The sequence below is a fragment of the Taudactylus pleione genome, unplaced genomic scaffold (assembly GCF_031769625.1).
Source record: "Taudactylus pleione unplaced genomic scaffold, aTauple2 ptg000007l, whole genome shotgun sequence".
Classification (NCBI taxonomy): Eukaryota; Metazoa; Chordata; class Amphibia; order Anura; family Myobatrachidae; genus Taudactylus; species Taudactylus pleione.
The window spans coordinates 21,540,585-21,612,673 of NW_028284410.1; the positions used below are offsets into that span (position 1 = coordinate 21,540,585).

At 41.3% G+C, this 72,089-nt stretch overlaps 1 protein-coding gene across 1 annotated transcript; it reads left to right on the forward strand.

Annotated features, from left to right (window-relative positions):
- The first annotated feature begins 27,702 nt into the window (after positions 1-27,702).
- Positions 27,703-49,889, forward strand: GRHL3 (grainyhead like transcription factor 3). Its single transcript, XM_088462526.1, has 16 exons — positions 27,703-27,793; positions 33,347-33,533; positions 34,397-34,458; positions 35,416-35,749; positions 35,865-35,944; positions 36,444-36,597; positions 38,556-38,667; positions 38,798-38,892; positions 40,373-40,531; positions 40,668-40,743; positions 41,211-41,344; positions 42,945-42,976; positions 43,854-43,942; positions 44,979-45,064; positions 46,136-46,200; positions 48,682-49,889. Exons 1-16 carry the CDS (start codon positions 27,777-27,779, stop codon positions 48,794-48,796), a joined length of 1,797 nt encoding a protein of 598 aa, XP_088318652.1. The 5' UTR covers positions 27,703-27,776; the 3' UTR covers positions 48,797-49,889.
- The last annotated feature ends 22,200 nt before the right edge of the window (positions 49,890-72,089 follow it).

The following is a 72,089-nucleotide window of genomic DNA, read 5'->3' on the forward strand; positions in this document are numbered from 1 at the left end:
AACGTACAGATATCCACAGGACTTAAAGCAAACCACCGAGTTACCCCCTTGGAGCTAGCGGGACGCCGCTAGATCTCCCTGACTAATTACCTCACGTTAACTATCGCTTTCATAACCTGACTATTCAGTTGGCGGCATTTAAGGTTGAGACTAGCACTAGTGCCTATCCACAATCTAGACTGGCACATCTGCTATAACATATATATCTATATATTTTTATATTTTTGTCCAATTCCTTTTTTCGGATATTGGTTCCAATTGCAGCATCGCTTTAGTTAATGTGTTTTGTTTTGTTTATCTGTTTGCATATTAACATATGCAACCGATAGTATACAGGCACCATATACTGTATTGCATTTGTAGTGATTAATGTGACATTTATTTATCAGTAAAAGCACAATTTTATTCACTTAATCGGTACCCTCTCATCATTTGGGTTTAATTACTTTAGATTATACACAGTTCAGAAGGAATAGGTTGTGCGCAGCATCTGGTCCCCACATTTCTCTGTATTCACCTAGTCTACATGACCATCAAAAGCAGGAGCTGCTCGTACAGTCTAGGACAGTGTAACTGTGCAGACATAAATAATTCTGAGTTGGTGATCTCTTCTTTAGGGCACACTTGTGTGGTGTGGTACCCCAAATAAATCTATTAGTTTATGATGGAATACTGGAATTACACAAACCAGATGTTACCTTCTTGAATTGGGTCAGAAGGAATAAGCTCTTGCTCCGGTCTATTCTCTTCCTTTCACGCCACAAAAGAGAGGCAAGGGTATTTCAGTAAACCAGACTAGAGGTGTATAATAAAAATTTGGTATTTATTACAGAGGATTCGCCAACAAGGGTAAAATTGGGGCACGTAAATGGTAATATAATATAAGGTTTTGAGGATCGGCAAATAACAGATTAGATACTAGATCTGTCATGATTACAAATATGAATACTAAAGTGGAATGGCTAACTACTAAGAATATACAAAGTACAAATGATCAAATACAACTAGGGCTTACTTTCTATAAACATGTTAACAATTACCATGACTTCAGGCCCTTTTTTACATTGCTGTGTCTGTACCAGTATGTTGGAGGTTAGGGACATGTTTAGCAACCACATGGACACATACCAATTTTTAAAAGGATCTCCAGTATCCAGTCTCTGCACTCATCAGTGAGATACTTGTCATACTGGAAACAATGGTTTTCGGAATGGTAAATCACCCATGGCAGCTGTATGGGTTGCTATGTACACCACTGCTGAGGTGTCAGGTTCAGGGCTCTTTTAGTCATATGTGCTAAGAATATGGGCAAAATACATAAAAACTAACATATGCTTTAGAAGTGTTTCCATATACTTTTGATGTGTTGGGATTTTACAATTTCAATCTATTGTAGTGGTATTTATGGTTGAGAAACAGTAGATTTCGCGATTAAAATTTTTAAATTGGTATTAACATTCAGGGGGAGATGTATCAAACCTTCTTATTAGGACAGGTGAAGAAGTTGACAATAGCAACCAATCAGCTTCTAGCTATTATTTTATACAGTGCACTTGATAAATGACAGCAAGAAGCTGATTGTTTGCTATGGGATACTTCTCCATTTGTTCTCTTTAGAAGGTTTGATATATCTCCCCGTATAATGCAAATATGGAAACAAGTCCATAATAAACCATTGTATTTTTAATGCTGTTTTTATTTAAAGGTTAACGGAAAGTGCAAACAAACTCTTAAAAGTATTATTATGTATATTAGTTTCAGGGTAGGGCTAGGTGAAACTAGATCTCTATAATGCACCCACTGATTTTATATAAAACTTTATATTGTATTATTGTATTTTGTCACGAGTGACTAGGTTGTTATTAATTTAACCATCCTTTGAAAATTATATCAATGTTTTTGTTCTCTTATCATTATTCTTATCATTAGTGTGTGGTAATGGAGTGCTTGTATTCCTTCTAATTAGTTACTATGACATATCTGTGTCTTTGTATTTATAAAATAAGTCAACAACATGAGTAGCAGAAAAACATGGATCTCTTCTCTTTCGCAGATATTGTCTAGCTAGATGGATCTTGTAGTCAGAGAGCTGCAGAGTGATTATGATGGATTATTAGGTTGTTTTAGACCTTATTGGCTAAAAATTGTAATGGGTTGCGTATGATATCCCGGCGGTGACCATCCCGACAGTCACAAAACCGGCAGCGTAACCCTGATGGTCAACATCCTGGCAACACTTAGTGAGTATTCTAACCCTAATCTTAAACCACCCCTCTTGCAGCCTAACCCTAACCATCGCATTTGGCAGCCTAACCTTAACCATCCCCTCTGGCAGCCTAACCTTCGCCCTTGTGCCTAGCAATAAAACTAACCCTAAAACTCACCGTAGGGATTTGTCTGTATTTTGACCGCAAGGATTCTGTCAGGGTTCAGCCGAGTAGAAAAAGGAGGGGTATTTAACCCCCTATTGTTCCTCAGCACACTGAATAGTACTTGCAACAATATATGAAGACTATATGGTCATAGAAATTCAGAGATATTAGTTGCATGCATTTGCAAATACATGGAAAGCTGCTAGGCCTCGTCATGGCTTCTCTGTCACTAGCAGTCCCTAACATTAGGAGGTTCACGTCCGAGTTCTGCCTAGGAATGGCTATTACTCACCGGCTTCCCCTGACTTCTCGTGCAGTCAAACATCAGGTGCGGCGGCGTGTGACGCGCTGAGGATTCTGCCTTAGGTGCTTTCTGGACTTCCATGTGTGGCTCCGTGTCTTGGTTTCCGAGGTTGCCGTCATGGGCGTCGCCATGTTAATCTTTCTCACCTGACTGTTCCCTTAACCAATGGTAGCGTAGGCTCGGTCAGCTGACACTGACCTCCAATGAACTGCTACTGTAGGGTATATAACTGGGCTCTGGACACCAGGAAGTTCCCTGTGCAACATCATCACTTCCAGTGTTTGCTGATCGTTATTCTGTTCCAGGTTCCTGTTCCTCGCTCTCTAGTTATTGCTGGAGCATCCCGCTACCATCCTCTGGTGCATCAGGATTTGCACATTGTGTACACAGTACACTCCATTGTGTATAATTACCAACCATCTTCCAGTGCATCTGGAGTCGCACATTGTGTACAAAGTACACACCACTGTGTACAAATTACCCAACCATCTTCCTGTACATCTGGAGTCGCACATAGAGGGGTCACTAGTGAACACCTTCCGGCAGGTTAGACTCCGCACCTTTGGTTAGGTCTTGCCAACATCCAATACTTGTGGACAAGAAGAACCTACATTCAGGCCCCTCGTCTCTGATTCCTTCCTCAACCCAGGACCCCAGCTTTCAACCCCTCAGTAGGGACTTCCTTGTAGCAGAGTGTGACAGTTTGTACAGGCCCAATGGAAACTACTGGGTCCCAGGGTGCCGGGGCACTGCAAGACCTTGCCTCATGCATGGACAATCAGGAGGCTGGGCAATATCAGGTGGGACAACACCTTCAAGAACTCTCAGGGCAGTTGTCTATACCAGCAACCTTGGCTACATTACTTCCTCCTCCCGCTATGGTAGCCCCTTCCAATCCTTCAGTTCCTCCTCCGGTTTCTGGGAATCCAAAACCTCGTCTTCAACTGGAATCTTCTGAGCACTTTGATGGTAACCCTAAGCACTGTCGAGGTTTCGTTAACCAGTGCAAAATTCAGTTTGAGTGCCTGCCACAAAACTTCCTACATCAAGATCTAAGTTGGCCTACGTTATCTCTTTCCTGACAGGATCTGTATTGGATTGGGTCTCCCCATTATGGGAACAGGCAGATCCTCTGGTGTCCAACTACAAAACATTTATTTCTGCCTTTAAAAGAATCTTTGATGAACACGGTCGCACTGTCTTCTCTGATCTCCTTCAAGTCCGACAAGGGACCTGTACTTGGTTTCTGAGGTTGCCGTCATGGGCACCACCATTTTAGTCTTTCTTACCTGACTGTTCCCTTAACCAATGGTAGAGTAGTCTTGGTCAGCTGACACTGACCTCCAATGAAGAACTGTAGGGTATATAACTGGGCTCTGGACACCAGGAAGTTGCCTGTGCAACGTCATCCCTTCCAGTGTTTGCTGATCGTTATTCTGTTCCAGGTTCCTGTTCCTTGCTCTCTAGTTATTACTGTAGCATCCCGCTACCATCCTCCGGTGCGTCAGGATTCACACATTGTGTACACAGTACACTCCATTGTGTACAATTACCAACCATCCTCCGGTGTGTGTACAAAGTACAGACCACTGTGTACAAATTACCCAACCATCTTCCGGTACGTCTGGAGTCGCACATAGTGTACAAAGTACACACCACTGTGTATAAATTACCCAACCATCCTCCGGTGAGTCTGGATTCGCACATTGTGTACACAGTACACACCACTGTGTACAATCACTGAATCACCCTCCGGTGCATCTGAAGTCGCACATTGGGTACTCAGTACACACCACTGAGTACAATCACTCAACCACCTTCTGTACCAACTCTGTACCAAAGGATATAGAATATACGTTAGTACTTCTCCAAAGTACTTCTCTCTGGGCCATAGTGGTGTATTCTCACCGTTTCCCACTTGTATTGGATACCTGACCAAAAAGCCGCGATCTGCTTGTCAAGAGCAGCTAAACCTATATCCCGCTTGGAGGGGTCACGGAACACCTTCCGGCAGGTTAGACTCTGCGCCTTTGGTCAGTTCTCGCCAAAATCCAATACTTGTGGATAGGGGTGTGCACCGGCCACTTTTCGTGTTTTGGTTTTGGATCTGGATCTTTTTTCGTGTTTTGGATCTGGATTGGTTTTGCCAAAACCACCCTTCCGTGTTTTGGGTTCTGGGTTTTGTGTTTTGGCTCTGTATTTTTTAAAAAAAAGCATAAAAACAGCTAAAATCACAGAATTTGTGTGTTCTTCTGCTCCTATGCTATTATTAACCTCAATAACCTTAATTTCCACTCATTTCCAGTCTATTCTGAACACCTCACACCTCACAATAGTTTTTTATATCCAAAAGGTTGCACCGAGGTAGCTGGATGACGATGCTAAGAGATACGAGTGGGCGGCACAAACACGTGGTCCATCTAGGAGTGACACTGCAGTGGCAGACAGGATGGCAGTTTGAAAAACTAGGCCCCAAACAGTACATAATTCAAAGAAAAAAAAGAGGTGCAAGATGGAATTGTCCTTGGGCCCTCACACCCACCCTTATGTTGCATAAACAGGACATGCACACTTTAACAAACCAAACATTTCAACGCCAGGGTCTGCCACACGACTGTGGCTGAAATCATTGGTTCGTTTGGGCCCCCACAAAACAAGCTGGCAATTAATCTGTCCCTGCACAAACTGGCTCTACGGAGGCAAGATGTTGTCCTCATCCTCCTCATCCACCGATTCCTCACCCTCTTCAGTGTTGTGTACATCCTCATCCTCACAGAGTATTAATTTGTCCCAGCTGGAATCCACAACCACAGGTCCCTCTGTACGACCTGGAGGCTGGTCTCCCTGGAAGAGTTGATAATTCATTTTATGAACATCATCTTCTCCACATTTTGTGGAAGCAACCTCCTACGCCTTTCGCTGGCAAGGTTCCCGGCTGCACTAAACACTCTTTCGGAGTACACACTGGAGGGGGGGCAACTCAGGTAAAATAGAGCCAGTTTGTACAGGGACCTCCAAATTGCTTCTTTTTCCTGCCAGTACAGGTACGGACTGTCTGACATGCCTACTTGGATGCTGTCACCGATGTAATCCTTTAACAGACAGATGCACGCTTGTCGCTGCTGCTTTAAGGATGCAAGTGCGGCTACAGCCCACACAATTCACAAAGACAGAAAAAAAAAGAAGATTTTTTTTATTGTTTGTGGAGCGCACTTTGAGGGTTACACCACCCTTTAACAGACAGACGCACACTTGTCGCTGCTGCTGTAAGGATGCAGGTGCGGCTACAGCCCACACATTTCACAAAGACAGAAAAAAAAAGAAGAATTTTTTTATTGTTTGTGGAGCGCACTTTGAGGGTTACACCACCCTTTAACAGACAGACGCACACTTGTCGCTGCTGCTTTAAGGATGCCGGTGCGGCTACAGCTCACACATTTCACAAAGACAGAAAAAGAAAGAAGAATATTTTTATTGTTTGTGGAGCACACTTTGAGGGTGTCACCACCCTTTAACAGACAGACGCACGCTTGTCGCTGCTGCTTTTAAGGATGCAGGTGCGGCTACAGCCCACACATTTCACAAAGACAGAAAAAAAAAAGAAGAATATTTTTATTGTTTGTGGAGCGCACTTTGAGGGTTACACCACCCTTTAACAGACAGACGCATGCTTGTCGCTGCTGCTTTGAGGACAGTATCATATGCAATGACAGTAGACTTGTCAGAAATTGTTGGCACGTCCTTCAGTCCGGACCAGATGTCCAAACCGGCCCTTGACTTATGACACAGGCGCACGCTTGGCGCTCCTACTGTGTTGATGCACGTGCGGCTACATCGCACACAAGTCACAAACACATAAAAAAAATAGTTTTTTATTTTTTGGAGTACTTTGAGGGTTACACCACCCTTTAACAGACAGACGCACGCTTGTCGCTGCTGCTTTGAGGATGCAAGTGCGGCTACAGCCCACATAATTCACAAAGACAGAAAAAAAAGAAGAATTTTTTTATTGTTTGTGGAGCGCACTTTGAGGGTTACACCACCCTTTAACAGACAGACGCACACTTGTCGCTGCTGCTTTAAGGATGCAGGTGCGGCTACAGCCCACACATTTCACAAAGACAGAAAAAAAAGAAGAATATTTTTATTGTTTGTGGAGCACACTTTGAGGGTGTCACCACCCTTTAACAGACAGACGCACGCTTGTCGCTGCTGCTTTAAGGATGCAGGTGCGGCTACAGCCCACACATTTCACAAAGAGAAAAAAAAAGAAGAATTTTTTTATTGTTTGTGGAGCGCACTTTGAGGGTTACACCACCCTTTAACAGACAGACGCACACTTGTTGCTGCTGCTTTGAGGATGCAGGTGGAATCTAGACGGGATTTGGAACAGGGGACACACTACCTCCATCAATTGTCTAAATCCCACTGCACTAATGGCGGATACCGGACGCACGTCTAACACCAACATAGCAGTCAAGGCCTCAGTTATACATTTTGATTCAGGATGACTGCTGTCGTACTTCATCCTCATCGCTAGGGACTGTTGGAGGGTCAATTGTTTAGTAAAAGTAGTGGTGTTCCTACTTCCTCTCTGGGATGATGAACAACTCCCAGCAGCAGCAACAGCACTAGGAGGAAGTGGTTCTTGATCTTTCCCTATTTTATTTTTATCGGAGAAAGTTTGGTCCTCCATTTATGTTATATTGATATATACGTGCGGCTAAGGCGCACACAAACACAGAAAATATTTTTTTATTTTTGCTGGAGAGTAGTGCACTTTGTGGGTTACACCACCCTTTAAGAAATGAGCCAGCCGGCTCTTTACTTATGGGACACAGGCGCACGCTTGGCGCTGCTCCTTTGTTGATGCACGTGCAGCCACAGTGCACACAATTCACAAACACAGAAAATATTTTTTTATTTGGTTTGGAGTGTACTTTGGGGGTTACAGCACCCTTTAACGGTCAAGCCAGCCGGCCCTTTACTTATGACACAGGCGCACGCTTGGCACTACTTTGTTGATGCACATGCGGCTACTGTGCACACAATTCACAAACACAGAAAATATTTTTTTATTTGGTTTGGAGTGTACTTTGGGGGTTACTGCACCCTTTAACAGTCAAGCCAGCTGGCCCTTTACTTATGACACAGGCGCACGCTTGGCACTACTTTGTTGATGCACGTGCGGCTACTGCGCACACAATTCACAAACACAGAAAATATTGTTTTATTTGGTTTGGAGTGTACTTTGGGGGTTACAGCACCCTTTAACGGTCAAGCCAGCCGGCCCTTTACTTATGACACAGGCGCACGCTTGGCACTACTTTGTTGATGCACGTGCGGCTACTGCGCACACAATTCACAAACACAGAAAAAAAATATTTTTTTTTAGCACTTGGGGGGAGCACCCCTGACGGACAGAGCACCCCCTGGACAACACTACAGCACCCCTTTAGGACTGGGACACTGCACAGGACTTTGGAGTGGACACAGCCCCTATGGACAACTGACTGCACAACACAGTCCAGCCAGCCCCTATGGACTTTGCAGTAATGGACACAGCCCCTATGGACAACAGCAACACAGCACAACACAGCCAGCCCCTATGGACTTTGAAGTAGTGGACACAGCCCCTATGGACAACAGCAGCACAGCGCAGCACAGCACAACACTACTCTGCACTACACTACACAGCCCAGCCAGCCCTAACTCCCACCCTCCCTCTTCACCGTCCACAGCCGAATAAGAAAATGGCGCCGACGCGGGTAGCTTATATAGGATCCAAAACCCGCGAGACCCGGAAGGCGGGATGATGACGTTTTGCCTCGATTTCAGATCCGAGTCAGGCGGGAAAAGTCGAGCCTGACTTGGATCGGCCTCAGATCGGGGGGGCTCGGGGGGGTTCGGATTTCAGAAATCCGAACCCGCTCTCCCCTACTTGTGGATGAGGAGAACCATTCAGGCCCCTCGCCTCCAATTACTTCTTCAACCCAGGACCCCAGCTTTCAACCCCTCAGTAGGGGATTCCCCGGAGCCGAGCGTGACAGATTCTGTTGCCCATATTGTGTCTGTCGGGATGGTAACTGCCAGGATCCTGACTACATCCCATTGTAATGTGAGAAAGCACAAAAACATTACTGGTTCAGCACTATATCTGAATAGGATCTTTCTGATATCCATTGACATGAATGGTAAATCTGTTACGGTAATGACCGGAAAAACTCATAATTTAGCAAATATTCCACATGAAAAGTTGTGAATGTCTGCACTAAAGGATTCATTAGAAAATAGAGTAAGTGCCTGCTCTTGAATTAACACTGAGCAAAATAAAACTAAGGGCCTGATTCAGACCCGCACGCTGCCGGAGTCAGCTCGCAGGTCTGATGAACGTGTTTTTTACCTTCCTCCAGCCCGCTCGCAAAGCTGTGGGTGACCACCCACAGCTTGTGCGAGTGGCCTGGAGATGGTCGCGAGTATCACGACCATCGGGCTTGCGACGAGACCCTGTGGTTGGGTCTCGGCTCCCGCAAGCCCGAGTGGACTTCCTGCTCTAATAGAGCAGGAAGTCCACTACTGACATCACTGTGTCAGTAGGGCCGCCCACAAATGCCAGGCGTTCCTAAGGGAACGCCTGCGTTTGCCTAACCACCCCCCCTCCCCGCCTACAAAACGGGGCGAGCTGTCACTCACCATCGACAGTCGCCCCGTCTTGTAGCGAGCCCCGGAGCGACTGAACTTCAGTCGCTCGCTGGGGCTCGCGCATGCGCACGCCGGAGGTGACGCATGCGCAGGGGGCAAACATCGACCCACTTGCGAGCACTGTGCGCTTGCGAGCGGGTCTGAATCAGGCCCTAAATCTCTGAGTATAATACACTCCATTTATTTTATCAATAAGATATAAATGACTGCAGTCAAAAAGTTTATAAAATAGGGTACATAACCATTGCAATATTAAATGCAGGAACATAAAATATTTAATTTTGATCCACCTGTATAGGTCTCTATATAAAGGGAACAAACCCTCCTCCGTGGATAGAATAGAAATTATCTGGATAATTATAAAGTAGTAGAGGTAAGTATAATGTTCCACAATGGAAATCCAATTCCAAGAGATATGACATTGTTGCAAAAATGTCCCACGTATTAGATAAAACTGGAGGCAAATAGGCACTGTGTGTATTCAGAGCCGCGCTAACCTGTATAAGCCATAGGGCGCCTGACGTCAGCAGCTGATGGCTGTAGCAAAGCAGATATTATCTGTCTGCAATACCTGGCAATAGGTCAGTTTCTTTGAGTCCTAGTAAGGGCATGATTGTGGAAAACCCCCGATGTTGAGCAATGATAGAAAAGGTGTTATGCAGATAACAAGCATCCAATACAGCAGTCTTCAATATGCAGTAACTTCAACGGTTTTCTTAATGCATTTCTCCCCATTACCAGGGTTTTATCAAAAGGCAGAAAACACCCAGGGGTAGACGTGCTATGCCTTGGAGAGAGATAAAGAGAACGGAGTTAAAGAACCAGCAAATCAGCTCCTAACTGTCATGTTACAGGCTGTGTTTGAAAAATGACAGTTAGGAGCTGAGTGGTTGGTACTTTATCTCTCTCCACCTTATCACTCTCCAAGGCTTAGTACATCCCAGTACATCCCAGTTCCTTGTAAGGGCAAGAGTGTGGAGAGATCCTCCCGATAGTGAGCAATGATAGCCTAGTGGAGTGGTGGCGAACCCTGGCACTCCAGCTGCTTTGGGACTACATATCCCAGCATACACTGCCAGAGTTTTGCTATTAGGTAGCAGGGCATGCTGGGATATGTAGTCCCACAGCAGCTGGAGTGCCAGGGTTCGCCACCACTGGCTGGTGCTTTCCGTCTTTTGGGATATTAGTTTTATTTTGTTCAGTGGTAATTCAGGTGCAGACACTTACACTATTTTATTGTCCATTTTTTGTGAGTCAGTCTGACAACCTAGTCAGCTAGGTTGTCAGCTGTTAGTAATTATCCCTTGCCAGCATTTATTTATAAGTGCACCATCTTTGTTTGTTTTTTTGCACTAAAGGTTTCATGCAGTGACATAATTTATGTATAAGTGAGATATGTGGAGATGCCTGGGTGCAGGTGTAGCTGGGTACATACTTGGCTCCACACTCTCTCACTGCCAGGCCACTGAGATATTGCAGACAATCCTGGAACGCAGGCTGGGCAACTCTCTGTAAGGAGAAAGCTGTGAGAACCGGGCAAATACAAGATGTTAAGACACAGACAACAGGGAAGTGTCTGACAAATCAATAGGTGGGTTGGTTTATCATTATTCGCTGTGCAAGTGCCTCAGACTCTCACTAGCAAGCTGAGGCAACAGTTGTCAGTATTGCCCACCTAACAACTCAACCAACACCACTAGCCTTCTTTTCATGGGGGGTTGATTATGGAAACCTAATGCTGGGCGACACGTAGAGAAGGCACTGCACTTAATTCCCTAGAGGCATCGGGCACACACTAACTCAAACACACATGCATGGGGTTGGCTTTAACATGTGGTACCATGCTTCCACTGCACAGGTTATGGTTTTGTACTTTTACCATGGTGGGCACATATGGGAACCCCATGCACCAGCCCTTCCTTGCATTTGTAAGTGCCGCTCGTAAACTTGTCAAGCGCCAGATCCGCTCTTGACTACCTCCGTTGGTTTGACTCTGGTGGCTTCTTGACTTACACTGGCCATCACCTGGATAGCCAATGGCAATTATAAACTCTTCATTCTTGGCCAGCACTGTGAGTCTTTCTCTGGTCCCAGCACTGGAAGCCTCAGTGTCCATAGATAGATAGATAGATAGATAGATAGATAGATAGATAGATAGATAGATAGATAGATAGATAGAAATACTAATAAACAAAATAAAAAATGAAACTACTTTGCAAAAAATATATTGCAGCCTCTATTTATAATATTATGGTTTCTTGTCTGTCTCTTAATTTCAACCAACTTTTAATGTCTTCAACCTGTTTTGTTACAGGCAGAAAACTCTAGCAATTTCCAGATCCATCCGCCAGCCTGTATGTACAGTATTGTGACATTGTCAGTTTAGAAATGAGTTCCTTTATGCTATGTACAATAGAATCAGCAAAAAAAAGCTCTGTAATACAATTTTTATATATTTTTTTTCATTTAGACAAACATCTGTTTTTTTCAGTTCTATCTAATACAATTCTCTGTAATTTCTGATTCATTCATAAAGTATAACATAACCAACAAGTGATTTCATATGTACTTCAATTAGCTTTCTCTGTTCTCTATCTTTCTATGTCATATCCCGCCTATTTCTAACTGTAACATATGTGAATAATGTTATATATCTTCTCATCATGACTGGGCATATGAAGGTCATTAAACTTTAGAGACATCTTCAGCCTACAGTCTGGATCACAGTGTCACTTGTACTTATCACATATGCTTAAGGGCCAATTCCCTTCAAAGCCATAGCAGACAGATAGGTTAGCACAGTTAGCAGTTGTAATCTATCAATTTCAATGACAATAGGGAAAGTGTATGTTTGTGTTGATGTGATGGGAGATCTTGTAGTCTCCATGGGTGAGAACTTTCCAGCTAGTACTGTTCCCAAGCTGTCCCAATGAGAGGCGGCATTGTTGTGGATTATAACATTAACACAGTAAACAATGTAAACGGTGCACAGTGATCGAATACAGATAAACTATAAGGAACTAGGGTTACTCTGATTAAAGTCTTCATCTTTTTTTTTTTTAAGCTATGACAAATAAGGATTTTGTAGTGAAATCATTAATTTTGTTTTGTTAGCATAGTCATATGGTCTAATTATAATAAATGTAAAGGAAAAATATGTGATATATGTGTGATTTTAGCAAGTATATATTTTCTGAACACTAAATAATGTTCAACTTTTAATACTAAGTTTTTAATAGTCTCATTAGTGCTGTGTTTTGTACAGCACATAGTAGAGGTCATGTAATAACCACAATATTTCAGGCTACACAGCTAGTTTTTGTTTATAAATAAACATTTCTATTTGTCCATCTAGCGCATAGTGTACTGTACATATATAAGGCATTATCACAGAGGGTCCAAGCTTTGCGCATGTTAATAGTAACTTTTAAATGTATACATGATTGTAGTCGATGTGATTCTCAGAGGCTGCAAACAAGTTCTATTATACTTCCTGCAAAAGCAGAAACAAATAAATGCCTTTGGGTATGCACTCATCTGCAGTTCTCATTGTGATCTATTGCTCATCAATCTGAAGTCTGTTGGCAATGCATTCACCTCTGGTAAACAGAGCATCAGGCAACGCGCCACAAGTGTGTACCAAAACTCAGCTATTTATATCACTCACTTGGTACCTAACATCTGCTCTGCTTGTAGCCACTAGTTAGGCTCAGTAATATATTTTCATTTCACCAGATAAAACTGCTAAGCAGAAGGCAATGTACCTGCCAAGCAGGTATGTGAGATGTACAGTGGGATAATGGCAGGGCAGCCAGCCAGGGAGACGTGAGGGGGCGGTACAAAGCGTTGGAGGGATAGTTACAGTATGAGAGGGAAAATGAAAGGAATAGCCATGGAGGGGCGTGTATGCATAAGGGTGGGAAAATAAAAGAGACGGAGGGAAGGGTGGGAACGGGAGGGGGCCACATTGAACAGTAAACTGTACAGTGTAATAGAATATAAAATGTTTAACCCTTGGGAATACCACTAAAGTTTGTTAGAGATCATTATCTTTGCTATAAACCGCACTGATTTCCCACACCTGATACCACTTTACACAAGAGGACATGATAGTAGTAATAATTACAGAGATGGGCAGCCTATGATAAAACAACCTGTATTCCTATGGCACGTATTTATCCTGTGACCAGTAGATGACCCATAGATACTCATCTTTATTCTGTTTATGATCTTAAATATATGTCAGTGTAAAATGTTTTCTCTGTATTAGAGCAATGTGTAGGTAGGAGCTTGCTGTACTGCGCTGCTTACAGACACCAACGAAAATAGTTCCCACTTCCCATATACATATTGTCTCTGTGACACCAACACTTCAGAGCTACATCAATTGCCATAAGTGCAGGGAGGCAGACTACGTTCTTATCTATCATTAGCTGCTGTGCTTGTAAAATAATCCACATTTGGGTCACGGAAAAACTCAACAACATGTACTTAAAAGTTGAGCTCAGAGTGGATTACTATTACTATTTACTGTGATATAAGGTAATAAAGGCTGATGCCAGGAATCTCAAAGCTATGTATTTCAAATAAATAAAATGGAAATAGAATAATACGCACTGAGCTATTAAAGACATGCACTGTCTAGATTGTACATTCTTCTGAGCAAGTTCCTTTTTTATGTAATTAGTTTTGATGGATGCTTTATAGATAGCCATAGTAAACTGCACGTTGCTCATTTTTACTTTGCAATCTGACCAATAATGTTGACATACTGTAGCGTACTGTTGTGAAATCTGTATTTTGGTAAAATGCTTAAAACATGAAATACATTAATATAATGCTTAGGTCTCTATTCATGATGTTAATTATCGGGGTCAGAACGCGCAGATACAGCTGATCCGAAGATCAGCTGTTTTTCTGAAGCCTTTCACTGCTCATTTCAAAGCATTGAGAGCCTCATTCAGAGGCGGTCGGAGGATGCAAGCGGTCGCTCAGAAACTGGGCGGCCACTTGCATCCTGACCGTCCGCCTCTGTTGCGGTCGTTAGGCTGTGGGTTAACACCCACAGCTCTAACGACCTCTGTTGCGGTCGTTAGGCTGTGGGTTAACACACACAGCTCTAACGACCGCTCGGGTGATGGTCGCGATGGTCAGAGACCATCGCGACCATCGGGGCTTACGACGAGACCCTAGGGTAGGGTCTCACTTGTCGTAAGCCCCGGAGAGCTTCTGGCTCTGTCAGAGCCGGAAGCTCTCCACTGACATCACTAGTGATGTCAGTGGGGCCTCTCCAAAACGGCAGGCGTTCCCATGGGAACGCCTCCATTTGGGCTGCCACCCCCCCGCCAATCAACATCGACAGCTCGCCCCCTTTGGAAAGAGACAGCGCCGGTCGTAGCGGGTCTCACGCATGTGCACGAGGGAGTCGGCTCCTTTCGTAGAAGTGAAACCAGTGCACCTGTGTGACCCAGAGTTCACGCAGGTGCACAAAAGCCGTGGTGTCTGGCAGAAGGAGCCGGACAGGGGCGTAGAGATCCGAAAGAATCCCTCTTTGCAACACGGGACTCCGTCCCGGAAGGAGCGGGGTGTGAGCCTTGAGCTGGGGCAAACGCCATCTGAAGACCTGATGGCCTGATAACTTAATCTTTACAAAAGCAGGTGAAAATTTTCATTTTCACTTGCTTTTGTAGAAATGAAGTAATAATGATGAATAAAGCCCTTTTAATTAATTGTACTGCCACCTTTCAAAGCTTTATTGAATTAAGTAACATTCATTCATAGCCTGCCACATCTTGCTCTAAGATTAGCCTAATTGTTATTTATACACTTCTTGATATGTCTTTTAATGTGTAATAGTTTGCGCATCATATGATCACTTGAAACCTTTATAAAAACAATTCTGAGGGGCATATTTATTGGATTTTAGACACGATACTTGTAATTTCTTATCGCTGCTATTCACAGACACTTAAAAATTAAATACCACCCAAATATATCAATACACAAACGCAGGGACAGGGGTTCTGAATGGAGCCCATCCCTATGATGTGTTCAGAGTGAAGTGACCGCATCAGTGGTCTCCTCTATTGGGATTCCTGCACATGTGTGGTGGCCATTGCCTTGGAGGGTTCCGGCTACTATAGGATAATGCCATCTGGAGATGGCATTCCCTATCGAGGGCCAAACTCCGGCTTGGCAAATCTACGGGGGCTGCGGCTACTGCGGGAAATGGGACTGCAGCAGATGTGGGAGATACCTGCCGAGGTCCCTCCATGGTACATTCAGGGGATACTTAATATTTGCAGGTATCCCCCGAAAATGACTGCTTTAGGGGAATATCCCGCAAATATTATTTGATAAATAGGCCCCTATAAGAGTATATGGTGCACTTACTTTAGCAAGTGATTTTATTTATAGACTGATTTGCGAAAGGTCATTAGCTGGAATTAGTGTTTAATGACAGTAGCCATAGATTGTTGATAGACAGTGGATCTTCAAACAGTCATTTGACCTCCCTCAGCTACACCCGAGGCTGCTAGTTACCAAAACTCAGCCATTATCATGTCACAATAGCCCTGTCCAGAGTATGTAATTACTGTAATAATGGCTCTCAGTGGCTACATGAAGAGGTAAAGTTACATTTTAGATGGCAAACAGTTACACAATATTGCAGTCTGGTCACTATCATCATTACAGTATTTCTATATTTTGTGAATAAGATAGGACATCTATAGCTAATCTGTACGACTATACATATGTTAATATATAAATGTAACTTGTGGCCTTCATGTATCAGTGCATGCAGTATTTGTGGGGTTTCTGTTTTGTACAATGCTTGCACAGGCTGGAAGGTTACAGGAAACTTTGGATGACATGGTGGAATCCAAGAAATTAGTCAAACTTTCATTCAAATTCATAATAATGATTAAATGCATATTTTAGTTTTATTGCTTGCTGAAATCAAGTCAACATGCATACTGAAATACATTTGGATGCAGAAATACATTTGTATACAAAAGTAATGTATAGTTGAGAAAATTAAGGAATTTATTAAGAGATGGATGCAAGTTTCGTCTAAGCGCAAGCGTGAAATATGATTGGAGCCTTTTAAATGCAAAACAAACAAGATGCAAATATAAAACGTCAACTTTTTCTAAAGTCCAAACTAATAAATATGTCAGCAGCCCTCCCCTGTAATCCTGCTATTACATAGCAGCCGCAGCAGTTATACTATATATGCATAATTGGCAATGTGTTATGCCGGGTACACAGTGTGGCAGTGTGTCATCGTCCACATCGGGCGGTGTGTACCCGCTTTGTTGCTGACGATGCACGCTCCCGCGCGTCTTCAGCGACATAGCCCGTCCAAGCTGTATGCAGGTCTAAAAGGCGATATCGTCAGCAGAGGCCATGCAGCATGTCCCCCGCTGTTGCACCATCCTTCCCGGCATCAGCAAGTGTGTACGCAATAGACATCGTCTAGTATGTGCCGGCCTTTAGATGCGTTCAGCGAATCAACCTGTAGCCAGCAGCAGCTGTACAACTTGCACTATGGTTTGAGTACCCACAAGTCATGTGTCTGCAAACAGGTGCATTTACAACTTTTAGGGGGCCATACCGGATTCATTTTGTGTTGATGTGCACTTAATGTACTTAGGCCACATCTGCACCCCCTCTAATACATTGCCGGAGCAGGAGCTAGTGCATGTATGTGTATGGGGACAGCGGGCCATTCCGCAAGAGGAAGGTAAGCAGGAGACACCTGTGATATCTCCTGCTTTACCTTTTTGATGAATGGCCCGATAACTTAATTTTCACAAAAGCAGGTGAAAATGCACATTTGTAAAAATTAAGTGATGCTGAATAGGCCCTTTAATCTTATACAAGAGATCAAGCCGTTTTTAATGTGTATGGCATCTCTATTTGCAAGTTCTTATCACACCTGACATTTTATCCAAATCAGGTATGTACAGTATGCTTCATTTAAGCTAACAATATCGGGATTGTGAACCCTTATCTGATCCTCTTTGGACTAAGCTCTATATTACATTTATTTGAATTCCCTATGCTATATATATATATATATATATATATATATATATATATATATATATATATTTTTTTTTATTATTTTTTCTATATGACTTGGTTCCAACAGGTTTGATCCTATACAAAGGATTTAACTCTCTTTTGAATCCCGGGTGCAAGTTCACACTACATGAAAATTGTCATTGGTATGTATGCTTCAGTTTTGGAACAACCATCTATTGTTTTACTCCAGACTGTTATACTCACCAATTTCGGTCACCATTACCACTAACATATTATATTGTACCTTCCTTCTGTTACTGCTTTATCACTATGGGGTCTATTTACTAAGCAGTGTTAGGAGACAGAGTGAACAGTGATAAGGTGCCAGCCAATCAGCTGTCATTTTCAAACACAGCCTGTGAGATGACAGTTGGGAGCTGATTGGCTGGCACCTTATCACTTTTCACTCTGTCTCCTAACACTGCATAGTAAATAGAACCCTATATGTTACTTATGTATTTAATCAGAGATGTAGTTAAAATACCGGCAGATGGGATTCCGGCCGCTGATATACCAACGCTGGAATCCCAACTGCCGGCATAATGCTGGCGCCGCTATACTGAATGGGATCAGGATACCAGCGTCGGCATCCTGAACAACGGAATCCCAAACATCCAGACACCTGTGTGTATGCTAGATACCTGGGGATGGTAGGGGTTAGGATTAGGCACTCCTGGTGGGAATTTAGGGTTAGGCAACCCCCAGGAAGGGTTAGGCGTCACTGGCGGGAGGTTAGGGTAAGGCACCCCCCGGGAGACTTAGGTTTAGGATGTGGGCAGGGGGGGTTAGGATTAGGCACCCCTTTGGGGAGGTTAGGGTAGGGCACCCCCAGGGAGGTTAGGCTAAAGCACCACTAGGGGAGGGTTAGGGTACTTACCTCTCCTGTCGGGTTCTTCACAGTCCGGGCTTCCGGTGTTGGTATATGAACCGGCGGCTATTGAGCCGCGGGTATATTATACCCATTCCATTTAAACATTGGTCAAATTCAATGTACTGATTTATATCCATTGATGTATCACCCTTTAAGATTACCCCTGAAGAAGTCCTGTGCAGATGAAATGTGAAGGGTTTTATATTCAACGTGATTACCACTATTCAAAATGTCTTCTGGAAAAGCCGGAAATAAGATATACGGCATCTTCCTATTAGTGGCATCACAACAATATTATATTTTATATAAGCTGTATTTTATGATCTGTGAATTTTATAAAATAAATCATTATTTGATTTCATTTTGGCATTGGCCATTTGTTGGGTGATCATCTTCACAAACTGTGGAGTTTTTATACATATTGAATGGTACTAAGATTGTTGTACCAATGGTGGTGTTTTAGCACCCTTGAATGTACCCTCTTCCCTTTAAACATTTTACTTTTGGGTCCCAATAACGGGATCCCCCTCCAAGGTGCAGCTGATATATCTCATGTATATCTATATATTTCTATCTATCCATCGCTATCTATTTATTTATCTATCTCTATCTATCTCTATTTATTTATCTATCTATCTAGCTGTATCTATGGACACTGAAGACTCTGCATCCAGAAAACTGCGCTTGACATAAATCCAGTGAGCATGCATGCGCAGATAGGAGTAGAATGGAGCCGCTGAACATCGCAGTCACTGTGAGTGACCGCAATGGAATAGTAGCAAGAGATTTCTTTGTTCATACTTAATACCGGCGAAGAGCAAGCCGGTAATTTAAACAAACATTGCGTTTGTATCGCAAACAAAAGGCGATTAATAGTACATCCCACCCTTTGTTTTGTATGAATTTCCTCTGACCTCCTTCGTCTTGTGTATCCATATTCCATAATCGTGCATTGTAGGTAAGAAGTATAGTTGTGCTAGCCTTGGGCTCTGAATCCAGTAGCTTTATGCCAAGCAGTCCACATATAGTACTTATATTTAACAGTTGATATTTCACGGCAATGAGGCCTAGCTATGGTAGTTTGTATCAAAGTATTGTACTGGCCATGTGCCCTGTACTGTTGATCACATTTTCTGTAGTGTCCCATACACACAACCTACTGAACACTTTATCTTTCATGAGTACCAACCCCTGCTGGATCCTCTCTGTATACAAAAATATATATTTCAGAGTATTTTTTGCCCATGTTTTAATCCATCAGATCACAGTGCAGTCGACTGCACAGATGTGGAAGAAGAATGAATCTGTAGCAAAAGTCTGTGCTTGTAATGGAAGATATATATGTACATGGGTCAGCAAATAGGGTGTTATGGGACTGACACCAGGAAGAAGCCAACACTGAAAAAAAAGAAATCCTGGTCCTCCAACAGTTTGCAAGATGCTGTCCAGCACATGCTGCATAGCTATGGCAGAAAGTCTTGTGGTATAGTGAAGCCTTTTGGCTACGGTATGTATGGTGCAAACACAAAACGTCAGCCAAGCCCCATGTTATGTATTGTGGTTTTTAACAGCTTATGTGAATGTTTTTCAGTGGCAGGGACTGTCAGGTCAGGGTCAATGAAAAAATTAATTGTGCGCATTGTAGACAATTACTGAACAAGAACTGAAGAGGGAGTTTATTGTACAGCAGGGTTATGATCTAAATCATTCTGCAAGAGCAACACTAATAAGAAAATACGGTAGATAACAATCAGAAGAATCCTAACCTTAGTCCCAATGATAAAAAAACTGTGGCAAGATCTCAATCATTGTGTGTGAAACATATTGATGTATTAATGTAGATGTCAGCGTCACTGTATCTGGGGGTCTGTGTATACATAAGTCAGCATGTGTATATCTGTAAACATGTATAAACATCACACAAAAGTGTGTATATACAAATGCCCCTGAACGAAAAATAGAAAAAGCTAATCAGAGGAAAAGAGACCAGTGAGAACTGGCGGGGTGAATAGTTAGGAAGGATGCAGATTACACAGCATGCCTGTGCTTGTGTGTCCTACAGAAACTCATCCTGCCCAAAATAACCCATCTGCTGGCTGACTCATAGACCCTGCCTCTCTCTGTTGCATCAAACAGAAAGTACATGTACTGGTGCTGCGCTGCCTGTTATCATTAACTGCACACACATCATATATATCCAGCCTGTGTGATCAAGTCCTTTAGTGCTATCATCTCTACATGCAGATCATATTGCGTAATTGGTTTTTACGGTAATATTCTTGTCAAGACTGTCTTTGCATTTATATTAAACACTTCATTCAACATTTTGACATACTAAGGATTTATCTTTATTATATGTGGAAAGCCGCTCACCAACTGCAAGTGTCTTATCTCTACTTGGACTACTCCTGTTTGATTCATTGGATTTATTGAATGACATTCACGTACTTTATGTCGGCAATACTTTTATTGATCATTGTGCATTGTTTATGTTCAAATTACTGTTATTTTATTAAAAAACACAGAATTTTTTTTCATACATTTATTTGTCTATTTTCATCATGGACAAGTGTGGTATGGTACCATATAGTTACAAATGTTGCATTACTATTGATGTCTTATACTGTAGTATCTTTAACAACATCCCCCTTCCTAATCTACTGAGGCTATACAGATTAACCTTTATTAGGAGCTGCAATATATTGTGTGGAGTTTGTATACGTATTGATTGTGTGCCTAGTTACTAGTGTTTGGGTCATTAACCAATTAGAATTGGGAGAACTGAAGTGAATGTCCTACTGGGTTTGACACTGTCCTGTCCAGTAACTGTGTGGCCACACACTGCATGTGTCATCCCCACCACCGCAAACACCGCCCCAATGATTGTCAATCTTGTACCTTGGGAGAGACGTCATGGCGTCTCTCCCATCAGCTACTGCGGGATGTGCCGGAAACCCCCTGGTGGCTGTGTGTTTGTTACTGTGTAGGGCAGACCGCTCTCACTGCGGTCTGCCCTACACTTGTGGGGCCAGGGAGACTAGCGGTGGGTGCAACGGTAGCTATGGGCCCCTGCACCACAACGGGCCCCGATGCAAGGCACCGGCTGCACCGTCGCAGGTTCCAGCCCTGGTAGTCCCGGCCTGATTCCACTCCTTGGCTGCTGGTGGCACTGCCGGTCGGCACCCCCCTTTGGCCGACGCCCCTGGCGAGTGCCGTCCTGGCCAATGGGTAGATACGCCCCTGCTGTATACTATACACAAGGTTGAGTGAAACAATGTGGCATTGCACATATTCTTCAGCTTTTGTATAGTTCTGGGGTACCAAAATAACTTCTAACTGAATCGCAGCAAATCGGCTCGGATGGGATTACGTATATGAGAAATAGAATTGGCAAAAATTGTTGTTTAAAATGCTCAAAACAACATCTATTTAAAGATAAATAAAATGACTGGAAAGTTTTTGTAGCAGTGTAGACTCATCTGTATACAGACAATAGGCCTGACTCAGAGTGGCATGCTTCTCTGCATGCAATGTGCTGAAAGGAGTGCACATCGGCGCTGCCTCCCTTCAGCATCCTGTAGCTGGAGCTACGCCGGGTCCTAGTGACTGCTGGCTCAACTCCACCTACAGGATACAGCAGGAGCGCTGCCTCCCTTCAGCATCCTGTAGCTGGAGCTACGCCGGGTCCTAGTGACTGCTGGCTCAACTCCACCTACAGGATACAGCAGGAGCGCTGCCTCCCTTCAGCATCCTGTAGCTGGAGCTGCGCCGGGTCCTAGTGACTGCTGGCTCAACTCCACCTACAGGATACAGCAGGAGCGCTGCCTCCCTTCAGCATCCTGTAGCTGGAGCTACGCCGGGTCCTAGTGACTGCTGGCTCAACTCCACCTACAGGATACAGCAGGAGCGCTGCCTCCCTTAAACAACAATTTTTGGCAGAGGAGTCTGATCTCTGACATGCGCTACTCATACTTGCTAATTCTCCCTCATTGTCAGGTAGACTTCCTGGAACAGTAGTAATCTCCCTGACTCCCTGAAGAACCTAGCAATCTCCCTGATTCTACCTTACCCCCATTATGAATATGTTATATATAAAAATAAACAGAGATATTTACATTCAAATGGGATCATTAGTATCATTTCCCTGTATTGGTTATAAGGCACAATGATCCCTATGGCTACTTGTATTTTCTGTAATATATCACTGTGTTTTCATAAAAAAATAGATATTACTAACTGCTTTGGGGCTTATTTACATTTGGATGTTAGTCAGTGTTTTACACTTTACTGCCGCGCTTATAGGTGTTGCCTTCACAATCTCCCTGAAACGCTTTTTCAAAAGTAGGTAAGCATGGCGCTACTGTGCATGCACATCTTTACTCTATGGCACTCCAGAATATATACCATCCTATACCACCAGCGATACACAAGGGGACTTTGGGGCTATCATCAGTCAGTGCATTCACCTAGCTTACTCCAGTTACACTACAACATCCAGCATTACCCTATATTCCAGTTATATTCCTCACAGATTGCCTACTGCTGTTACACCTGTGATATCCCTATGTCTTATGTTGCTTGCTCTTCTGCCTGATTATAATACATCTAAGCACTGATTAAGCATGCCATGTGTATACTAACCTCCACCAACACCTGTGTTATACAAACTATACCATCAGCATATTGGCCAATACAAGTGTGCATGGGGTTAACTCCATATGTGGAGGACTACTGTACCAAGCACAATCTGCTATGCATATTTGTGACAGTACATTCTGCTATTCTATCTACTGTCACCCAGGGCTGTCTTAACAGCAATGTGGGCCCAGGGCAAAGCAATGCACCAGGGCTCCTACCCACCCATTCATGGGGCTTATAGCTGCAATAATATCATATAACTGCGCAATCCTAAAATTATAACATGACAAAATCTCATTATGATGAGGGGGTCATTGCTGCAATAATACCATATCATACTATGATATGGTATTATACCATATCATAGTATGACATGGTATTATTGCAGCAATAAGCCCCGTCATACTGAGATTTTGTCATGTTACTATAATTATAGGATTGCACAGTGATTTGATTCAAGCTGTGCAGCTGAGCTCAGCCCTTACCTTTGCGGTGCAGTGGGTGCGTGCGCCTGTGGCAGGGTCGGGAGTCGCCGGGCCAGTGGCTGGCAGTGGAGTCTCCTGAGGAGGCAGAGACCAGGCGGGACGACGGATCCTCCAGTCCGGGACACCACACTATGCGGCAGCGGCTGAGTGGCACATGCAGCAGGAGCCAGCAACAGATCTCAAGGCAACGCCCAAACTGCCTGACCTGGGCGGAGCTGCTGCGGCTCACGCCTCAACCAGTCAGAAGTCATCTCTAGAGACGCTGTCTGACTGGTCCAGTGGATGTAGTGAAGCGGTGTGACTGGGGTGAGTACTCGTCAACCACGGGAAGGGGGGGTTGCAATCGGAATGCAGTACTTTTAGAGATATCAAAAATATACCAACTGGCTGTGGCTGCAGGGCCCGGGTTGGTGGGCCCCTTGAAGCTTTGGGCCCTTGGGCATCTGCCCAACAAGCCCAATGGAAGAGACGGCCCTGCTGTCACCCTACACTCTGCTAATACACTGCGCATGCATCAGGGCGTGCATACCCAATTTAGAGAAATTACGGGCGTTTCAGAGTCGTACAGACCTCAGTCATATCTCCTCTTATTGCTGAGTGGGTGTAACTGGCAACTAGGCATTTGCATGTAAGATTAAGATTGTCAATGGCATGGAGACAGAATTGTAGGTTAATCAGAGGTGACCGTAAGCCGAGATCAGTCCAAATTCAGAAGGATCTCTTGCAAAAAGAATAGAGCAGGTGGAAATGCAGGCTGATAGTTGCTTTCAGCAGTGGATGGATGTGGATGGTGCGCTCACATAGATGCAGCCGGTTCTGAATACAGGAGGAAATCTGCAAAATGGGAAGAGGCAACTTTACTTGCAATTCTGAATCAGGCCCTATGGGGTCTATTTACTAAGCAGTGTTAGGAGAGAGAGTAAAAAGTGATAAGGTGCCTCCAATTATCTCCCAACTGTCATTTTTCAAACACAGCCTGTGAGATGGCAGTTAGGAGCTGATTGGCTGGCACCTTATCACTTTTCACTCTGTCTCCTAACACTGCTTAGTAAATAGACCCCAAAATGAGAAAGTGACTTTTACTAGCCACAGATGGTATCGGGGATGGTTAAACATTTCAAACCAGTTGGCCTTTGAGTTTGATCATGTTCGCAGATCACCATTCAAAGTTCATCTTCAGCATTGGTGTTAAATTAGTGTTGTAATTTTGTTTAATTTTTAAACAAAACACAATGAAAATTATTTTTAATTAATACTTTCCTATAATTTTTAAAGTTGTTAAATTGAACTGCAAACACACATCATGTGTTCACAATTCAACAATTGAGATTCACTGTTCATGTTCGAGGTTAGCAATAAAAAAAATTCAAAATTTATCAAATTTAACTTGTACCTGTGCGCACCAGCTTAAATGTTGTTGAACATTCTTGAAATTACCAAACTGACAAACATTTTCAAACCGTTAGACTTACTGTACTTAAGTTATTAACTCAATCTGCGTTAGACTTACTGAATTTATTAACTCATTCTGCGTTAGACTTACTGAAGTTATTAACGCATTCTAATAATTATGAAATTGCAACAAATGTTTTCATTTTTTAACTGATTCATCTAACCAGTTTGTGCATCTCTATGACTTGGTCCTTTAAAAAGGTAATAATATTTAGCAATAAAAGCCTAGGACATTCTGAACACAGCACAAAAGTAGACAAAAAACCATATCCATTCCAACAGTATTGCAATGATAGTACAGGTTGAGTCTCCCATATCCAAATATTCCGAAATACAGAATTTTTTTGGCTTGACTGAGATAAAGAAAACTTTGATATTTGATGGTTCAATGTACACAAACTTTGTCTAAGGCTCAAATTATTAAAAATATTGTATAACTTTACCTTCAGGCTGTGTGTATAATCTGTATATGAAACATAACTGAATTTTATGTATGTACACAAACTTTGTTTGAGCCACAAAATTATTGAAAATATTGTATAAAATTATCTGCAGGCTGTGTGTATAAGGTGTATATAATACATAAATGCATTCTGTGTGTATATTTGGGTCCCATTCCCAAGATATTTCATTATGATATGCAAATATTCCAAAATACGGAATATTCCGTTATCCAAAATACCCCTGGCCCAAGCATTTTGGACATCGGAGACTCAAACTGCATACCATTTATCATAACATATATAACTACCAGGACCCACATTCGAAACTGCTACGTTTATCATAATTTTACAATGTGTAATAATTGCATATTGGTTATTTTTTAAGAACACATAATATAATATATGAGTTTTCTGCAGCCAAAATTTGGCTGTAGACTAGTTGTATTTAACTCACTTGTGTTAAAGTGTTCTAGAATCGATTATTTTGAGCACAGGTTGTTTCTCTCAAAATATATATATATAATTGCCAGGCATGGGGGGAGATGTAAAATGACAGTTAGAAGTTGATTGGTTGGTACTTTATCTCTCTCCAAGGCTTGATGCCTCTCCCCCTTAGTGTCTATTTTTGTTGTGTCATGTGTGAGTCATGCAAGTACTGTACACTTAAAAGTATGACATATTTTTTTTACAAAGACCTAATGACCAATTTTTTTTAAATCTATTTAAATGAATTACATAATTAAGCATTAACAACAACAAAGTTTGTAATCAGATCTAGATCAAATAAAAAAAATTAAATTTGAGAATGGACATGCAGGGAACAGTAACAAGGCCAGATTAAATTCCAACCTACTTATAGTACTGTGAGGACAATCTTATTCTTCTTAACATTAATTTTTTTATTTTACAATTCTGCTTATTTTAGCCTCATTTATGCCCTAAATTAATAATGAACGTGAAGGGACATCAGGACTGTCTTTATTAAGTGTCACTTATGCAGCTGACAGTTTCTATTACATTAGTTGAAGTGTTTATAGAAGTTTGCTTTCCCCTGTGGTGAAAAGTGTGTCCCGCTAACCATACAGCGACAGTATCGGATCTCCAGGACCCCAGTAGGGCTTATTTCCATTAAATAGTCCTGTCCTATAACAATAAACTGTTTCTGTAGTGCAGTGTGAAAAGCACTTCTGTTACTATCACTTCTTAGCTCACACATCCATGGGTTTCCCATAAAACTAGACACACTTGAGCAAAAGTAGGTGTGTGACTACACAAAAGAGTTTTAGTAAATGCCCCTTACTGAGCAGTAATTCCATTAGTTATAATCAGTTGGTGGTAATGTCAACATTTCAATATTCAGTATTAAAAAACACTATGATACCTCTGGTATAAAGATCAAAGAATAACATATAAAATAATAATCTAACAAAACAAATGTCACTTTATGTCATTACTAAACCTATTTGGTTTAGTAACGACATGATGCCCCAGTAACTTACAATAATGGATAATTATCTTATGTACATACTGGTGAAAATGTTACAGTTTGGTGGTTTAAAAATATAAATGAAAAGTAATGATAAAAATGTAAATAAACCACACGAAATTATGAAGAATAAATCCACATTGACCAAGGGCGTATTAAAAGAGGAGGGGGCCCTTGTGAGTCTCTGTTTGGGGCCCCCTGCTCTCTCTCTGGCGGCCGTCAGCGTACTGAGCGCAGCGCTTCATCAGACTAGTGCCCAGAGTCTACTGCGCATGCGCAAAAAGCCAGGAAAATTTAATTGGCGCCCATTTTCCAGGCGATTTTTAAAGCGCTGATAGCGCCAATGTGGTTGGTATTAAAACTATGGGTGCAGGGTGTGCGGTGCGGTAATTAAATTAAAGCACAAATTCCTTCTTTGAAACTAAATGTCAGAATCAGGAAACAGCGTTACACTGAGTATCTGGGCATGTTATGTTATAAAGCGCATTCATAGATCTGACATGTAGAGTGGCAGAATTAAGCTATTGCTAAATCTTTTTTATCATACAACCACAAGTCTTCAGCAGGTAAAGACATGTTTGCAGTTTTGGTTAAGTTTCGCCTGAAGTCTGAGTTTCTTTAAGACATTTTTTTTTCCTCTGCCTGTCTTGGGGGAGGTGTTTGCATAGTTATGGTTCATTCATATGTCTACTCTGGCTTACGGAGAGTTAAGTACTGCACCTGCTGAGGTGTGCCTGTCTTAAGGCACCTGTTTCATCAGCCAATCAGATTCAGAGCCACACAAGAGCCCACCTGTCAGCAAAAATACCTGTACACAAATCCTCACGCATAAATCTAACACCTCACTCTACAGGGAATGTCTGTGCTTAACAACAATTAGAAGAGTAAGAGTCTGAAGAACGTGTATCATCGCCACTGAAGCTTGGGAGAAAATGTCCAATGAACTTGAGTAAGTAATTCCTATGTAATATTAATACAGCTGGTGCGTTATTTATTATAGTACAGTTCTACAACCTAGGTGCATATATTGTGATCGGTATTGTTTTAGATATGCTCTTAAAAGGTTACAAATATAAGTTTAATACATCCCTAGGCACTAGTTGTTTCATACTGTTGTTTGATTGTGCTGTTGTCGTTCTATTGTTCAGCTGACACAGTTGTACAAACAGATCAACTGTACATGTACAGTACCAAAGAGAGAGTATTCATCAAATAGAACTTTATTTCTCTTGTTTTATTTGGCAAATCAAAATGCCACTTAATATATAATTTTATTCTATTGTTTACTCAAGGTTAAAAGTAGCTATTGATGACTATTTGTAAGCATAATATATTAATTTTAGTACTACAAATATCTACTTTTCTATTGAAACAGTGCATATTTATTACACCTGTAAGAGACATTAAACATTAATTAAAAAAAAAATCTAATTTAACAACTGTGAGATGGGATACATAAATATTGCTATGGTGTTTTTCCTTTATAACCATGCTTGTGTGATTATAAACACTAGTATTTTTGTTCAGACAAATTACTTAAAAAAAAAAAATAACCTGTATGTGGCATTGGCACAATTTGATTATTACATAGGTTAATAATATCAAATCATCTAGCACTGAAGTGATATGAGCAGTTTGTGTTTCTGTTACTGGTTCAAGTGCATAACATTGTTTATATGATTAAGCAACAGTTTACACCATAGAGTTTTGTGTGCGTTGTTATTAAAAATCAGAGAATCGTAGAAATATCGGTTGTGTGTATTATGGGGGTGCCTAAAGAGCAGGAGAGGCCTGTGGCTGAGATGTGTGTGTGATAACAGGGATTGCTCAATGAATGACCTGAGTTTCAAAGAATTTTTATATGGAGCTGTACGTACTAAACTGGAAATTTATTTGAATTCCAGCAATAAAACAAATCCTAATAAAATAAAGAGAGGATAATCCATTAAGTCTCTTAAAAACATGCATGAACCTATTAAACTCTTTGGTGTGGCTCTTTTAGAGGGGTATTAACTCGTCTGTTTCTGAAGATTTTAGGGAGTTCAATACAAAACACTGTTTTTTTAAAGACAAAAGTTTTTTTAATATGTTTGAGACAACCTGGCACCAGGAATACAAAAGTGTGTGTGTCTGATTCCAGGTTTCAGTCTTGCTGTACAGTAGTTTCGGCCTAAACATCATATAGAATATGTTAGCTGAGCTCATTATCATAGAAGTTCCATTCATTTGCATAGGCAGAATCAACCTAAAGAAGAAAGCTCTGTCATGTCATATGCTAATATGCTAATAAACAGAACTGCTTTATGTTCCTGGAACCACATTAACGCCTTTATATTCTATGCATATCATTATTCTTCTGGTGCCCTTAATAGTTGCTTTATGGTAATGTGTAACACATTCCTTTTTATTAGATGAATGGTATATGAATGGTATATTATGTGCTCATTACAATTTTATGGTAAAAGGCTGTCTTTTAGGGTCACAAAAGGCCTCAATTTGTATGGGCTACCAACAAGTTGATCTTTTTAAGTGATTTCAAGTGTCTGCAATCCAGTATATATATATATATATATATATATATATATGTATATATATATATATATGATTTTCGTGGCGTAGTAAAAATTTATTTTAAATATGAGAAATAGCAATCTATATATTATGTTTTCTTCTATTATTCTGGCAAGAATAGTATTCTATTTTCAATATGTTCCTCCATCATTGCTTTAGATAAGACAAGAGCAATGGTTAGCTAACGCTAACCCTAGTTCTGGACCTTAACCAGTGCAGATAGCAATGACATGTTCCTGGCAGTGTATCATTGATTCTGGGTACTGAAAGCAAATTTTATTCTCTTCTGTAAGCAACTGAATAGAAGTCTTGTTCATGTACACACTCATGCAAAGAGAATAGCCAATGCAAACTCATAACTATAACCTGTGCATTCATGTAAGCAGTTTTTCTCAAAAAGATAGATAAAGATAAAGAATTAATGGAGGAAGTCAGTATTGGTACATTTTCAATAATATAGGGACTACTATGAATTTCCTCTGGAAAAAGCTTCATATAGTCAGCATACTGTATCTCGTTGTACTGTTTGTATGATGACCTAAACGGTGCAATTGTACCATCAATATAATAAAATATATTTGTTGTAGACTGATATATTTAAAGACTATAAATAGATGAAACTGGGAAAATTAATAAACCAAATGGTCATGTACAAAGTCATGAACAACTGTATGAAATGTTAGAAGAATTGTATTTTAAACAGTAAAATATTTTTCAATTAGGCCTGTTCAATAGATTTTATATATATATATATATATATATATATATATATACTCACACTATCTATCTATATATATACATGCACAAATATATATATATATATATAGTAAATTCAGTGGGTAATATGCTTGCAAATCACAATGGTGTATAGAAAGTTAGGAAAACAAGCAGCAGCAGATGTGAGAATGCAGGCACAGTTGGATCTAGCGTTCCGTGAGAGCAGTAATGGGGGCTGCATAATGGAAACCCAATGATGGGTCCATATTTTTCTGCACATCATGGGCCTGATTCTGAGTAACATGCTAAATACATGCAATGCCGATGTTCACATAGTTGGCTGATGTTCTAAGCACTGCTCATGTAGAATGAATTTGGGTTCAGTCAATTTTGATTTTCAATGGGCGGTCCAGGAAGGTAACAAGGGGGGTCAGGCAGACGCGGGTGAGCTGTCGACATGTCACTGGTAGCAGCAAAGCCGCTCACACAGGACGCCATGTTCAGATGGAGAAACTGCTAAGGGAGGGATAATCACAGATGCAAGGCTCTGCAAATGGGTATCTCAGTTTTAAAGTAATCGCCTGTGGCATTAGCATAAGACACAGATACAACTCAGAATCAGGCCCCATGGGCTTTCTGTGTACCAAATTCCAGTCACCTATGGGGTGTTTGGTCAATGTTTTAATAGGACACAGAAATTGTAATAAGCAATCCTACCAAAATAATTGTGTAGCACGTAACTTGTACCATTGAGTTAGTAAAGAAGCTCATGATGCAACGTCACCAAAAAAGGAATCAGAAAAATCAGAAAAATCTTCTATGTTATGTTTTTGTGGTATAATTCGTGACTGCCCAGAGACATTGTTGGCCTTGGTGTAGTGTATTAGGAAATGGCCCGCACATGGCATGGAATTAGAAGCCCACGGCAGATTCTATGGTCTAAGGGGTGGGCAAAAAGCCCCCCCCCACCCCCCATCCCAGCTGTCGTAGAACTACACATCCCAGCAGCTGTTGTAGAACTACACATCCCAGCATGCCCTGCCACAGTTTTGCTATTTGACTATGCTAAAAATGTTGCAAGGCATGCTGGGTTGTGTAGTTCTACAACAGAAATGTGGGAGCTCCTGAAAGGATAACCCTGATATGTAACGATGAGGACCAATGGTGATTATCTGCAGGGCTGTGCTTGTTATGCTTTTCACTGACCTAAAGACCAGTGTTATTGCTCTTTATCCTCCAATATCTTTTTAACGATCTATGGTTAAGAGTTATGTGTGTAGCTTTACCATTTCAGTAAGTATTCATTCGTTAGAAAGAACAGTAAACAAAGGATAGCTTGTCTATTTATCAACTAAAACAAAGATAGGTCTGAATCCAACAGTGCATAAAATTGTCATTTCTGCAGCTTAGCCCACCTACACAATTTGCTACAGGTAACACACACCCTCGGCACCCAGCCCACACCTTCAGCTAGTCTATCAAACACTCACTGACTTCATTACCTACCTTTGTTGACCTCAGACACAAACATGATTGTTAACCCTCTCTCAAACCAAGAGATCTTCACCACATACTGTGACCTCCTTCAATGCAATTATGTTAATTTCAGTGCATTGGCAATTTTCTGACTCTTATTTTAGGATTAACATTTTCGAAATCTGTACAAAAAAATATATATTTGAAAACAAGTTATTTGGCTGTGACTAGTTGACATATCTGATGTACTTCCATGCAGTGGTATGTACTAAGCCCGTGAACATTTCCTCCAATATGACAAAGAGAAGAATTAGTAAACAATGTTATGGTTTTGTACACAGTGATGCGAGGTTTCCCTTCTCTTGGCTGAGTATGGTATTATAATTAGCACTATTTAGGCATTGCATGTAATTAGAAGATTTAAAGTTCCTAGAACACAAATACCACAAAACAAGATAATTCTGGCAGAAATATACATTGACTTAAGGGCTGTCTATACAACCTAACGTACAGTAAAGTCTATTTTGATTCCCAGAATGTTTTAACCATAGCCAATGTGTACAGTGTACATATTTATACACTGCATTATACTGGAGGGACGGGGAAATAATGGTTTCTTGGAGAACAAAAGCAGAAAGTTAGGAGCGGCCAAAAGTAAAGAAATGACAACTTTTTAGAACAATCTATAAGGAACATATGAAAAGAGAAATGATTGAGGATAGAAGCTAGGTGGGTATTTAAAATAACATAGGCAGGTGCCTTTCCAGTTGATTGAACCTGTAACCTCCCTGAGCTGTGCTGGCAGCCATGAGCAACATGTGTTTGCTTTACCATGAAAGCACAGCTTGTGGTCTCATAGGAGGAGAATTAGTAACAATATAGCCTGTTACCCACATCAGCAAGTGTCTGACTGGGAGGTGTGCGGTAACCACGCTCTCCTCCTAGGTATCATGTTTAGTGCAGACATGAGGGCCTAATAGCCATGGATCCATTTTGTTACAGGGTGACTTTCTTATGTAGAAAAATATCTTCTGGTAGAAAAGGGACATTGATGTCACTTACAACACCACCCTACAGCAACACCTTGCCTTTATTATCTCAATCAACTATAACAAACTATAGTGAATAATGAACTTTAATTAATGTGATTGGTATTACACATACAAGAAAAAATATGGACTTTTACAGTAATATTTTTTTTTGTTTTTCCCGTGATTTGCTACATAATTATCAGCTATTTAATAGAGATGAGCGGTTTGGTTTTGCTGACAACCGAACGCACCCGGACATTGGGGTTCCAAGTCGAAACAAGTCCTGTTTGGGTTCACTTTTGGGGTTTCCGAGTAGAATTGAGTCCTAGTTTGGGGCTACCTGTACATTTGGATCTCATGAGATCTAAAAAACAGATCTCCTGTTTTGGATTGTATGTAACAGGTCCAAATTACATGATTTTAGCTGTTTATCTATTTTAACGAAATCCAAAACTGAAACCGAATAAAAACACTTGAGGGTTATGCCAAAACCAAAACCATAACATGTAAGGGTGGTTTTGCCAAAACCAAAACACAGAGGTCCGCACACATCTCTACTATTTAAGTTACCCGAGGTACAATTACCACCAGAAGCTGTATTGCTCTTTTATACCTTCATTAGTGCTGTAGTTAATATAAAGTGTATGACTTTTTTTATGCCACAAGTGCAGAATACATATTAATGATATCCTTTTTGTTGCCCCCAGTTACCGGCCAATCATGCTGCTACAGAACGACAGCATTAATCTGCAGAAGTATTCCTACTCCAACGATGATGAAGCATGGTCTAAGTACTTGGATAACCCTATGACAGTAGCTACAAAAGCCATGATGAGAGCAAACGGGGATGACGACGGAGTTGCTGCATTGAGCTTTCTCTATGATTACTATAGGGTAATTATTTTGTTTGTTCATGTATTTTCATTGACAACAATGCACATTAACACCAGACCAGACAGAAATTACATCTATGTTTGAGATAACACAAACTTTATGCTGCATTACTTTCTATTTATAAGCATCAGACCGTCATGTATTATTCCATCTCCGGTCTGGTAAAAGTACTGAATTTTCTTTGTTATTGTTTTTTTTTCTTATTAAATGACATTAAGGCGATAGTATGATAACTTCTAAATCACCATCACCACCATAGTTTATTAGTAAGGCATAACAGATAACGCGACACAGTGCAATCAACAAAATAAAAACCGAACAAACTCTAATAAGTCAGGGCCAAGAGAAACAATAGCATCAGTAAAAGTCAATAAGCTAGTCAATAGAAAAGGCATGACAATACTATAAGAAAAGTAATCCAATCCAAAAAACAAGGGGATGGGGAAGCAAATGGAGATGATAAGGGTGGGGAGAAATAAGCGAAAGGGAATTAGTTTTTAGAGATAATAGCTGCGGAAGGAGAGGAGAGGAATAGACAAGTGGAACAGGAGTAGGGGGCAATCTAGTATGAGTCAGGTTATCTAAATGTGAAAATGTGAGTATATTGGGGGAGCTCTTGAAAAGATCAGAGGTTGGGTATGAGTCTGGTCAGATGGAGACGTGGGAAACTTCCTGAAGGCAGGTGTATGAGGTGGTAATAGCACAGAGAGGCAAAGGTCATTGTGTCTGTCACTGACTAGTGAAGCTTTCTAATATTTCTATATCTATATTACCATTACAGATTGTTAAATGACTAACCTAATTGAATACTGCTATTTTACCATAACATTATAATTCTTCATACTATCTAAACTTTTTCTTAGGTGCCCAAAGAAAAAAGAATAATTCCACCTGGATCAACAGATCGCTTTGAGCAAGTTAAAAGGTGAGTTTAATTTTAAATAAATGAAGAGGCGAGTGGATGAAGGTGTTATGTTACATTTAGAGGAAACTGAGATATTTAGAGTTAAAGATAAATTATCCACCAAAAAAACTGACATGAATTGGACATAGCACTTTTAACTGCAAAATATATTAGTAAATAGACTACTAATATTTAAAATGGAATGGGATTGAATTTGAAATGCCGACTGCTGTTTAGCCGCCGGTTCAAATCCCGACAGCGGATGCCCGACAGGATCAAGATCCCGACTGGGGCAGGTAGGTACCCTAACCCTCCCCTGTCCCCTCCTCCCTAACCCTAACCCTCCCTTAGTGGTGCCTAACCCTAACCTCCCCCCTTGTGCCTAACCCTAACCTACCCCACGGAGGTGCCTAACCCCCCTTACCACTCCCTAAACCTAACCCTCCCGTAGAGGGTTACTAACCCTAACCTCTCCCTGGGGGTGCCTATCCCTCCCCCCTAGGGGTGCCTCTCCCTAATCCCCCCCCAAAACCTAATCCTAACCCTCCCCCCCTTGGCTAATGCTAAGGGTACCCTGGACTTACCTTCATTTGGGATGGCGTCCTCTGCTTTCCGGCATCGGGATTATGATAGGCACCTGTATTTCGACACATTCGACACAGCTGGCATTCCGATGTCGGGATTGTGACTGGCGGCCGCATGACTACATCCCTTTAAAATAACATTGTTACTATGTTCACTAGGTTATAACACCTCCATCCATTAAATAGTCATTTTTCAGAAAATAGTAATTTTTCAGAAAATCGTTATATAACACCTTTATCTACTCACCTCTTCAAATAACCCGACAGTCTAAATTTGCATTGATATTGTACAGATATAAAATACTATTATTACAATATCCGTACTTACTTAAAATCATTGAGAAATCACCAGTATTCAGTATCCTAATCTTTTATGTTTTTTTATTTACTACAGGAATTGCATTGAATATGATCCAGACATTTCAACTTTTGAAAACCCAACACAGCTTATGAAATTTCTATCTGATAACACCTCCTCCATTCAAGAATATTCAGATACACATAAAAAGAACAGCTATCTAACATTGGAAGCTTTCACAAACACCAATAAACTGACTTTACACTCAATATCTAATAAATTATCTAGCGATACACATGAAGATTTCCTGACAACGCCATGTGATGTTTATGAGAAGAATCCATTAAATAGTCTCTTTGAGCCAATGCATGTGGCACAACCACAACAAAGATGGCAGCCTGACAGTACCTTCAAGGAGGACTCACCAGAGGTACAAACAATAACTAAAACTGACTAAGCTATAGCTCATGGCATAACCAACTTTACTGTAGTTATCTTATTTACAGATGTTCTCTTCAATAAAGCATTTATGTTGTCTTTTGCAGCCCCTTATTTTTGGCGATATACTTAGGAATCAGGCAGAATCCACCTGTTCTGAAGACTACTTACCTACTGAAGCAAACTGGTAAGTCTCATTGAAGCACAAAACTTCAAAGGCGATTAAACTGTACCTGCCACCTACACAGAGTGGAAGCATCCATTTTGTTGACTGACCTTATATTTATGAGAATACAGTCTCAGGAAATAGTCACAGCCCTAAGGCATGAGGAAATTTAAGTTCTTAGGGGCCTATGTATCAAATCTTGATGAGAGATAAAATTGTGAGAGAAAGTATTAACGAATCAGCTCCTAACTGTCATTTTTCAAACACAGCTTGTAAAATGTAAGTTAAAAGCTGATTGGTTAGTGCTTTGTCTCTCTCCAGTCTTTGATACATACTCAATTGCTAGACTCCATATTTGTTAAGCTGATAAAATGGCTATCCACTATAACTGTAGCTAAAAGGCGCACTCTTGTGTCATCTCTTCAGAAAATGTCGCCTTTTGGAAAAAAAAATTTTTTATGTAATTGCAATAATGAATGAATGCATTAATGTTGTATGGCTGTCCTTGTTATTTTTGCAGTGACTTTGAGTACACCCTAGAATCCCCCAAAGCTATTCATGTGAAGTCTGGAGACTCTCCAATGGCATATCTCAACAAAGGTCAATTTTATCGAGTTAACCTTCGAACAACAGACAATAGGAAATGTTTGCAACTGTCTTCCAATAAAGTCAAGGTATGTTCCTGCATAATCAAATGCCTTGTTATTAATTTGGGATTCAATAATGCACAACCTGGTAATTCATTCAAATGAGGTATATAAGTAGGAAAAACATCAATTGGCTTTGAAATAGTTAAACAGTGCTCCTAAATCACAGTGAAGGTATAATATTCAGGCAGAAACATAGTGGACATTGATAAATAGGACCACACAATAAACAAACTGCAAGACAAAAGAAGTTATGAAATGGAACAAATGCATCTATTTCTGAAAGTCTGTAAAATGACATGAGTCATTGAGAATACAAGCTTCATTCTCTAGGGCAAATAGAACAAGTCCACAAGTGGCGTTTGCATACAGTGATGTGTCTCCCCTGACAAACTACCTCCTTTTCAGGCTTTGTAAATGCCCCTTTTAAAGATGTTAAGCCAGTCCATAAAGACGACTGATGACTATAAATCAGTTGTAATGTGTACTGTGCAAACTATTAATGTTGTCCTAGTGAGGTATAGCTAGGTATTTGGAGTCTTAACTCTCGATAAATCTAACATTTATTTTTGCCACCTCCACATCTATCGTGTATGGCAGACTTAAGCAGCATTAGGGAATATGGAAGAACACGGAAGTGCAGTATTCACATACGGCCAGTGCTTTTAAGGATAAAAACAAAATTAACAAACTAAAAGCTTTTCAGTCATTAACAAGAAATGTATATAAATATTCCAGCACAAAAGAGATCCTTACCAACATGTTAGATTTCACCCTGACAAAATGAGAATTTAACTACAGGGAATGGGTAATTTATCAAGCCGCAATGCTTCTTTATATGTGCTAGAGTGATCGCCTTTCAAAATGCATGGCCATCTGTCACAGTATGGAAACACTGGCAATAGCAAGCTGCACATACACAGGAAATCTGGCAGGGAGGACACAGTAAGAACGTCACATCAGTGTCCTCTTTAACATTATTATTCCCAAGTTAGCACATAAGAAATAAGGAAAAATACCTTTTGCAGGGATAAAGAAAGTTATGGGCCTGGCCGGAAAGCAGGGAATAGCCTAAATGCATCCTTTGCTATCTCCTCTCCACTTATATAATTAATCCTAGTTGGGGCCCTCCTGTACTTAATCCCCACTATGACCAGGGCAAACCTTTGTGCCACCATCTTTAACTACAAATTCTTTGGCTGTTCTGTAAAATGAGGCACAATTGTGCAAAAGAACATTTGCACTATAGTTTTACATTTTTGCAGTTTTAAAAAACTGTTAAAAAACAGTTTAGCCCCAGCAACAGACTTGCCTGGTCCAACAAAACAGATCTGAGAGGACTTTCCAGCAAAAAGTGACCCTCAACTCTAAGGGGGAGTTGTACTAAGCCTTGGAGAGTGATACAGTGCATACATGCATACCCTCCCGGAATTCGCGGGAGGCTCCCGATTTTTCGGGTAACCCCCCCGCACCCCTGGTAGGGTAGGCATTTCTCCCGCATTTATTGAGCATTTCTGTGGCGATCGCGGGTCTCCGTGTAGGGGGCGGGGATTAATGACGTGATTCTTCATGAATTGCGTAATTTGGCCCTGCCCCCTATTTAAATTTGAGCCAATCGCAGCAATTTACTGTGATGGGGTGGGGCTTAATGATGCAAATCATCAGGCCCCACCCCCCATTGCCACCCTCCTGCTTCTCTTACCCGGGCTTCTCCCGGGGAGAAAAAAGAAAAGTAGGCAAGTATGATACAGCTGAGAGAGATAAAGTACCAACCAATCATCTCCTGACTGTCATTTTTCAAGCACAGCCTGTAACATGGCAGTTAGGAGCTTTATTACTCGTCAAGGCTTAGTACATCTCCCCCTTAATGTTTGTTCTTTGGAGAAAGTTATATGTTGTGTAGTTCATTATGTTGTTCATAATTTTTTCATGTGACTGCTCTGACAGCTCTGATTAGTTTACTTCGTCATTTCTTCTGTGTGTAGACTGTTGTAATGGTGGTCTTTGACAATGAGAAAAACCCAGAAGAGCAGCTGAAACGCTGGAAACATTGGCACTCCAGACAGCCAACTGCAAAGCAGAGGGTCATTGATGTTGGTAAGTTAATTGCTATATTTCAGAAACCTGTTGCATTTATTTTTGAATTGATTACATTTGTATTGTTCCCCCTGTATGTTTTTTATGACTGTGCATGGGATGAACTTTTGTTATATTTACTCTCCTTCAGCTGACTACAAAGAAAACTGCAACACAGTGGAGAGCATTGAGGAAGTAGCATATAACGCATTGTCATTTGTGTGGAACATCAATGAAGAAGCTAAGGTATGTATAGGTAATATATATCAGCAGGATATCCATCTGCAAAATCCATATAGGCAGAAAACAACAGTTTAATTTCTGCAAGTTTACAATCAATGCTTGTCACTTATTGATGCTTACATGTCCTAACAAACACAAACCATTGTTCTATAGAATAAGCACCTAGTAACCTATTAGTTGTCACAAACACCATTGATCAAAATAGGACACTACAGTATATAGTATAGTATTTAGGACACTACAGTATACAATAATGTCATACATACATCTCTTTAAAAGTCTTATATTAGAGATATTTCCCCACTGTGTACTGCACAGTTAATTTGACCAAGTACTAGTAGTAAAATACTATTACCGTAGTAGACTTTATATTGCTTTGTGTTATACAGAAAGTTTATTTGTTTGTGCATACAATTCTGTAAATGACAAAATAAACCTAAATTTGGAAGACAATAGCACATAAATATATACAGTTTAGTAAAAGTACCAAGTTCTAAACTACAGAGCTACTCCTGTTCCCATAGCAACAGCTTTGAGAAACCAATCTGGATAAACCCAGTAAGCACACACATACCATATCACTGTGTCTATGAAACATCTGTGGTATGAATAGTCCACATTAAGAAGGTCGACAGGTTCTGAGTGTCGATAGTCAGAATGTCATCATTACTTTATGTCAACAACCGATATATATCGACATACAGCAATGTCGACATGGTTCAAATGTCAACCTGTACATTTAACATGTTGACACCAGAATATTGACATATGGTTTTTTGCTTATTTTAGCCTAACCCTAAATCTCATGGTAACGCTAAGCCTGATTCTAAACCTAACACCCTAACCCTAAAAATAAGTAAAAAACATATTTTAACATTCTCATGATCGACAGAAGGTTGACATTTTGAATGCTGACCTTCTGAATGTCGACCACCTGACCGGATACCTTATGAAGCAAAATGTATCTGTAAAACAGAATATCATGGATGGAATCTGTAGCTATCGTCTGGAGACAGTTATTTGGCGAAGTAAAAAAACGTTTGTTCGATACAATCTTCGTTCCCGTGAATAGAAAAGGTTATCTCTGGGTGGGTTTGATGCCTGAGGCAAATAAGAGTTGTTAGGATCTGTGGGGATTATCTCGAAGGGAGGAAACAGTTGGAAACATTGGCATAGAGACAGATAAATTCACTGTGTTTAAAGTTTAGCTCAACTTAGCAACAAGACAGGAGAAATGGCCTGTCACACGACGTTTCCATGTAATACATGTGACAGTTGTGTAAGAATGATCATAAGTGAAGAGCTGGGCAGAAATGCTAAATTTGGGTTACGGTACATATAACATTTTTCGGTATCACTGTGAAGTTTATAATTAAAACACCTGGCAAGCAAACAGCAAAATGATGTCTTGTTTATTACATTATTATAATTATAATAGTTAATGTAGAATTGCATTAACATGTCTTTCTCCATTTGGCTTCAGATATTTATTGGCATCAACTGCCTGAGCACAGATTTCTCTTCTCAGAAAGGAGTGAAGGGCGTGCCTTTAAATCTCCAGATTGACACTTATGACTATGACACTGGGGTGAAGAGACTCATTCACCGGGCTTTCTGCCAGATCAAAATATTCTGTGATAAGGTATGACTGCCACTAACAGAAACATGTAATGGTTGTTAAATTCAGTACCACTATGTGTACATAGGCTGACTACAAAATACTATAAATGTTTGACTATCACACACGTCAGAAGAACTGAGCTGTCATCATTTTCCAGGGTGCGGAACGTAAGATGCGTGATGAAGAGCGCAAGCAGTTTAGAAGGAAAGGAAAATGTGCGGATGCCAACAAAGGTATATATCTTCTGCTTTTTACTCCCAGAACATTAACTTGCCCATTAGCCTGCTCCTCTGCCTTGTCTACTGTATCTACACGGAATTCCTGGAGACAAGATCTTGATAAAAATATATTTATAACTATTTTGAAACACAAAATCCTAAACTATAAATTGTAGAAAAATTATAAAATTTGTATTCCTAAACATCGCTAAATTCCTCTGAAAAACAGGCTAAACTCAGTACCCAAATATGGAGTACGCATATTTTCCTCTTTTTATCTCTAAAATCCGTATAAATCCTATATTCTCAAGTCCTGAGTCACCATTGTTGCTTTTTTTTACGTATATATGAATTTCAAATTTCTGTCCAAAGTTTCTCACGGTACTGAGACTTCAACACAACTTATTCTGTTACAGGACGTGGCTGATATATCGATTAGGTCATAAAATGATTGTCTTTCTCATGACTGCCTCTCTTTGTAGATACAAAATCATCCGTGCTTCCAGGATACAGAGGAACAGACATCACTTACTTGAGACCAGTGACAGATATGGAAAGTCAGCCAGTGTTGTTTATCCCAAACATCCATTTTTCCAATCTCCAAAGATGTGGAGTTGTAAGTACATGGTTTAACTATACTGCTTAATATATAGAACAATGGCTATAACAGATCTATTAACTTACCATCATGCGTAATATAACTAGTAGAGATGTGCACAGATCCCCGTGTTTTGGTTTTGGTAAAACCATCCAGAAATGTTATGGTTTTGGTTTTGGCAAAACCACCCTCAAATGTTTTTGTGCAGATTCAGATTTGGATTGCTTTAAAATTGATTTAAAAAAAGCTAAAATCATATAATTTGGACCTGCTTACATGCAATCCAAAGAGCCGGGACACCGATATACTCGGAACCCCAAAAGTGGTCTGAACCAGGACTCAATTCGACTCGGAACCCCCAAATTCGGGTGTGTTTGCTTTTCAGGAGAACCGAACCGCACATCTCTAATACCTAAGTCAAAAAAGGCCCCGAAAAGCCCATTTCACGCAAAGACAGATCTGGCCAAGATCTGTCAGACTAAGGGGCATATTCAATTTGGCGCAACGTTAACGAGGAAAAAAACCTTGCTCTCCTCGCACTTAATTTTGGATTACTGTTGGTATGTGCGCTCCCGATACCCGTGGTATCCAATAAAAAAAAGTGGTCGTGGGATTTTCAGAGCTGAAAACCCTGAGACGCGTAAAAAAAACAAATAAAAAAAAATTACACTTACCTGCCCAGGGGTCTCCGGTGGTCTCTACGGCTCCCAGTGGCCTCTCCCCCCAATTTTCTCACTGGGGAGGGGGCTGCTGGGAGGCTCTAGGGGCTGCAGGGAGGCACAAGGGCTGCTGGGAGATGTAGTTCTCCCTGCACCCATTACGGGGGGCATACTTACACTGGACACACACACATCCTGGGGGTCACACACACACACTCATGCACACACACTCTCACTTATCAACACTCACAAACACTCACACACACTGACATACTCACCGTTGCTGCAGGAGACAGGGTCCCGACGATGGATGCAGAAGACAGCACTTCAGAAGGTGAGTATTACTGACTAATTAAGCTAATTGTAAACTTCCAATTGCTTAATTAGTCATTAAAAAGGGTGCTGCAGGGGTCCCAGAACATTTCCCGACCATTTTTCCTAAAATTGTGGTCTAGGAAATATTGATCGTGCTCTAGAGGTGCACACAAAAAACCTCACGGCCATCAAAAAAATCATCAAAACCCTGCACCGAAATAAATAGCAAAAATCCAGGACCTGCAGGAAAACCCCGCTGATGCAGGATTTTTGCTATTCTCGCCCCTAATTGAATATGCCCCAATGTATCAGCCAGAGATACCTAAACATTTGTAAATCTCCTTCTACGCATGTGCTGTACGCTAAAACTCACTAATTGTGTCCAACTCAGAATTAGTCCCATCTCTATTATGCTAACAGTGTTGACCACTTATGTCAAACCATATTCTAAGTCAATAGTAGCTGCAGGAATTCAACAAGTCAAACAAATCTTTCAGTGTGGGATTAACCTAGAAGAGTTATGGGCAGGATACAATTGCTGTCATTTTAAATGCAGACAGCATGGAAGCACTAGAGAATGTGATATATAATTGTGAAGTTGTTTTACAGTTGCTATAACTCCTTTCCTTATCTATTGATTCTAGGTTCTTGCCGCAATTCAAGATAATAACGACAGGTAAAGATATCTTACAGTATAATGCAGCAATGGGGACATACAGGTTGAGTCTCCGATATCCAAAATGCTTGGGACCAGTGGTATTTTGGATAACGGAATATTCCATATTTTGGAATATTTGCATATCATAATGAAATATCTTGGCAATGTGACCCAAATATGCACACAGAATGCATTTATGTGTTATATACACCTTATACACAGCCTGCAGGTCATTTTATACAATATTTTCAATCATTTTGTGACCCAAACAAAGTTTGTGTATATAGATAAATTTCAGTTATGTTTCATATACACCTTATACAGACAGCCTGAAGGTAATGTTATACATTATATTTAATAATTTGTGCCTTAGACAAAGTTTTTGTACATTGAACCATCAAAAATCAAAGGTTTCATTATCTCAGTCAAGCCAAAAAAATTCCATATTTCGGAATATACTATATTTCGCAATATTTGGATACAGGAGACTCAACCTGTAGTAGGACATAGAATATTACATCAAACTAACAACATCAAAATAGATTAATTAATAATCTGGACAAATTATAACTGAAATAAAAAAATTATAGGTTGTATGTACTAGCACCTTTTTATTACTGTATGTCAGAGACTTATTATTATCCCAAGTTTATGATGTACTGTGGGACTTTTTGGCCTCTGATTTACTGAAATTTTGCAATATCAGAGAACAAGACATTGCTTATCCTCCTTGGGAAAAATCAAAATAACAAAAGATAATACATGTGACTGATGAGAATGGTTAGATGTTGTTTTTACTGGTTATGGGTAAAGGCTTTCTATAGAAAGACTGCATTACCATTATGTGCATATGAGGTATGTGTTTAGTGGCTCATGGCTACATTTTTATGCACAGGTTAGCACTGAAGAGAAGCTGTCCGTCCTTCACAGACACCTTTGAGGTTCCACCTTCCAAGCAACAGGCAACTGAAGACTGTCAACGAGGTATAAAGTTCTCTGCAACTAAAGTAGAGATGAGCAACGTTACAGACAAATTTCAGGCTAATTTACTCTTGCAGTTAAGCAGTCCATCCAAATTTCCAGTGATACAGACCTTGGGGGCGAAGTATCAAACCTCGCAGAAAGATAAAGTGGAGAGAGACAAAGTACAAATCATTCAGCTTCTAACTGTCATTTTTCAAACATAGGCCAGGATGTACTGATGGGGAAAATGTGGTAAAAACCCCGAAAAATGCAGTTTTCGGGGGTTTTACTGCATTCCCCAAATGTACTAAGCTTTGTCCCGATGGGTAATGCCACTTACGTGCTTCTTATTGGGGCTCTCCAGGCTGGGAGGGATCCAACCACATGCACAGAAGGACGCCAGAGTGACTTCTGGATGTTAAATCCGGAAGTCACTCTGTCCGGGGCCATCGCAAAGGACAGCTCTTGTCAGGAGAGCTGTCCTTTGCGATGTTCTTGGTACATACCGAGGTAATGAGGAGGGATGTACCGCACAGCTGATGCTATGCTTAGTACATCCCGCCCATAGCCTGTAAAATGGTAGTTAGTAGCTGATTGGTTGGTACTTAATGTCTCTCCAAGGCTTGATACATGTCTCCCTATGAGTACCACTTTTGTCTCACTATTCTATAGAATGTCATTCCACACTGCTATCATACATTTACATTTAGCAATAGAGCTGAAATAAAAGTAAAGCTAGGCTGATGACCATAAATTTATTCCACTGTGTGATGCAGATGGGGTAGGGCTGGTAATATTTAAAGCCTAATATTTCAGGCAACACATGACAAATGTGGAACAAGGTGAAAATTTTGTGGACTAGTTTTGCTTATGACTATGTGAGAGCATTCAGGTATATTTGCGTAATTAATACACGGTACCACACAAGACTGCATCAATAATTGACATAAATGATAAATATGTCAGCTCAAGGATTGGAATATTCTTGCTCACATTTACTCCTTATTCTTTCATACGCTATTCTAGACTTTTTGTAACTTGTGTTGTTTTTCCGTAGTGTTGTTGTATGTACGAAGGGAAGCAGAAGAAGTTTTCGATGCCCTTATGCTAAAAACACCAGATCTCCCGGGCTTGAGGAAAGCGGTAAGTTTGATTATAAGTTCATATAAACCATATATCATCCATTCAATCATCACTACCTTTGTACAGTTCACATTCGCTGTTAGTGATAATATCTCAAATAGTGTTACTTGCTCTTGTTATGCTTCAGCAAGGATTCATGTTATTAATTGATGTTAAAACAAACAAAACCATGTAGCATAACATGATCAGCATGCATGAGGTCACATGTTCCGAATATTCTTCTTCCTTATGTGTGTACATTCTTCCTCTATGTTCGCTGAACTATATGTAACTGCTTGTGACAGCAGACACATATATATAAAAGTGATTGGACCCCCCCGCGCAAGCACAATGCATACCATGCATACCAGTGGCGTATCTATAATGGGTGCAGTGTGTGTGAGGCACACGGCCCCTGGGTCCAGGGGGGCCCTGCACCGCACACCCTGCACCCATATTATTTTAAGCTTCCGCGTCCGTGGTCCCGCGTCGGTTGTCAGCGCTGCTCACAACACCGGAAAATGGCCGCTGCGGCCATTTTTCCAGTGTTCTGTGCATGCGCAGTAGACTAATGCTCCGGTGGCTGGTAAGCCACGTCAGTCGGCTGCCGGTCACCGGGGAGAGAGGAGGGGGCCCCGTAAGGGTGCACAAATAAATGTTTTTATCAGGACGATAATGCCACCTGTCATGTTTCCGACGCTGGACTGGTATACAGATAATTCAGTAACCCGGATGGACTGGCCAGCTCAGAGTCCAGATCTTAACCCCATTGAGAACTTCTGGGCGGGTGCGTTCTAGGCCGACTCAACCATCTTCAGTGTCACAGATGGTCACTGTACTTAAGGCGGAATGGCAAAACATACCGCCTGCTTGCCAAGAAGGGTGTCTGCAGTAATCACTGCACGTGGTAGACCTACAAAGTACTGACGTCAATAAAATCTCCTTAATCTATGTGCTGTCAGTGTCCAATCACTTTTGTCTACATAGTGTTTTTTAATAAAAGCAGGTTAAATTTATATGTTAGCTTCAGCATGCTTTATATATTACATTATAGGTTTTTCTGCTTTAAACTAACATGAACATATTCCACAGATCTCAGAGAAATATGGTTTACCAGAAGTAAGGATCTGCAGAGTCTACAAGAAATGCAAACGAGGGTACGGCTCCTGAAAAATATCTGTCTATTATTCTGTCATCATATATAGATTATGAAGCTTATGTTAATGTTACAGTCTGTATTATTGTGGCTCGCAGGTTAACAGGTGCCCCTGTAAAGCTGGGTACACTATTAAAAGATATATCTGCAGATGATGGTTGTTCATACACACTGATCAACCATCATCTGGTCGCGGGTCCCGCTGGCCGGGGGTTGCGTCGTGCCACCCTCCCCACAGTAACTGTTGCTAGTGTACGGGCGGATAGCCGACCGCCTGTACACACAGCATCATGAGGAGCTATATCTGCAAATATATCTGCCCTCGGCTGTGCAGCAGAGCCGATGCGATATGTCTATAAATGATGTCACAGACATATCGTTGGTACACACTGGCCGACGGGCACCTGATTTATTGGCCAATCAATTGTCAGCCAATATATCTGCCAGTGTGTACCCAGCTATCTCCCCAATTACTATATAACAATATAGATATCAGCTTATTACTTCGGTTTGCTTTTTATGGTTATGTCTAAGACAAAGCCTTTCATGTAGGTCAGGACAGGTAGAAACTCACAAACATTAATTCTATAAATGAATATAAACTGATATATGGTAATGCCTGTGTTTTGGCTTATTAGTTATTTATGTTTAAAAATCAGAGGTTATGTTTGTGTCACGAGAAGTCTTAATAATGTTTAACCCTTATGATGCTTGTATCATGCTGACAAGTGTTTTGCTTTCTCTGGGAATCTTTTGGTACACACCTGACAGATATATCTGCAGATGATGGTCATTCATACACACTGAATGCCCATCATCTGCTTGTGCCCTCGGGTCCCGGCGGCCGGTGGGCGGGTCGGGGGGCGGAACACGCCCTCCTCCTCGCAGCTGCTGCTGTGTGTGTATGGGCGGTCTGCCAACCGCCCGTACACACCCGCCGATGGACAGACATATGTGCAGACATATCTGTCCATCGGCTGTGCAGCGCAGCCAATGCGATATGACGACGTTCACCGACACATCGCGGGTACAGACTGGCCGATGTGCAGCAGATATATTGGCCGATCAATTGATCGGCCAATGTATATGTCAGTGTGTACCCGGCTTTACCCTCCGGAATATATTATCTTAGTGACTTGTAATTACTCACTAGCAAACCAGCAGATATATACTGTATTAACTTTCAAAGTGTCCAATGAACAAACACAAATATGATGTGGTTTTGGGTTTATGTGATACAGTGAAGAGCTGGGACAGACAAGTGTCCTTTCTTTTGATCTTTTGTCAGCAATAGAAATCTAGAAATATATTTACTTAAGCAGCAACTCCAGGAAATAAAGAATTAAAAAAAACAACATGAAAGTTTGTTGAAGACAGAAAGATAGATATAATCAGCTTTATAAGCTCGCTGACTTTGTAAGAACAGCTACGGCAATGTTGTTGCTGGACACAAGCCAGAGATCTCCTTGCCCATAAGATGAAACTGGATAGATCCTTGTGTTACACAATAGTCTTATTGAGAGTGTCATGCATCCAAAGTACATCATCAGCACATGAAATGCTCAATACCAATTTTAATTATATGGAAAATGAAGGTAAAAGCCCCCAAATTATTTTGTATAGATTATATGTAAAGTTAAATGTATTATTCGGTTTTACCATAACGTTTCATTATATCATAACGTTTGAATAGATATCCCCCTTCCTTCTTCACAAGACATATAATATACTGTAGCTACCATGTAGCTCAAAGACATTGTGCAAGTTCTGCTTATATAAGATAACAAGTTTATATTATTAAGCATGACGTGTATGATTACACCTAATGGGGGCTGATGCACAGTTGAACACTTGTACTACCAACCCTATTCTTAGTGCAAAAGATAATCTTAAAAACAGGTGTAGTTGGACATATGCTCAACTCTGCACATATATCCCCTCATTTAACTTTACATTTGCCCAGTTGCATCTCGTCATTTGTAGTATTTGCCCGTATTGGTGTATACTTAGTTCCAGATCAAGCGCAGTGTAAACAATTCCGTAAACAGACTTGTGTTTAATTCTGCATTAGCTCCGAAGAGAATTTCTGCTGCTTTGCAAAAAAATTACATAATCTCTCGCTCCTGAACTGCCCAAACCTTGTATGCAAATCTGCTTTCTCCCAAGGCTACAGTAGGTAAAACACATCTACAGAGTAAGGGTGGAATAAACATATTATTTATTCTAGGTATACTATTTAGCTCTGAAATACAAAAGGTGTGGCAGTATCCTAAGGTGGCTATAATGCCTTCATATTGATATGATAAGTTAGCTATATTGCCCTCACATTGATATGATAAATTCTAAGGTTATTTAGATTAAGGGTAAATAGATGACAAAAGCATTTGGGATCACCATGGCTCCATCTCTATGACTAATGTCAGTAAGTTCTACACAGCTTTAATTTATTATATTAACATTGCATGTTTATTTCTTCATTTAGGATCCTAGTCAATATGGATAACAACATCATCCAGCATTACAGCAACCACATGGCTTTCCTGCTTGACATTACAGACATAGATGGGAATATTCAAGTGACACTTAAAGAATTATAATATTCATTTTGGACAAGCATAAAAGACTTGTGGGCCAAGGCATGAGACCCCCAGCATAACAGACCTCATAACATTGCTCAATGCTTGCACTTGTTCCAAGTCAGCAGATCATCATGCCACCAAGTATTGTGAAGTCATAACTTCTTGGGAGCCGACGTGGGACATCTGTGTCACACCCCAAGACTTTGTATTTGGAATTATTGTTTTATGGTATCCATAACTTCAAGGCTTGCTCAGATCATTGGTTTGAGACAATTAGCAGTCATACAACCAGCAGAGACATTATGGCCACAATGTGAAGATAAGTTCTCAAACACATGGTTGATATTCCACAGACATGTTAGTTTGTGTATCTATTACATTGCTTTCATCTATCTAACAAAAAAAGGAAGATTGAAGTGCGTCACGTTGTACGTCTGCAGTACCACTTCACGCATGTCCCTGACAATAAGAAATCTTGGAATGTTAAAACAGTGGAATGCCTAATTAGCCAATGATATAGCAAATCTAATCTCTGCGTTGCATCTATCACTGGCTAATACGCTACAATGCTCTTTCAAATATATCAGTTGTGATATATGTCAAACTGATGAGTACATTAGGTCTTTGAATGGATTCCTCCTTAGTTGCTCTTTTGTGGGAAACATTATTATGTACATCTCAATGCATATTTAGCTATCAGCTCCTATTACAGTGGCAATCTTTTTTACAGAAGTTTAAGTGTGGAGTCAAACAGAAGGATGACATGTCACACAGAATATTGCTGCTTATATTTGTCACTGTTTCTAAAGTTATGTTAATACACGAGTCCAAAAACACACCGAGGTATACATCATAGTGTACGACTTCGCCTTGCTGATGGTTGTAAAAGCAATACATTTTTAAAAAAGTAATAAGTTATGTTAAATAGCTGCCAGCCTTGGCTTGAACGCCCCTCTGATTTGGAAACAAGAATTATATTGTTTTATACATTTCTTATTGCTGGTTTGTAGTTATTTGTTTTTACTACAGTATATATAAATATTTGTATTTTGTATGTATTTTAATATGCAGAAATGCATTTTGTCATTTCAATAACATGTCTTTTCACATTTCTCAGTCTTTGTACATTTTGTTCTAATAATATTCTTTTCGATTTAACTAAAAAAGGGCAAATAAATATGCCTTTAAAATATGAAAGTTTGAGAATATATACTGTATATATCACATGTAAATGCAAGGATGGACATTTCATTATTCATGGAGAAAAGGTCTACAAGATAACATTACACTGCTAAGTAGAACATAACCTTTATTCTTATATAACAAGCAGAAAACTCATTCACATAACTATAAGATATCACAATATAGATATTTACATTTATGGGTGCTATGTTCACTAAAGGTTATGGTCTAAAGGTCAACGATTAAACTTTATTGTGTGTATATATAAAAACAATTTAATACACTCACCCAATCTTTGAGATACTAAAAGACCTGAAGGACCCGCACTCAGTCTCACTGTTGTGAGGGGCCCTACTGATTAAATTAATGCAGAAACATACGCCTTTGGGTGGACATTATACATCTCTATGTAAGATTCCTTTATTTATTGGGTGAGTGTAATATATATATATATATATATATATATATACACACACATTTTGAGATATAACTATATACATATCTGCATAAGGTTACTCATCTTAACACCAGGATTGAAGTTTACAGCTTTTGAGACAGGCTCCTGGTCTAACAGCTTGCATGAGACTAGTGGCACAGCATCTTCATCCCACACCATCAACTGATTTAAATAATGTATTTTTCATTATTGTAAGAAGTACTATATAGGGGTATCCGGATTAAAGATCGACAGTGTCTAGATAGACACTGAATAGGTCGACACCAGATTATAAGACAGACAATAGGTCGATATGGACAAAAGGTTGATGGATACAAAAGGTAGACTGACAAATTGTTGACAGTGCAAATGTTGACATGGACAAATGGACGTCACATAACAATGGTCTACACATTTTTTCCAACATTTTTAGGGTTAGGGTTAGGCACTTGCCGGAGGGTTAGGGTGAGGCTGTGGAAGGGGATGCTATGAATTAGGCACCAGGGGGAGGGTAAGGGTTACGGTGAAGATTAGGCTTAGATTTAAAAAAAATTGTGTCGACCATTTTTATGTCGAACATATGTGAGTCGACCATTTGTCCATGTTGACATTTTGTACCTGTCTGCCCTATGTGTCAACCATTTATATCTGTCACCAATGTCCCTGTCGACCTATTGTCTGTCTACCATCTGTTGTCGATCTTTTAAGTGTCTTTCTAATCTAGACGCTTTCGATCTACTATACCACACCCCTATACAGCAATGGGCGCAGTTTTATAGTTTCACTTATCAATAACAGTGTGTATAATAATGATTTAATATTACAGTTGGGCTTTTAGTTGATTTGCAATACGGATGTTACAGTTATAAAAATTTTATTAAATGGCCATTTTACATTTTTACTAAACGTAAGGTGTAGTTTTGCATTTGTCAAGGGTATCTCAAACTCTGGCACAGTAAAGCATATTTTCAGATCAAAAAGGCTTAAATATCTGACACATGAAGTGGAATTCGGAGTATTTCCCTTACAGCAAAAGATAGAAATAAAATGAATTTCACATTAGTTACCAGGGGCTTAACCTCAGGTACACAATAGAGACAGTCCCATGGTAAACAGGTTGAAAAAAAAGCACAATCCATCCAGTTCAACTTCCCTCTGAGTTGATCCAGAGCACTTCTGTTCTGTGGGTTGGGATATATATATATATATATATATATATATATATATATATATATATATATATATATATTAGGGGTGTGCACCGGCCACTTTTCGTGTTTTGTGTTTTGGTTTTGGATCTGGATCTTTCTTCGTGTTTTGGATCTGGATTGGTTTTGCCAAAACCACCCTTCCGTGTTTTGGGTTCTGGGTTTTGTGTTTTGGATCTGTATTTTTTTGAAAAAAAGCATAAAAACAGCTAAAATCACAGAATTTGTAGGTTTTTCTGCTCCTATGCTATTATTAACCTCAATAACCTTAATTTCCACTCATTTCCAGTCTATTCTGAACACTGAACACCTCACAATAGTGTTTTTATGTCCAAAAGGTTGCACCGAGGTAGCTGGATGACTATGCTAAGCGACACGAGTGGGCGGCACAAACACGTGACCCATCTAGGCGTGAAACTGCAGTGGCAGACAGGATGGCAGTTTGAAAAACTAGGCCCCAAACTGTACATAATGCAAAGAAAAAAAAGAGGTGCAAGATGGAATTGTCCTTGGGCCCTCCCACCCACCCTTATGTTGTATAAACAGGACATGCACACTTTAACAAACCAATCATTTCAGCGCCAGGGTCTGCCACACAACTGTGGCTGAAATGATTGGTTCGTTTGGGCCCCCACAAAACAAGCTGGCAATTAATCTGTCCCTGCACAAACTGGCTCTACGGAGGCAAGATGTCATCCTCATCCTCCTCATCCACCGATTCCTCACCCTCTTCAGTGTGTACATCCTCATCCTCACAGAGTATTAATTCGTCCCTGCTGGAACCACAGGTCACTCTGTACGTTCTGGAGGCTGGTCTCCCTGGAAGAGTTGATAATTCATTTTATGAACATCATCTTCTCCACATTTTGTGGAAGCAACCTCCTACGCCTTTCGCTGACAAGGTTCCCGGCTGCACTAAACACTCTTTCGGAGTACACACTGGAGGGGGGCAACTCAGGTAAAATAGAGCCAGTTTGTACAGGGACCTCCAACTTGCTTCTTTTTCCTGCCAGTACAGGTACGGACTGTCTGACATGCCTACTTGGATGCTGTCACCGATGTAATCCTTTAACAGACAGACGCATGCTTGTCGCTGCTGCTTTGAGGATGCAAGTGCGGCTACAGCCCACACAATTCACAAAGACAGAAAAAAAAAAAGAATATTTTTATTGTTTGTGGAGCGCACTTTGAGGGTTACACCACCCTTTAACAGACAGACGCACGCTTGTCGCTGCTGCTTTGAGGATGCAAGTGCGGCTACAGCCCACACAATTCACAAAGACAGAAAAAAGAAGAAGAATATTTTTATTGTTTGTGTAGCACACTTTGAGGGTGTCACCACCCTTTAACAGACAGATGCACGCTTGTCGCTGCTGCTTTAAGGATGCAGGTGCGGTTACAGCCCACACATTTCACAAAGACCGAAAAAAAAGAACAATATTTTAATTGTTTGTGTAGTACACTTTGAGGGTGTCACCACCCTTTAACAGACAGACGCACGCTTGTCGCTGCTGCTTTAAGGATGCAGGTGCGGCTACAGCCCACACAATTCACAAAGACAGAAAAAAGAAGAATATTTTTATTGTTTGTGTAGCACACTTTGAGGGTGTCACCACCCTTTAACAGACAGACGCACGCTTGTCGCTGCTGCTTTAAGGATGCAGGTGCGGCTACAGCCCACACATTTCACAAAGACAGAAAAAAAAACAACAATATTTTAATTGTTTGTGTAGCACACTTTGAGGGTGTCACCACCCTTTAACAGACAGACGCACGCTTGTCGCTGCTGCTTTGAGGATGCTGGTGGAATCTAGACGGGATTTGGAACCGAGGACACACTACCTCCATCAATTGTCTAAATCCCACTGCACTAATGGAGGATACCGGACGCATGTCTAACACCAACATAGCAGTCAAGGCCTCAGTTATACGTTTTGCTTCAGGATGACTGCTGTCGTACTTCATCCTCATCGCTAGGGACTGTTGGAGGGTCAATTGTTTAGTAAAAGTAGTGATGTTCCTACTTCCTCTCTGGGATGATGAACAACTCCCAGCAGCAGCAACAGCACTAGGAGGAAGTGGTTCTTGATCTTTCCCTATTTTATTTTTATCGGAGAAAGTTTGGTCCTCCATTTATGTTATATTGATATATACGTGCGGCTAAAGCGCACACAAACACAGAAAATATTTTTTTATTTTTGCTGGAGAGTAGTGCACTTTGTGGGTTACACCACCCTTTAAGAAATGAGCCAGCCGGCTCTTTACTTATGACACAGGCGCACGCTTGGCACTACTTTGTTGATGCACGTGCGGCTACTGCGCACACAATTCACAAACACAGAAAATAATTTTTTTTTTGGTTTGGACTGGAGTGTACTTTGGGGGTTACAGCACCCTTTAACGGTCAAGCCAGCCGGCCCTTTACTTATGACACAGGCGCACGCTTGGCACTACTTTGTTGATGCACGTGCGGCTACTGCGCACACAATTCACAAACACAGAAAATAATTTTTTTTTTTGGTTTGGACTGGAATGTACTTTCGGGGGTTACAGCACCCTTAACGGTCAAGCCAGCCGGCCCTTTACTTATGACACAGGTGCACGCTTGGCACTACTTTGTTGATGCACGTGCGGCTACTGCGCACACAATTCACAAACACAGAAAATAATATTTTTTTTGGTTTGGACTGGAGTGTACTTTGGGGGTTACAGCACCCTTAACGGTCAAGCCAGCCGGCCCTTTACTTATGACACAGGCGCACGCTTGGCACTACTTTGTTGATGCACGTGCGGCTACTGCGCACACAATTCACAAACACAGAAAATAATTTTTTTTTGGTTTGGACTGGAGTGTACTTTCGGGGGTTACAGCACCCTTTAACGGTCAAGCCAGCCGGCCCTTTACTTATGACACAGGCGCACGCTTGGCACTACTTTGTTGATGCACGTGCGGCTACTGCGCACACAATTCACAAACACAGAAAATAATTTTTTTTTGGTTTGGACTGGAGTGTACTTTCGGGGGTTACAGCACCCTTTAACGGTCAAGCCAGCCGGCCCTTTACTTATGACACAGGCGCACGCTTGGCACTACTTTGTTGATGCACGTGCGGCTACTGCGCACACAATTCACAAACACAGAAAATAATTTTTTTTTTGGTTTGGACTGGAGTGTACTTTGGGGGTTACAGCACCCTTTAACGGTCAAGCCAGCCGGCCCTTTACTTATGACACAGGCGCACGCTTGGCACTACTTTGTTGATGCACGTGCAGCTACTGCGCACACAATTCACAAACACAGAAAATAATTTTTTTTTTGGTTTGGACTGGAGTGTACTTTCGGGGGTTACAGCACCCTTAACGGTCAAGCCAGCCGGCCCTTTACTTATGACACAGGCGCACGCTTGGCACTACTTTGTTGATGCACGTGCGGCTACTGCGCACACAATTCACAAACACAGAATATAATTTTTTTTTTGGTTTGGACTGGAGTGTACTTTGGGGGTTACAGCACCCTTTAACGGTCAAGCCAGCCGGCCCTTTACTTATGATACAGGCGCACGCTTGGCACTACTTTGTTGATGCACGTGCGGCTACTGCGCACACAATTCACAAACACAGAATATAATTTTTTTTTTGGTTTGGACTGGAATGTACTTTCGGGGGTTACAGCACCCTTAACGGTCAAGCCAGCCGGCCCTTTACTTATGACACAGGCGCACGCTTGGCACTACTTTGTTGATGCATGTGCGGCTACTGCGCACACAATTCACAAACACAGAAAATAATTTTTTTTTTGGTTTGGACTGGAGTGTACTTTGGGGGTTACAGCACCCTTTAATGGTCAAGCCAGCTGGCCCTTTACTTATGACACAGGCGCACGCTTGGCACTACTTTGTTGATGCACGTGCGGCTACTGCGCACACAATTCACAAACACAGAAAATAATTTTTTTTTGGTTTGGACTGGAGTGTACTTTCGGGGGTTACAGCACCCTTTAACGGTCAAGCCAGCCGGCCCTTTACTTATGACACAGGCGCACGCTTGGCACTACTTTGTTGATGCACGTGCGGCTACTGCGCACACAATTCACAAACACAGAAAATATTTTTTTTTTTGGTTTGGACTGGAGTGTACTTTGGGGGTTACAGCACCCTTTAACGGTCAAGCCAGCCGGCCCTTTACTTATGACACAGGCGCACGCTTGGCACTACTTTGTTGATGCACATGCGGCTACTGCGCACACAATTCACAAACACAGAAAATAATTTTTTTTTTGGTTTGGACTGGAGTGTACTTTCGGGGGTTACAGCACCCTTAACGGTCAAGCCAGCCGGCCCTTTACTTATGACACAGGCGCACGCTTGGCACTACTTTGTTGATGCACGTGCGGCTACTGCGCACACAATTCACAAACACAGAAAATATATTATTTTTTTAGCACTTGGGGGGAGCACCCCTGATGGACAGAGCACCCCCTGGACAACACTACAGCACCCCTTTAGGACTGGGACACTGCACAGGACTTTGGAGTGGACACAGCCCCTATGGAGAACTGACTGCACAACACAGTCCAGCCAGCCCCTATGGTCTTTGAAGTAGTGGACACAGCCCCTATTAACAACAGCAGCACAGCACAACACAGCCAGCCCCTATGGACTTTGAAGTAGTGGACAACAGCAGCACTACACTACACTACACTACACAGCCCTAACTCCCACCCTCCCTCTTCACTGTCCACAGCCGAGTGAGAAAATGGCGCCGACGCGGGAACCTTATATAGGATCCAAAACCCGCGAGACTCGGAAGGCGGGATGATGACGTTTTGCCTCGATTTCAGATCCGAGTCAGGCGGGAAAAGTCGAGCCTGACTCGGATCGGACTCGGATCGGGGGGGCTCGGGGGGGTTCGGATTTCAGAAATCCGAACCCGCTCACCCCTAATGTATATATATATATATATATATATATTAGTGATGAGCGTTTCCATTTCCCTGGACATGTCCGTGAAACTGACATACGCATATCTCTACTTTAGAATGGCGCAAATTTTTTACAGTACAAATAATTCAACAATTATAATTTGTACACAGGGCCTGATTCAGAGCCGCTCGTAAGCGGCCACTCGTTCGCTCCGAGCGATGTTCGCACATCTGCGCATGCGTATGGGTTTTAGTACGCATGCGCGAACCAGTCAGTGCAGTCGAAAATCGTGTGCTCGCAAAATAGCGAATGCCCGCTAATTTGAGTGACAGGATGAGGCGTTTGTGGGTGGTAACAGGGGAAGGTGCTTGAAAACGGGGAGTGGAGATCCGAACGCAGGCGTGCCAAAAGGTCAAAACGGGCGTTTTAAGGGTGTGCATAATTAACAAAGCAGCGTCATCGACCACGTCAGTTGGGTGTCTTTTAGCCAGAACTGCTTGCATGATTGCGGTAGGAAAATGCAACCACAAGAATAGCGAGCAGTTCATTCGCCTTTCGATGTACTCGATTAATCAAATAAATAGCGGAGATGACGTATGATGCGAGCGGCCAGGGGGCGTTTTTTACAAAAAAACGTCCGCATGTTTTGTTCGCTCGTTCAGACATAGAGGCGTCAACGGACCGCAAAGAGCGAACGGTCAATTTAAATAGCCAGCCCCTTTTTCTGGACGAGCAAGCGCAAATAGCGTCCGGCTCTGAATCAGGCCCACAGTTGCTTTAATGGATATATGGCCCATATCAATCAGGTAATATCAATCACGTAAGAAAGTTGGTTGTAACTGACCGGGTCATAGAGTAATAAAGAGCTTAGCTGACTGTACAGTATTTCTTTGTAAGTCGTGATTACTGCTTTTTACTCCATACACGAAAGCGCTAATGTGTTCATTCAATGTAATTAACTCTACGTTGACCCAAAATATACCATAGTTACTGTAGTATAGCATTTAGTTCACAATTCCTCTTTAAAATGATATGATTTATCTTATCTGGAATATTGACTATTCACTGCTACTTCTCCTTTTTTGTAAGTAATAGGGGGCCTGATTCAGCAAGGATCGCAACTGCGAATGCAATAGCTGTTACGCACGCAGTTCCACTGTGATAGTATGCTAATCCACTGTGATCACTATGCCGTTGCAGCACAACATAAGGACGCCCACTTTACCTTACACACATCCGTAATCCGTAAACCATCGGTAACATCGAGTACCATCGCAGCCTCACGCACACTTTCACAAGCTCTGACCTGAATCAGGAATTGCTAACTTTATCGCACACTATGAGTGCTCAGGCTGCGTACGGCATTGCAGTGGATAATTTATACATGCCCATGCAACAGCGTTCAAACGCACTGGCACGCCTGTGTTTCTCCGACCATCACCACCCACAAATGTCACTTCCTGTCAATCACTCTGCAATGGGTCTGCGTAGTCACTGCGATCGCAGTCCCAATTGCAGTGGCCGGTTTGCACACGTGCAATGCGATGCATACTAAATTCACGCGGAACGCAACAATCGGCCGATTGCGTGCGTAATCACAGTTGCAATAGGTAATGAATCAGGCCCAGAGATGGGAATCATTTGATGTTTCATCTGAACCATCAGTCAGATGGTTCCCATGTTCGATATTTAACCCTGCAATGGTGAGAATCCAATGTAGATTTCTCCTCCAATGTTTCCCGATGTTTAAGGGGTTTTCTTTTTGTGACATTGTGAGGCTGCACTGGCTTGCTGGCTGCTGCAATCACTATGCTGTGCTTTGGGCTGCCAATTGTCTCTCTTCGGGTCCTGTAGTCACAACCAGTGGGGTTAATAAGGGTATTTGGAGACCAGGGCAAGTTAAAAAACGGAGCCCCCCCTCCTTGGAAAACATGACACACCATCGTTTCTCGTCACTCTGGGAACTTTCCTTTCCATTCCATATCCACCTTAATGCCCCTCTTACAATACCCACTGTAGTAAGCCCCTTATGCAATGTCCCCAATAGCAGCCTCCCTTATGCAGTGCCCCCTGTAATAGTGGCCACTTATACAGTGCCCCCAGTAGTGCCCCTTATTCAGTGCCCCATATACAGTGCCCCCAGTAGTGTCCCTTATACAGTGCTCCCAGTAGTGGTCTCCCCTATGCAGTGCTCCCAGTAGTGCCCATTATACAGTGCCCCCAGTAGTGCCCCTTATACAGTGCTCCCAGTAGTGGTCTCCCGTATGCAGTGCTCCCAGTAGTGCCCTTTATACAGTACCCCCAATAGTGGTACCTCCTATGCAGTGCACCTTACATATATAGCACAAAGACACACACACACACACACACGCAGTTGAGCGATGTGGTCTGTATATGCTCCTGAGGCGCACTGCACATGCATCAAGTTTCATTCCCGATGTCACTCGCTGCGAGGATTAATTTACACAGTGGTTAACAGGAAAGGACTATTCATGGGTGGCAACTGGGGGATGGCGATGAAAATGTAGGCGCGTTAAGACCGTTTTCGGGGCATGTCTCTGCCTGTGACTGCAATCCCATACGCAGAAACAATGGTCCCGGTGTTTCAGTTTCACAGGCCATTTTGTGTGACCATTAGTCAATATATCAGCTCCCCAATTCCCTTATCCCCCAACACCAAATTGCAGATCGGCAATGAGTCGGCAAATCGGGGAAACTCTGCTTGCTAAAAATCCCTGATTCGCCGATCCCGATCATTCTTTGGTCAGGATCGGCAAATCAGGGAAATTCAACATGTTGGATTTCCCAGATCCCTCGACTCCCAGGTTGCAGCAATCAGTTGCAGATGTATGTATCCCATTACTCTGAAGTTCGGCTCTTTGTACGATGTTGCTTGGATTTGTGAAGCCGCCGGTGGTCGTCTCAATACAAATCACAGTGGCTGACACATTTGAATATTTTCACACAGCCACTATGTACAAATTTGCAGCTGCGGCGGCATTAGCATCCATCTCTGAATCAGGCCCTTAATACCCACTGGGCTGGCTGCTGCGTGCATGCTGCTGCTGGTGGGGGCGATCGCTGACAGAGTGAAAGACGCTCTGGTCAGCCAATCAGGCCCGGCGACAGGGGGGGACAAAGGGGTCACCCATACCAAGCCCCGAGGATCAGGGACAGAAAAATCGGGGCAGCAACACCTGTTAAAACTTTTTAAACAGCTGCTGTGCTGTTACAGCAGCCATCCAGCCAAAGCCCTGTCCACTCTTCCCAAGTCAAACACCGGATCACACTGTGACACGCCGAGGCCGGTGCTCCTCCTCCTGGGCCCGCATCTCCTGGCCTGCACCCAGATTCAGCACCTCACTTCCCCTAGCTTCCTTCCTGTTCCTCTCCCCTCCCATTGGATGCCTTCCCTGTTGTTCAACTTCCCCCTCACTGCACCCCCGACCCCCCTTCGTGGCAACCCTGACCCCCCCACCCCTCTTCAAGACAAACCCTCCCCCCCATGTGGCACCCCTGATCCCCCCCTCATAGCACCCCTGACCTCCTCCATTATGGCACACTCGAACTCCACACTCCTCCTACTCCTTAGTGGTCCAGCTGAAGAGCATAAACTAGTGGTTCCCAAACTGTGTGCTGTGGCACCCTGGGATGCCTCGGGACACAAGCAGGGGTGCCTCAGGTTGGTGGTCCAGCACCAAATCAAATTATTTATGGTCAATGTAATGTAAATATATGGACAAACAGAAGCGCAAACCTGTCACCTACTACATAACTGACCCTAAGGATGACAGGTCAGCACAATTTACTAACATTTTTCTGAATTTCTCAATAACAAACTTTTGGCTTAGGGGTGCCATGAAGATAGTGCTGATACTCTAGGGTGGCGTGATTGAAAAAAGTTTGGAGAGCACTGGCGTAGGGACAAAGCCAAGCATCATGACTGTCCACAGCCTCAGCATGAAGGTAAGTGACTAACAAGGGGCAGATGTACAAAGCTCTGGAAAGTGATAAATTGGAGAGTGATAAACTACCAACCCATCAGCTACTAACTGTCATTTTTCAAACACATCCTGTAACATGACAGGAGCTGAGTGGCTGGTAGTTTTTCACTCTCCAATTTATGATTTTCTAGAGCTTAGTACATCTCCCTCATGTTATTGTCATTTTTAACATAATAATTGTGTGTGCATGTGTGTGTGTGGACCCGACATGTGTGTTTGGAGGAGGGGTCAAGGAGGGAGCATTGGGAGGTGGTGGTTTTTTGCCCCAGAGATATAAGTGTACTGGGCCCCAAGATTTCTGTTGCCTGCCCTGCAGCCAATCAGCAGCACGTGAGACAGCAGGATGGCACTCAGCAGACTAAAACACAGTTCAATGTTTAGGGTCCTAATGTTCCGTCCTCAGGAAACCTGTGTGCTAGTCTGCTGAGTGCCCGTCCTGCCGCACCTCATGTTTGTTTTTCTAACAGCCACAGCAGCCATTACATCTATTTAGCTGACTGCCAGGCCACCCTGCATTTTTAAAAAGTTTGTTAGTGCATTATAAGTAACCAATTTTCTTCAAATAATAGAATCATCAGTTAACAGCAGTATAAGAACAATGTTCAATGATTTGTGGTCTTGAAATTTCAACATTAGTCTGAGGTTGAGTGATCCCTTTTTCTATCAGGGAGTGATTTAACTTGTCAATAGCTTTCTAAATATATTAACAGTAATGAACGGTAATTTCCCAGTACTGTCTGGGTCACCTTTGAGCTGGTTACTATGCTATGCAAATTGGAGGAATACTGGAGGTTTCTGAGTACAATATATGCATATTAGGAACTCTGGAGGTGTCTGGGTACAATATATACAGATTAAGAACACTGGAGGCATCTGGGTGAAATATATATGCAGATGATAAACGCCCTATTGGCATATCTAGGACCTGAGATAAACCAGTGTAAACCTCTTATGGAACTTAATTGAAACCACTTATCTAAAATAACGAGACAGACAACTTCTTTGCAATTTAAAAAATTAGATCAGTCTTTATTTGAAAAAATGCAAGGTAAAATCTTAACTACTACTGGTGGCGGTAAGAAAGATGAGGCAGCAGAATACTGGCCAGATCGCCTAAGGCAAATCCACTACCTCCACCATACTTTCAGGGCCAACTCCCCTTTAAGCAAGTAAACTAGGGTCTCTAAATCTTCCGCCAATACACGCCAGAGGGGCCCGGCCAATAAGCCAAAGCAGCTGACCCCAGTAGGGTAAAATTAGCCATGTATTGAGAAAGATTGCACCCATAACACTGCACAACAATGAAAATGTTTCCAATGTGGAAATAGTTACTTCTAATTGATTTCAGCATGCAAACCGCAAGTTTTGTTCGCTCGTTCAGACATAGAGGCGTGAACAGACCGCAAAGAGCGAACGGTTCATTTGAATAGCCACCCCTGTTTTCAGAACGAACGACCGCAAATAGCGTCCGGCTCTGAATCAGGCCCTTAGTTAGCTCGGAGTTCCGAGATATAGCCCATTTATGACGATGTAAGGGTATTCCTAGTGAAGTGGGCAGAATGGAGAGAATCCTACCAGCAATCTGCAATCCGCGCAGAGGGGGCGGGGCCTATTGACCCAATTAAATGAATCAGTTATTTGTCTCCTCCCCTATTCAAATATATGCGATTCACACTGAGTGACAAGCATAGTGGGCAATTCCACCAAGACATTTTAGCAATGGAACAAAGATATCAGGGTAGGTGAATCACTACTGTTGGACAGCGACAAGAGATGCCCCAGAAGAGGAGCACAAGTGACAAGAAAAGAGAAAGCACCCCCATGAATAGGCCACTATATTAGATAGTACTTTCATATGCTGTATTTTTGTTTCGTCTGCAGTATTTTTGTTTCGTTTTGTGTTCTTATTTGTGATTGATTGAATTACAACTAGGGGTGAGCGGGTTCGGATTTCTGAAATCCGAACCCCCCCGATCCGAGGCCGATCCGAGTCAGGCTCGACTTTTCCTGCCTGACTCGGATCTGAAATCGAGGCAAAACGTCATCATCCCGCCTTCCGGGTCTCGCGGGTTTTGGATCCTATATAAGGTACCCGCGTCGGCGCCATTTTCTCACTCGGCTGTGGAAAGTGAAGAGGGAGGGTGGGAGTTAGGGCTGGCTGGGCTGTGTAGTGTAGTGTATTGTAGTGCAGTGTAGTGTTGTGCTTTGCTGCGCTGTGCTGCTGTTGTCCATAAGGGCTGTGTCCACTCCTCCAAAGTCCATAGGGGCTGGCTGTGTTGTGCTGTGCTGCTGTTGTCCATAGGGGCTGTGTCCACTCCTCCAAAGTCCATAGGGGCTGGCTGTGTTGTGCTGTGCTGCTGTTGTCCATAGGGGCTGTGTCCACTCCTCCAAAGTCCATAGGGGCTGGCTGTGTTGTGCTGCTGTTGTCCATAGGGGCTGTGTCCACTCCTCCAAAGTCCATAGGGGCTGGCTGTGTTGTGCTGCTGTTGTCCATAGGGGCTGTGTCCACTCCTCCAAAGTCCATAGGGGCTGGCTGGACTGTGTTGTGCAGTCAGTTGTCCATAGGGGCTGTGTCCACTCCAAAGTCCTGTGCAGAGTCCCAGTCCTAAAGGGGTGCTGTAGTGTTGTCCAGGGGGTGCTCTGTCCATCAGGGGTGCTCCCCCCAAGTGCAAAAAAAAATAAAATATTTTCTGTGTTTGTGAATTGTGTGCGCAGTAGCCGCATGTGCGTCAACAAAGTAGTGCCAAGCATGCGGCTGTGTCATAAGTAAAGGGTCGGCTGGCTTGACCGTTAAAGGGTGCTGTAAGCCCCAAAGTACACTCCAAACAAAATAAAAAAATATTTTCTGTGTTTGTGAATTGTGTGCGCAGTAGCCGCACGTGCATCAACAAAGTAGTGCCAAGCGTGCGCCTGTGTCCCATAAATAAAGGGCCAGCTGGATTGACCGCTAAAGGGTGCTGTAACCCCCAAAGGGCACTCCAAACAAAATTAAAAAAAAATTCTGTGTTTGTGATTTGTGTGCACTGTGGCTGCACGTGCATCAACAAAGGAGCAGCGCCAAGCGTGCGCCTGTGTCCCATAAGTAAGGGGCCGGCTGGCTCATTTCTTAAAGGGTGGTGTAACCCACAAAGTGCACTACTCTCCAGTAAAAATAAAAAAATATTTTCTGCGTTTGTTTGCGCCTTAGCCGCACGTATATATCAATATAAAATAAATGGAGGACCAAACTTTCTCCGATAAAAATAAAATAGGGAAAGATCAGGAACACCACTACTTTTACTAAACAATTGACCCTCCAACAGTCCCTAGCGAGGAGGATGAAGTACGACAGCAGTCATCCTGAAGCAAAACGTATAACTGAGGCCTTGACTGCTATGATGGTGTTAGACGTGCGTCCGGTATCCGCCATTAGTGCAGTGGGATTTAGACAATTGATGGAGGTAGTGTGTCCCCGGTTCCAAATCCCGTCTAGATTCCACCTGCATCCTCAAAGCAGCAGCGACAAGCGTGCGTCTGTCTGTTAAAGGGTGGTGTAACCCTCAAAGTGCGCTCCACAAACAATAAAAAAATTCTTCTTTTTTTTTCTGTCTTTGTGAAATGTGTGGGCTGTAGCCGCACCTGCATCCTTAAAGCAGCAGCGACAAGTGTGCGTCTGTCTGTTAAAGGGTGGTGTAACCCTCAAAGTGCACTCCACAAACAATAAAAAAATTCCTCTTTTTTTTTCTGTCTTTGTGAAATGTGTGGGTTGTAGCCGCACCTGCATCCTTAAAGCAGCAGCAACAAGCGTGCGTCTGTCTGTTAAAGGGTGGTGTAACCCTCAAAGTGCGCTCCACAAACAATAAAAAATTCTTAAGTCATAAGTCAAGGGCCGGTTTGGACAACTGGTCCAGACTGAAGGACGTGCCAACAATTTCTGACAAGTCTACTGTCACTGCATATGATACTGTGCTCAAAGCAGCAGCGACAAGCGTGCGTCTGTCTGTTAAAGGGTATGTAACCCTCAAAGTGCGCTCCACAAAAAATAAAAAATTCTTCTTTTTTTTTCTGTCTTTGTGAATTGTGTGGGCTGTAGCCGCACCAGCATCCTCAAAGCAGCAGCGACAAGCATGCGCCTGTCTGTTAAAGGGTGGTGTTACCCCCAAAGTGCGCTCCAACAAAACAAAATAATCTTCTTTTTTTCTGTGTTTGTGTGTGAAATGTATGTGCAGTAGCCGCACCTGCATCCTCAAAGCAGCAGCGACAAACGTGCATCTGTCTGTTAAAGGGTGGTGTAACCCTCAAAGTGCGCTCCACAAAAAATAAAAAATTCTTCTTTTTTTTCTGTCTTTGTGAATTGTGTGGGCTGTAGCCGCACCTGCATCCTCAAAGCAGCAGCGACAAGCATGCGTCTGTCTGTTAAAGGATTACATCGGTGACAGCATCCAAGTAGGCATGTCAGACAGTCCGTACCTGTATTGGCAGGAAAAAGAGGCAATTTGGAGGTCCCTGTACAAACTGGCTCTATTTTACCTGAGTTGCCCCCCCCCCCAGTGTGTACTCCGAAAGAGTGTTTAGTGCAGCCGGGAACCTTGTCAGCGAAAGGCGTAGGCGGTTGCTTCCACAAAATGTGGAGAAGATGATGTTCATAAAATGAATTATCAACTCTTCCAGGGAGACCAGCCTCCAGAACGTACAGACGGACCTGTGGTTGTGGATTCCAGTGGGGAAGAATTAATACTCTGTGAGGATGAGGATGTACACAACACTGAAGAGGGTGAGGAATCGGTGGATGAGGAGGATGAGGACGACATCTTGCCTCCGTAGAGCCAGTTTGTGCAGGGACAGATTAATTGCCAGCTTGTTTTGTGGGGACCCAAACGAACCAATCATTTCAGCCACAGTCGTGTGGCAGACCCTGGCGCTGAAATGTTTGGTTTGTTAAAGTGTGCATGTCCTGTTTATACAACATAAGGGTGGGTGGGAGGGCCCAAGGGCAATTCCATCTTGCACCTCTTTTTTTTCTTTGAATTATGTACTGTTTGGGGCCTAGTCATCCAGCTACCTCGGTGCACCCTTTTGGACATAAAAACCCTATTGTGAGGTGTGAGGTGTTCAGAATAGACTGGAAATGAGTGGAAATTAAGGTTATTGAGGTTAATAATAGCATAGGAGCAGAAAAACACACAAATTCTGTGATTTTAGCTGTTTTTATGCTTTTTAAAAAAAAATACAGATCCAAAACACAAAACCCAGAACCCAAAACACGGAAGGGTGGTTTTGGCCAAACCAATCCAGATCCAAAACACGAAGAAAGATCCAGATCCAAAACCAAAACACGAAAAGTGGCCGGTGCACACCCCTAATTACAACAACTGTTATTTATTTTCTATCAAGAAAATATCGGATTATTTTAAAATAGCTTTTCACTATGACTATATTACTAATGTACATACAGTCTAGTGCAAGTAGTGTAGCTCAAAAAATAGAGCTAGTAAAAACATTCCGAAATCATTTTAGTTTTTCTTGACCTCAAATTAGTAATGTATGACTATTTTTAGAAAGGAAACAAATTAAAAGTATTAATTTGTTGTATAGTGTAATTAGTTGCCACAAAATGCCTATTGTCCTGTCTTTGCCACTGCTTAATGTGACGAGATAGGGAGGGAGGGAGGGAAAGTCCAGAAAAAAGAGGCAGAGCCCTGCCTAACATTCAACTAAGAAGGACCAAACTCCTCCCCCTACCATGACACTCTGACCACCCATAGGCTGATATTACTAAAAAAATAACCCTCCACATACTTCCACTGGTCCATAAACTATCCTCCAAATCCCTAGGGGTTTATAAGCATTCTTGCACATAAAGTGCACTCTCTCCTCAGGAACACTGGTCTGAACACTGGTCTGGATATATAATATAAGAAGATTTGGAACATTGGTTGCATCTGGGTACACTATATGGATATTAGAAACACTATATTAGCAAGCGGCAGGGAAGACTCTGAGGTTGGCTTCTTCCATTCTGACAGCAAGATGAAGTTCATATTCAAACACTCATTAACAGATAGCACTCAGGGAGCGGCACTCAGCGGGCGGGCTAGGAATGGCCATTGATGATTACCATTGATGGCACAAAAACCATCTATGGTAACCCATCAATGGTCTGTACCCCGTCAAAGGCCACCGCTACTGGGGGCACGCCAAGCCACGGTCCAATTAAAAATTGGGAGAGGGCTTATCTGCCACCGGGGGCAGGGCTAAACTCTGTCCTCTCAAGGTGGGAAAAAAAATCAGCTCCCACTCATCCATCAATGGAGGAGAACCATCAGTAGTTGCGGATCATAATCAGTGCATATTTTAAACCAGAATCCTCCTGGCAGGTGCATATGCATCTCTGTCCAGGTTGGATTCAGTCGTGATTATGGGAACATGCCCTTATCGTACTCGGCCTAAGTTTGCCCTGCCCTTCCTTCCCACATTCTGCCATTCTAAATGTATGAAGTCATAAGTGCAAAATGCAACCAAATGTGCATATGGAGAGCAACGCAAGTCGTTTTTTGCGCATGCACAATAAGGAAATGCATATTTTATGCAACCAACTCTACATGAGCTTCTCTTGTATGTAGTCAGGTGTAACCTTACATTTGAGGACAGTCTGTCACCCTATAGGAACTCCTGAGACAGAAAACAGGATTCCATTTTATTTCACTATTGCCATGGGCACAAATACATAAATATTTTGAACTAAAACATGCAACATTTTTTCACATAAATAAAACAAGAGCTTAGGGTTTACCATGTACTGTATATATATGCATATTTAAGAATTAAGCAAACCTGCCATGAGTTCAGGTTTATAGCACTGGGCATTATAAGCATTTCTGTCCTTATAAAGTCCACTTTGTTTACATCTAGGTAGGTAACCAATTATTATTAAACAGAAAATGTAGTCATTAAAAGCCATCCCTTCTTTTAGTGCTAAACGTTGTAATTTGTTGTCATTTCAGACCCGCTGGAAATTTACAAATGTTAATGGAGGGTTCTATTCTGAATAGACAGCATTTACTAAAGGTCATTTTGACCTTCTACATAGAGCTCATCGTTGATCCCCAACAGTTTGTAAACCTTTACCTGCAAACCCGTCGTGGTTTGGAAGCTTGCACAAATCCCTAAGATCTGTGCAGACTTGTATAGTGTAAAATATAGATAATAACGCTGTAAAAAAACCAACAAAAACATGGGGATCCCCAATTTTATATCCAGCCTTGGGTTTTTCAGCCTAGTGTGGAATTGAAAAATAGGGGGTGGGGGATTTGCTTTTGGTCCCCAATTGTTTTCACTGACCAGCACTAGGATGCAACAGCCAGGTCTGATGTGTTATAATTGTTACTTGGAAAGGGTGTTTCTGTGGGTGAGGTATGGTAGCATGGATTGGTGAGAGAAGACTATTTGAGAGATATATGGTGTTAGGGAGCTCTGATGAGTGAAGGATATTTTACTGTTTGAGAGATAGCATCTGTGAGTAGTAGTGGTATGATGTACTGTATACTGCATTGATGGATGGACGAGTGGTATCCCAGTGGGTGTGTGGTGTATTTGGTGATGGGTATATGTGGTGGGTGAAACCAGATAACGTACCATGAACAGCTCTGACACTGATTCACATAGTCAATGTCTAAACACCTTCCCACTGATTGAACACAAAACAAAACAAATAGGACGCACCAGAATGTTCAACACATAATACCTATGACACATAACCCTCTTAATGTCATGATTCCCTTAAATTTTCAGGATAATTACGAGGGGTGCTATCACTGGACCATTAAATTAGTACACAACACCAAAAAGAAAAAAGTAGTCCATTCACTTGGATGCACGACAATGTCAATATAGGTATAATAATATTAAAATATAACTTTTATTGGATATACATTATTAAATAGACATGTTAAAATCAGCGAAGTAAAACGATAGAAAAGTAATGAAAATTAAAATAAAGAGCTGTATTATCCTCTGTATCACGTATTTTTAATGAGATACTGTATAATTGTATTGTAACCATTGAATTGTCATAAAGTGGAATAAAGGCAAGAGTATCTGTATATGTTGTTTTACTGATCCTCAATTTATTAGTAGCATATAAGCATATATATTTATTTGATCTCAATACAACATATAATCTATTATTGGGATGTAATCCTTACAATAAGATCCAGACTGTGTGTCTTTAATATACTGTATGTCTAACTAACATCCTGGTTGACCCTGTGTTAGTAACCATCCCCTAGATACAGTAACAAATTTATTGAGTATTTTGTTACAAAATCAAAGGTGCCCAATACACTAATTGGAATAGCTCACAAGCAGTTGTTACATTAATATAGGCTTGGTTATAATTCCTAATGAACTGCCTATATTGTGGCTATGTTTGTCTTAACAGATACACACCTATTACCTATTATTACCACTACCTATACCAGAGCTACATTAGCTGTAACAAATGAACTGATATTGTGTTAGTTAAATATTGCCCGAAATGATACACTGTGAGCAGCCGTACTAGCACATTCTCACTCGATCTGCGGGCATCTATCACTACACGTGGCGTTCCCACACTACAGCCCGTTACAGGTTAAAGCTGTGTCAGTTAAATCATACAGACACAGTCTCAGCATGCCGCCCCGATGTCACGTCGTATATATTCACAGCGGGCAACGATAAATTTCCTGTACCAACGTACAATCTCACTGCCACATTATTACACTGTACAACATCACAGTGGGCAGGCACATGGTTACCATCTATCTAGTATACAATGTAACATATTCTCTAATTAATAGAGTACATTTGTCAGAATTAATACAGCTCAAACGCCGACGCGCGTTTTGCTGTAGCTTTATCACAAAGGCAAGCCGACTACTCTCCTTCCCGGGTCTTTTATACGTCAGACCACCAATCATCACTCGTCATTCATTTGAAAATGGAAACTAACAACACTGATAGGTCTCCTTATGATTCATTCATATATTATCAGATTGTATTGACCCATAAGTGTTCTACTTATAATTAATTAATTAATAATAATGAATTGTGACAATTATTTCTAAATAAAATATAATAATTTAACTATTTTAACCTATATATATTTGATAACCAATAATAATAGATTTAGTGTAAATATTATATTATATACAATATAAAATGTGATTAATTCAAATGTGATACTGTGTATGTGTATGTGTCTATTAGGATATACATATAATAAATAAAATACATTTATAAATATTATTAGTTCAATTAATCAATGTATAAATGTGTATATATATGTGCAAGCTTACACATATACATAATGTGCACCTGTGCATTACCCACCTATATATCAATATCCTATATATTATACAAATTGAAGTGTTAAAAATTATTTTCCAAACAATAAAAAATGAATTGTGATTATAAAAAATAGTAAAGTCTTATAATGTGCCACCACTAAATACAAATAAAATAGTATAATATATAATGGATTGTTAAAAGTGCTCAGATAATAATTCTAGCATTAAACATTACATAGTAATATAAATAATCATTCTATGTCACAACTGTGATTAAAATAACAAAAATATTCCCCATATAATAACCAATATACTAAATAGTGTCTTCTAATATATTATCTATCAAGCCATGTATCAAGAATAGAAAATATTTTTTACTATTTTAATACATCATAGAAAAACTGAAAAATTTATATTTTCATTGAGACCATTTGGTGTCACACTGTCCATTAGAAATATCTGTCTAGCTTCTTTCTTCAGAAGCTCTCGGGTTATATCTCCTCCTCTCAAACCCAATTGAATTTTCTCCATTCCGAAGGCTTGTAATCCCTTACTGCTTCCTCGATGATATTTCAAAAAATGTTTTGCTACACTGGTGAGAGTTTTATTTCTAGTTTCATCTCTCTGGGCATTATTGATATTATAGACGTGTTCCATTACTCTCTTTTTCAATTGTCTTTTCGTCATGCCCACATAAAACTTATCACAGGGGCAGATTAGACAATATATAACTCCTAAGGTGGAGCAATTATTAAAATCTCTGATCTCACATTTTTTTCCATAGCGATTCACATAATGGCTTTTCTTCACCATATATCCACAGGCCTTGCAATGCCCACATTTATGAGATCCTATATTCTGTTCACATGATCTTTTTCTCACATCAAAATGACTATGTGTCAAATGATCTTTCAGATTTTTTGATCTTCTCCAGCTTATATCTATTTTAGAACCTAAAATGGTAGCTAGATCCTCATCTGTTTTAAGAATAAAAGAATATTTCTGCAAAGCATGTTTCAAATCTCTCCATTGCCTGCAATAAGTTCCAATAAATCTAATTGTTTGGTCTTTTGTCTCTTTTGATTTAACTTTATTTTGGAATAATAATTCATCTCTATCTTTCAAATGAGTATCTTGGTAAGCTTTATTGATGATGTTGTTACTATAACCTCTTGATTTCAGCCTACCTTTGAGTTCAGCCGCTCTTTTCTGAAAGATCTCATCTGATGAACAGTTCCTCTTCATCCGAAGGAATTCCCCTTTTGGGACACTTTTCTTAGTAGCAGGGTAATGTGAACTCTGATAGTGTAGAATGCTATTAGTAGCTGTTTTCTTACGGTATACATCCGTTTCCAGATTTCCATTATCATTAATTTTGATTTTAAGATCTAAAAAGTTGACTTCTGTATGATCCACTTCTGTTGTTAATTTTAAATTGAGTGTGTTATGGTTGAGTTTATCAATAAATTCCATAAACATACTCTCCTCTCCTTCCCAGATAATGAAAATATCGTCTATGAATCTCAGCCATAACAATAATTTTTCAGTATATCTCAAATTCTCATCTGCAAATACCACCTCCTGCTCCCACCAGCCTAGATATAAATTAGCATACGTCGGGGCACAGGTACTGCCCATTGCAGTTCCCCGTACCTGCAAGTAGTATTTCTCATTAAATAAGAAATAATTTTTAGTCAAGATGAACTTCAACAATTTCAATAAGATACCAAATTCATCATCTCTTTTTTCCATGTTTAAGAAATACCTTGCAGCTTCTAATCCCGAATCATGATTGATGCTGGTATACAGACTTTCGATGTCACATGTAGCAAGTATAGTATTACTGCTTAGGGTAATACCTTCTATCTTTCCTAATAGATCCATAGTATCCCTTAGATAAGATGGTAATTGCGTCACATACTTACTCATGTGCTTATCCTCAAAATTGCTAGCTTTTTCCCCAAGACTTCCTATCCCAGATACTATTGGGCATCCTGGGGGATTGCATTCATTCTTATGGATCTTGGGCAGCATGTAGTACGTTGCAGTTTTAGGGTTTTCTACCCACAGATATTTAAAATCTGTTTTTGTAATCACTCTTTCATCATAAGCATTTTTAATCATATCTTGATATAACAACAAAAAATTCTGGGTTGGATTAAAAATTAATTCTCTATAGCAATTGGTATTCGTTAATTGTCTTTTAGCTTCTTGTAAATACATTTCCCTAGGCCATATAACAACATTTCCA

Coding starts and splice junctions, on each gene's coding strand:
- GRHL3 (XM_088462526.1), top strand. Junction 40,744..41,210: donor ATGTGCGGATGCCAACAAAG/GTATATATCTTC, acceptor CTCTCTTTGTAG/ATACAAAATCATCCGTGCTT. Junction 45,065..46,135: donor TCCCGGGCTTGAGGAAAGCG/GTAAGTTTGATT, acceptor CATATTCCACAG/ATCTCAGAGAAATATGGTTT.